This window comes from Thermobia domestica, chromosome 8 (genome assembly GCF_964235325.1).
Source record: "Thermobia domestica chromosome 8, izTheDome1.hap1.1, whole genome shotgun sequence".
NCBI classification, from domain to species: Eukaryota; Metazoa; Arthropoda; class Insecta; order Zygentoma; family Lepismatidae; genus Thermobia; species Thermobia domestica.
Window position 1 is genome coordinate 205359032 of NC_137461.1, and position 72089 is coordinate 205431120.

Sequence of the window (72089 nt, forward strand, 5' to 3'; positions counted from 1 at the left end):
TTTTTAAAATTTACTTCTACTTATTGACAGCATAATGGTGCTTTGTAAAGAGAGATTGATGGTAAAGGTTTTCTTAAAGAACACTACACAATACGAAAATTTATAAATGTCTTTATTCCCTTAATAGATTTGATGAATGTGGTATTGATAGATATATCATAAATTTCGCGGGATACAAGCATCAATGTTTGTAAAAGTTAATGAAACATTTTTTTCAGAAAATGAATACGGCGGATTCCACATGACGTTGTTTTAAAAAAAATCAATGTATCAAATATTGGTTGTGTTCCACGAGACGAGAAGCACATTTTTAAATTCGAGACGAGACCAGAAACATGACAATTCTCATCTCGTCGAATCGAGAATGAGACAAGACGAGAAGTTCACGACGTTGGTGGCAACATTGGTTCACCCAAGTCTTAGATATGAAACGTTGTTCTAGTGTTACATAGTAAGACTATTCATGGCTTACATGATTCATAGTGTTACATGATTCATAGTAGGCCTCTATATAAATTATAAATAAGATAAAGTGATTGTACGAACACAACGAAGAGAATTCAGCAATATTTGAAGATATGCAAATCATTACACAATATACTCCAATAACAAATATGGTTTGAATTTTATATCACACCCTTCGCAGACCACTCCTGGCGAAAAGGGTTTATGATCATTTCTAGATGAAATTAAGAAAACATCAGGGAATAGATGTTGTACATAAATTTACAAAAAGAGAAGATGAAAAACTTATTTCTCGTCTCGTCTAGCATCTGGGTAACACTAAATGTCAGCAAAACATTTTTAGGTAAATTCTATAGATGATGCTAAATTAGATTGTTATAAAGCAAATGTTTGTAACTAACTAACTCTATGGCTCATGGAATCCGAAGGTTCAATATCGCGTTCACAAAAGCTCTCCACTGACTTCTATCTTTAGCCGACTGGATCCAGTTTCTACTTTGTATTTCTATTTCTGCGAGATCCATCTTAATATTGTCCTCCCATCTGCGCCTAGGTCTTCCTAATGGTCGTTTTCCAATTGGTCTTCCAGTTAAGACTTTGCAAGCGTTCCTACTTTCTATCATCCTGGCTACATGACCTGCCCACCTGAACCTCCTAGACTTGATAACCCTAACAATGTTTGGTAATCCGTATAAATTATGTAGTTCCTCGTTATGAAGTTTCCGCCATTACTCATTCCTATTCCTCTTGGATCCGAATATTCGTCTCGGGATCTTGTTCTCAATACTTTCAGTATGTTCTTCCCTCAGAGTAATCAACCATGTTTCGGAACCATACAGAACAACAGACATGATTATCGTTTTATATATTTTAAGCTTCAAATTCCTCAACAGAATTCGCGCAAGAGATTTTGAACTGAATAATAACACGAATTTCCTGCTTTTAGTCGACATTTAATTTCTTCGTGAATATGGTTTTCGTCTGTTAATATGAACCTAGTTATTTGAAAGTATCCACTTTATCAAAAGCATTATTCGATACTTTAACACATCCGGGCCGCGATGGCTCAGTGGTAGAGCGTTCACCTCTGATGCTTGGGGTCCCGAGTTCGATCCCAGCCCCCGCCAAGTGGACTTTGTGATGGACAAACATCGTGTGCGTGGGTTTCCTCTGGGTTTTCCCGTTTCCTGCCACTTTCTTCATTCATTCATTTTTCACCGTCTCCTTTAGCCTAACCGGCATAAGCTTCGGACGTAAAACTTAAAGATTTCATTTCCTATTAAATTTACATCATCAGCATACGCCATAACCTGGTGAACACTATTCAACTCTAGTTCCTGATTGCTATCTTTGATTTTACTTATAGCGTATTCCAGTACAAAGTTGGATAATAATGGCAAAAACGCATCTCCTTGTTTTAGTCCATTCTCGGCGTGAAAGCTTGTGGACAAAAATTTTCCTACTTGGACTTTTTACTTCGGGATTCATTTAAACATATCTTAATTAATCTAATTAGGTTTTTCGGTATTCCAAATTCTGTAAGAATGTTTTACAATGTTTCTCTCCTAGCCACCGAGTCGTAAGTCTTTCTAAAATCAATAAATAGTTGATGTAATGGAGACTTGTATTCCCGCTTCTTTTCGAGTATTCGTCGAATGGTAAATATTTGGTCGATAGTAGCAAATGTTTATATCGGTGAAATACTTTTTAAAAAAATTCAATATATCGGATGCTAAATGACATTGTTTGAAAAGAAATGTCAAATGTCAGTGAAACATTTTACAAAATAAATCAAAATTGCGGATGCTGAATTACATTCATGAAAAGCAAATGTCAAATGTCAGTGAAATATCTATAAGTTCCTAATGATGGATGCTAAGTGATATTGTTGACAATCATATGCCAAATGTCAGTGAAACATTTGTACGTAATGAGAGAAACTCGAGTGGGAGCGGAGAGGTCTCTTAAGGCATTGCTCGTGTCAATATCGTGTTCAGTATGCAGGATGATACAGCTATCGGAAGTCCGAAGATGATTGTTCAAATATCATTATTTGTGGTTACAGACAAGGGATAATCGTGAGACATAAAACCAAGAAATACACAATACTTTCTTCAGCACCCGTGTCTCTTCCTCCTGTTTGTTTTCGTGTCTTTCTTTTCTTCCTGTGAGTGCGAATGTGAAGAAAGAGCCATTGACCAAACTTAAAATCATAGGAAGAAGCCAAGGTTAGGTTTCCATTAACCATTCAAGACGTGACCCATATTTTATATTTCCTTCTCGTATGCGGATACATCTTCTATATAAACATAACCGACGTCCGGTCCAGCTTCAATATCCTTTCTATTCTCCCTCCGATCGTATGTACAGTGATCTCTCTGTTTCTTGTCTTCAAACCAAACCAAACGTTCTGTTCTGTAAGTAGAAGTCAAGTGCTGCTGAAGAATGGTTTGTGCACAGATTGCATGGCTGTTGGCTACATTTGCGGCAATCTTCCTCGTGGAAGCTGTTTGTGGAAAGATACGTGAGTTGAATGTTAATGTTTTATGTGACTTTCGTCTGTGTGTGTGTGTGTGTATGAGAGTTAGTGAGTGTGTTAGTGTTTTTTTGTTTATTTTTTGTTTATTGGGTGGGAGTGTTACATGAAGACTCTCGACGGATTGCGTGAAAGTGTGGAAGTAGCTCGACCAATCTTATGAAATTTACTTTCCATTTCATATAATTTCACTTCTTGAAGGTATACTTCCTTCCGCATTTTCTGATCCTCTTCCGTTTTCTGCGCCTAACAGGTTTTCTCGCAGTATTGCTATCTCAATAAATTTCAAACAAAATGGACGTGACACATTTAAATCCTACAGTTCGTAGCCTACAAAAAACAATGCTGTCACTCTTTCAAACCCCTGAGGAACTCAGTACAAGAATTGAATGATATACTCAGCTCAAATTAATTATGTAACTTATGAAACACAAAGATTCATTGTCGCAGAAACAACAGAAATATAAAATAAAATTTTTAGTTTGACCGTTATACCTGTTAAGCTGAAAGTAGACAGGTAATTCATAAAGTGAACGATTCTGAAAGAATTTACGAAATGAGAATATAAAAAAAAAATAAATAAAAACAAAGAAGAATCCAGATAAAAATCACACCCACCCATAATATTGTCTACAATAATGTAGTTCTAAACTTTGTACAGGGCATATACTGCTTTATGAACATCTATGATTGGCATAAAGACATATATAACAATAGAGAAGGCATTTTTGAATGAAAAATTTAAAATGCATGTATTATTAATTCCATTAAAAGGTTTTGGCTCCGATCCTGTTTTATAGTCTGAAAGTATTTTATGCTTTTTTCTTGATGATACTACACTACTTAGATAATTTATTTATTTATCGACACAAGAAGAATTACTGCTCAATTACAGTGTCTACATATGACATTTGAATACAACATGTCAAATTATAATGACACTAATATTTGAATACAAAAATATTAAAATAATGATAGTGATATTTGAATATATTTTGATTTGATTTTTAGTCTAGCGTCCCTTTCAACAGCGAGACTACGAGACATGAATCTACAGCTTCACGTGTAATCTGAACTAGGAATCGAACCTGGGTCTCCCATGCCAAAGGCGCGTAGATACTTCAATATAGAATATTAAATTAACAAGTTGACTGCCATGAGCATCATATGTGGTGCTCACCTTATTTTTCTGTGGGGCCATGAGCACCATATATGATGTTCATGCCCGATATCAAAAATTACTAACCTATTCAGGTTCTTGAGCATCATATATGATGCTCATTGTCACAAATTACTGTGAGACCATGAGCATGACATATGGTGCTCGGCTCCCATTGGTACATTTTCGGGAGAAGCAAAATATCGCGACAAAAATGTGACCTGACTATCCATAATTGAGCCAAAAGTAAGAAGAAATTTATGGCCTCCTGGGAGCAGTACCCTCAAATCACCTTGGCAGTCAACTTTTAAAATAATACATTTTCTTCAAACCTTTTTTTTTAAAACAAAATACTCAATGTTAGTTTTTTGAATGATTTTCCAGAACAATTAAATATATCTACATCTTTCTAACCCTTACTGATTTTACTGTATGTAACACAAATTATCCATGTAGATGACATATACAGTGCTTTTGTACGTGTACTAGAACAGGTCACTATTTCCCTTGCGTGTTTTGAGGGATGGAACCTTGATCATTATCTTTGCAATTACGTCTGTACAGTCTATTTTGTTGTGCAAAAGTCTGTTTAAGAAAAGGAGATCCTTCAACGTCTGTTTTTGTTCAATTGTCTGAAGTGTAAAGTTACCAAATAAGTTATCAGTTTAAATGGATGCTAGTATGCAAAAGGAACCAAGTCATTGGGAGAAGGAAGAGAGTAGAAATAGGAATATCACAGTTAAGGATCTTCACTACAGCGAAATTAAACTACCGCTAATTTCAGAGTTTTTCTGTAATATCTTCAAAACAAATAAAAATATTCGAAAAGTAGAAACGTAGTGAACTAGACAATACGATTTTGCATGTGATACCGTTATCACAACTCATCTATCTGCTTTCGATTTGGAACTGAAGATAGATTTAGCATTTTTTGCGGGTTCTGTAAATAGCGGCATACCAAAAGCAGGTAGATGAATTGTGGTAAAGGTATCTCATGCAAAATGGTATTTTCTAGTTCACTACGTTTCTGCTTGTCGAATATTTTTATTTGTTTTGAAGATATTACAGAAAAACTCTAAAATTAGCGGTAGTTTAATTTCGATGTAGTGAAGACCCTTAAACAAAGCTTTCGTACTGAACTTGTATAGAGACAAAGCTCAAATAATCTTTCTAGTTTCTCTCTCACAACTCCTCGTGGCTAAGCGGTTAGCATTCGCACCTTTAGTGTGAAAAACCCGGGATCGATTCCCAATTGGAGCTCATGTAGTTCGAATATCACGTTAAGCTGTAGATTCACATCTCATATGGCCCCGCTGGTCAAAAGGACATGCTAAACTCGAAATCAAGTGAGAAAACAAATTATTTTGCATGTTTAATAAACTTGAACACAGGGCCGGATTTAGCATTTTGGCGCCCCTAGGCCCAATAATTTTTTCCGACCCCTAGTCTGGTTAAAGTTACTTTCCTAAAAACCTTTATTAAAAAATTATATGAGGCCTATATGTTAATTGCTTAAACACCACTCTACGATGCAATTTTATCATTGCAAGTTTTTTGAGGAATTTACTTGGTTCTGGGCTTAACAAAATACCGTTAATGTATTAACAAAAGATTAGTGAATAACTTTGGTTTTGTTCAATTTAGCCGTTTGGGCAAATAAATAAAAAAAAAACTGTAATACATTATAAAATAGTTTTAATCTCAGAAACACAGCTTACATGAAGTATTTTGATAACGTGACACAAAAACTGTGTTTTAAAGTGTTTAGATATTTTGTATGTACAAATAGTAAATTGTACTAGTATAAAAAATGACATTTTTCCGTTCGATTACGAGATTGCCTATCTAAAATTAAAAATAATACAAACAAGTATGTAAAAGCTATGAAAATGAATAATAGAAATAAAAATCGTACTTACGACATAAATTGAAATTAAGGAAAATGTATAACCCCTATTAATACTAAACATCGAGTGCCTTACATGAAGTGTCTTCTCTCGGCCGTGCGCCCCCTGGGAGCTTGTGCCCATAGGCCCGGGCCTACCGGGCCTATTGGGAAATCCGGCCCTGCTTGAACATCATCTAAGAATAGGATAGAAAAGAAAGTAATACAGTCACTTTATCACTCGAATCATGACCAAATAAAATAAATAAGTAAGCAAACATATAAACGAAACAATAATAGGTGTATTATATGCTTTGAAACAGAAGGTATTCTCTAATGACTATGATTAAGCAGATTATGTACGGCGTTAGTTGTAATAAAGCCGTTAGTTGTTTAGTTGTTATAAAGAAAAAAACTTACATGACACAAGATCTATGTAGTGTTGCTCGTGAGACGAGACATGATTCGTCTCGTAAATTTTGTAGAAGACTCATCTCGTCTCGATTTTCGGAAAGCATTTCTGGCCTCTTCTCGAAATTTTTCTTATCTCGATTTGAAAATTTATATATAAAATTTATGTATTGATTTCCATCTTAATTTTATCTACAAGTTACCGGAATCCTGCAATATCACGGGAGAACAAGAAGGATGTGATATCAAACCATTTAAACCGTGTTTGTCATTGAAGTACATGTGATGCGTATCTTTAAACATTTGAAAAATGCTCTTCATTATGTTTGTACAATCACTTGACCAATTTATAGTTCTTATACTATGAATCTTGTAACACTAAAACAGTTTTTGAGATCTAAAACTTGGATGAAGTAGTGTTGCTTACGAGACTAGAGAAATTTCTCGTCGTCTCGTCTCGAAAACTAGATGAAAATTATGTTTCTCGTTTCGTCTCGAATTTGAAAATGTACTTCTCGTCTCGTTTCGAGACGAAATTCGAGACGAGATATTTCTCGTTTTGGGGTAACACTAATGACATTAATAATTATTTAATGAGAGCAAGTCCAATGGATCTCAGGAGCGCAAGATTGAACTAGGTGAGCCTCATTGAGTTGATTGAGAGTGAATCATGTTAAGAAATCCAAACACAAAATTGCGAGAGCTCGATTAAGATCCAATTGCAAAGTGACCTAAACATAAAAACGTAAGGCTCACCTCTGGCTCCTATCATGTGGTAAGTCATACTCACCTCCCTACGATCCTGCTTTTTAATATCTTCCATTTTTTGCTTCGTGTACCCAAACATCTTTTCCCCACAACATTCCTAATTAGAATCTTACAATCCCACACGTATTTTCCATGCGAAAAAAGTATCAGGCCGAGTTTAGACGTCTCGAGTTCGACCTTAGTACAATGAAACCTCCTTTAACCCTTTATTGGACAGTGTTGCTCTCAAGCAACATCGCATTCTATTGCGTTATCCGCATGAATTATAACTTCAGTGATCATTTAATTGGCATAATTGCTTTCATACAGTATTCATATACATGATTTGGGAGTTGCTTCTTTACATACTTCTAATCTTCGTCAACAGGGTACAATCAAATTCAGTATTGTAGAAGCTTTATCTCCTACGTTCCGCAAAAATTATTTTTTTATTTTTTTTTATTTGTGGTTTCTTGTTCTGTAGGAAAATATTTCAACGAAACTGTTGGTAATTACTGAGAGTATACTTATATTTTACCATAATAGGGCAATGCTGCTCAGTAGCTACACATACGACCTATTTTATGGCAATGTTGCTTTGAATACACATCCTGTATTTTGTAACCAAAGCACAAAAATACTTTAAAAATTACGAAATTATTATCAAAAAACATGGTTCAACTACAAAAAACTAAATATTTTAATGGTAATGCTACCAATGCTTGCCAATTAAAGGTTAACGAGAAATGCCGTAACAAATCTCTTCTAAGTCCCGGTGTAGAAGAGTATTTTGGGACCCCAATCATCCAGTTTACACACAATACAAGAGGATGTTTGCTCTGCGGGGTAATCTGTACTGTCACAAATGTCACAATACACCTTTAGTTTTGTTATTTTAATTTGCTATTTCGCACTTTTACAGTTACTTACAATTAATTCAAATATATCTATTTTATTGTATAAAAGTAAACTGTTTTAGTATAAAAATCCACATTATAAATCTAAGTTTAAAATTTAATTAAACTATCATTTAACATCTTTGGAGCAAAGATGTAGATAGAATATTGAAGTGTAAATATTTTGTTTTTATCTACGAAAGAAAATGTATTTTTCAGTGGCTTTTGCAACTATGAGTGCTTTTAGATTTCTTTACAAAATGTTGCTTAGCAACGAAAAATAATTACATCGACATGTACAGGGAAAGTCTTCCTGGTAAGAACATAGTATTTATGAATACGCGACAAAACGTACTAGCGACAAAACGTACCACCGACAGAACGTACCACTTACCCTGAGGGCTGCTTGTGAAGGGTTTTCTAAAAACACTTTAAATAATGACAAGCGACAAAACGTACCACTTGCCTGGAGGGCTACTTGCAAAGAGTCTTCCAATCAGCCATCAAATAATGACAGGCGTCAAAACTTAGCACTTGATAGGACGGTATATAAGTATATATATACCGGCCAAAATAAGGTTAAAAGTTGAACAGATTGGTGATGAGGAAAGTACCGATGTAAGACTAAGACTAAGGGATGCAAGACCATGACCATGCCTGATTTCCTCATTCTATCGATACTCCACCGAAAGTCCTATCTCCTGAACTTTCCTCCAAAGGCACTGCTTAAAATGGAAGAAGCACCCACTGATTTCTGTGAAGGAAATACTTGGCGAAGCGCTGATATTGCCAACGATTCAAAATCCACGTTCACTATTTCTGGTTTCCACTCCGGGACAGACGGAAGGATGAGTTGTAACAAACAAATATCTGTCTCCTTATTCTTATAGGGTAATAAAGCAAAAACTACCGGATTGATGTTGTTTCTTCATACGAACTGCCAAAATCTGCATGGATACTGTGAATCTGAGAAAACTGTTTACTAGAGCACTTGAAAGTACCACTCATGAAAAAATGATTAAAGCTTTCCAAGCTCTCTTTGCCCTTATCGCCACAAAAAATTATAATTCTATTTTCTTCTCCGTCATCAGCTAACAGAAAAGAAGTACCGTCAAGCATCTTGAGTGTTTCTTCTTCTAACATCACTTCTTTACATTTGTAAGGCTCTTTTCTATTTCCTTGCGCCGCAGATCTCTGTCTCTGTAGAGTTCTTCTCAGTAGCGAGGAGGCCTTCCCCCCCCCCCCCACGAAAACCTTTGGTGAAAGTAAATTTTAATAACCCACCACCGACCCTGTTTACAATGTCAGATTTCCTCGAACTAAATGTCAGACATTTCAAGATCAATTTTTTCTTTTAAGTGGTACGTTTTGTCGCGGATTAAATATCTGAAATGTTTTAATTAGTCCAGGACAGGTTGTCATTTATGACAGGTCGTCAAAAGTGGTACGTTTTGTCGCGAAAATTCAAGTGGTACGTTTTGTCGCTGGTACGTTTTGTCGGGACACCAGTATTTATTGCTTATAAATCATTTTCTTAACACAAAATTTTATTTATTTGTATATGAAAGAACTATAAACGTCAAACCTTAAATTTAAAACGGGACAAACTGCCGTCCCGTGCTAATAGCCAAAACTATAAGATAACTGTCTGAATAGGATCTTGGGTTTTCTAGAATTGCTTGGAAGTTCATAACAGTAAATTTAGAATTAAACTTTAATTCTCAAGTATCCATTGTCTTACAGTGAATATATGTTAATAGTAAAAATTAATATTTTGTCCGCACAGTCAATGTTAGAATGTACACTTATAAATCTCTCCATCTGAAATACGATCTTTTGTTCACCTAGTTACTTAATGAGCAATATATGAAATGTAATTCATAAAGTGGAACCATATCAAACGAATGTATTAATTAATATTATATTATACCGGTACTCGGTGTCTCTATAGTAAATGAAAAAGTATGTTTTCATGTGTATGTAGAAGTTAGGTGTTCGTAGCTTGTAATGTGTGTGGGGGAAATATATTCTGTCTATTGATACAATTGACATGTGAAAACATTCTTGAGTTGTTTGAGGTTCACTTTTGTCAACATTATAAATTGAAATGAAATGAAATGAAATCTTTAAGTTTTACGTACCACAGTTATGCCAGTTCGGCTAACGAAGACGGTGATGATGAGAAATGAATGAAATGGTGGAATAAGGAAAGTGGGAGGAAACGGGAGAACCCCGAGCACGGTGTTTGTCCACCACAAAGTCCACATTGCGCGAGCTGGGATCGAACCAGTGACCTCAAGCACCGGAGGTGAACGCTCTACCACTGAGCTACTGCGGCCCCATTTTGAAATTGACTATTAAACTATTATCTTAATTCATTTCAGTTATCACTCACCTTTGAATCAAATAATTGAATAATAGGTATTAGCATCTACATTCAATGATATACGATCTCCATATTTAGGGATGAAGTCCAGATGTGAAAATACTGAAAGATTACAAGAAGGCGACCATTTACATAATCATGTACAAATTCCACTCAGAGAACAAGCAATATTAAATAAAATTTAAATATCCTTGAAACCAACGAGTTGCACTCTGTCAGAAGGATATTTGGAGGTCCCCAATTAGCGAAACAGTTGTAGCTTTATATCCTTACTAGAAGCCATAACAACATTCCCACTTGAATTGATTTATAAAATTATTATTGGTTTCCCTGTTGATTTGCTTGATCTTCTCCTATTAGTGACTTATTTGCTACTTGGTATTCAAGGGTCCAGACCTAGCTGGCTACCTTCATGATATTGTCTATTGTAGAGCGCGAGGTCGTTTAATCGTTTTATTATTTAAACAACTTTTACGTTTCGCACATTACTTTTAAGTTAACAACAAGGGAGTCAGCACAAGTTTGCTACTAATCGTAAATTTTATAATGTACACCTTAATCCAAAAAGGCATTGATTTTGGATGTTTTGAATCCACCTTCGGATATATTCGGAAACAATAAACCAAAGATGCCAGGTACGAGCCCCAAACAAACCAACCTTAGCAATCGGGAATAATGCACAGATGTGTTTTTCTTCTTTTAAGTGTAATAAGATATGTTGAAATGTCATTAAGTGTAGAAAAATATAACATTCATTGAAATTCGTAATGATATAGTACAGTAGAGCGTTGATTATCCGAACGTCGGTCAACCAAACGACCGCTTAACCGAACTGTGTACTCGCTCGCACCTGTTACTCTCCCACCCTACCGTCCATCATCCCCCTCACTCCCAAACCAAGTTTCCCACAGTAGTCGCCGCACTGAGCCACCGCTGGCGGAATATTTCTTCTAATGGGGCCTATATAAGGCGTTGCCTTTGTACGTTACTTTGTAATACTTAAAGAGATTCCTGTTTTTATGAATAAATTTACTGTACAGTACTTCTTTTTGGCAAATAAACATGTACAGTTCGATTATCCGAACAAACCAGTTTTCCGAACACCCATGTCCCCCAATTACTTCGGATAATCGACGCTCTACTGTATTTCGAAACTACGTATACATGTGAACACATGCTGGTTTTGTTATCTACGTTTCCACGTGCAACAAAACATTCCCAATGAAAGAAAATACAGCTAACATAGTTCTCGCATCCATAGTAGAATGAAAAAGACAGAGACAAAACAGGATTTACAACTAACACAATGTCTTTGTCTTGGAAATTCACCTATATTTCTTTTGAAAAAGCTCGGTAGGAGTGTTCACGTTAACTCAGAGGTAAAGCGTGAGACGGACAATCGTAAGGTTGAGACTTCGATTTCCGTTTAGGGCAAACTTCTTGGTACATAATGATATATTTCTAAATCCATGAAAAATTATATAAAATAATTACATTAAAATAAACCATATTCATACTGTATCAAGAATACTGAGAAATCATACAATCATTTCAAGACCTAAGTAATTATTATGTTTTAAAATATAACATCTGAAACGTGATGGGTATTCATAGAACTTCAGTATATTATATGTGAATATTAAATAAAAATTAAGTAAAATGTATAATCCCAATACATAAGTGTGTGTGTTGTGTATTTGTTTGCAACTACTTGTCACACGAAAGTTACTTCTCAATACTCTCATTGCAATATGAGATTTACGTGTTTAAAGATTGTATTATAAACTAGAGATGCAAAAAAGCCCCGGCTTTTTTGAATCGATGGTTTTTTTCACATAAAAAGCCGGCTTTTTTGGGAAAAAAACGAGAATTTTGGAAATTTTGGCTTTTTTCATTTTCATGATTTTTCTATCTAAATAGCTTTCTTATAGTATATTCTATAGTTAGATAAGAATTCCATGACTTAAATGCCATATTTCGCTCTGAAATTCACCATCAAGATGGAAGGAGCACATGTTTTACGAATTAAAGCTAACATGAAGAATGTAGTATTTGAGGGCAATTTTAGAGGCTATTTAACTTTATTTTAACTTTTGAGTTATCGACGTCTTTTTTCTCCTCTAGATCATTTTAGTTTGTCATCCGTGTTTCATTTATAAGAGCTTAGTACTCTAGCTCCTAGTGCAAAAGTTAAACTTATGTTTTTCTATATATCTGTCAAAGCGTACGTTTTTCAATATATCCGTCAAATCGTACTTCCACATTTCTGTTATACTGTAGCTGTGCAACGATTTAGCAATAATTTTCCGGATACAATCTTGAATACTAATTTATACAAATAATCAGTATCGCATTGAGAAAAGTACTTTTGGAGGGGTTTCTCTGATTGTTTCGTTTTCTAAAATGTCCTAATTTTATTTGGGAGGAGCTTGAAGTTTATGAGTACAGGCATAATATTTCGTTTCGTTGATATATTTAGCGATAATCTTCCCAATACAACCTTGAAGATCATTTATACTGAGAATCAGTGGCGGATTTAGAAGAGTATTTTGGGAGGGGTTTTTCTTACTAATGTTTAGTTTTTCTAAACATTCGTAATTTTTATTTGACGGGAGCTTAAAGTTTATGAGTAAAGGCATAGATAATAGATATTTCCTTTGTTTTAGACATTCCGTAATTTTGGGGAACAGGCTTCAGTCCGAAAAACTACCCCTCTAACCTTCATAAAACCGTCACTGCTCGTAATTAGTAATAATAACGATTTAAAAACAATAAGAAAGGAAGTCGGCCAACTCACAGTACACACACTATTTCTACTTCACAGATGGAATGAAGAAAAGCTTTGTCAGAATGGTCGAATGCTGAGTTGAATCCCGAATTTCCCGATAGAAGCGCAAAAGCTCCACTCAGTTATGTTTGTTGTGCAGTTGTATTTATCTTAAATTAAATATATTCCGTAGCTCTTTTTTTTTTTTTTTTGGTGGTGGGGTGGGGAGAGTTCTATAATGATATGAAGGATGTGAGCCAAGAACATGGTAACTAACAAATTTTCAATTGCTGAGTTATGCAGCACCAGATAGACAGCAACGCATACCGCTTCGTTCAGTCCGTCATCTATAGTCTTATGTGAAAAATCAGCTTTCTGACTTTCAAAATGGATTGTGCAGCAAAAAATAACTAATTTCTTAAAATAGTAAAATTGTGGGTTACCATGTTCTTGCCTCACACCGTCATATGTTAAACCCCTCTTGTTAAAAATTCAGAAAACTTGAGGACTGACCAGTAAACCTTACGTTTGGGTGAATCGAGTTGCTGACTGAGACACATATGAAAAAGTAGTACTAAATGTGGTCAGTATTTCAGTGAAGTTGTAGGTGCGAAGCTCCAGGGGTTTAGGAGATACAGCTACCAGAACATCGCATGGAAGTACAGAATAGTCTTCATACAGTTGGAGGTAAAAGCTCTGTAAGACCTCTTGTAACGACAAAAGGTGAATAACAAATATATGGGTACATATTAGGATTAGGGGGAAGTCATATAGTAAGGATATACCTGACGGTGGCCATCTTGAAATCCGCCATTTTAAATTAAGGTTAAGTTTCGAAAATAGGAATAGGGTCATGTGATACATGATTTAAGGCGCAAATTTAATCAGAGGAACAATGGTGACGTTAATTTTGATTTACGCGCAATTTGTAAAAAGTTATTGGGAAATTAAATATTGTTGCAGCATATGTATTAGTCATTTACCCCACCTTGTAAATTTTGTGTTAATGATAATAATTAAATAAAAAGCAGGTGGATAAATATTAGGTCTATGGTAAGAGTTGCCTTGATGGCGGCCATGTTCAAATCCGCCATTTTGAATCAGACAAAAGTTTTAAACAAAACGCATAACAGTGACACCTTACTAATAGCAAATTTTACCATAAATCGAACGGTATAACCATTTTTGCTTTACCATTAACCAGCATTTGTTATCGCATAAACAAGTTGCTAATTTAAGGAAAAATGACCAATTTGAAATTGAGTCATAATTGAACCTGGGTCTTTCTTCCAGAAAAGTTCTCTATTAGTACAATCAATATGTAGCTCAGAAAAGAATGCATGACTTGCACAAATGCTCTGCTCACAGTGAGCACACCTGACAAAGGCAATTGAGTTACACTTCACACATTTGTCGTCAACAATTCCGTCAAAGCAGTAGTCGTAAGGAGCGATCCAACGTCCACCAGGTTCTTCATTCAAATATTCCGCCTGATTGAAAGCGAATCGAATCATATTGCGAAAACGAGGAGCACTGAACTGGTAAATTTTAAACGACTGAAGTATGAACCTAACACGATGCCATATGTTCACGTCACTTTCTGTTAGTGCTGTATCAGTAATGAAACGAACAAATGCTTTGTACAGGCGAAAGAAGTGAACATCTAGAGGCTAAATCATGCCAGTACAACCACTAGGTATCAGTGGCTTGATCAGTGTAACTCCTTCGGGCACACACTGTGACGAAAGAATGTCGTCTTTGTTTGCACTCCACGAATCAAGTAATAGCAAGATTGTTTTTCTATCACGTGATAAAGCAAAAATGGTTATACCGTTGGGTTTATGGTAAAATTTGCTATTAATATGGTGTCACTGTTATGCGTTTTGTATAAAACTTTTTTCTGATTCAAAATGACGGATTTGAACATGACCGCCATCAAGGCAACTCTTACCATAGACCTAATATTTATCCACCTGCTTTTTTTATTTAATTATTATCATTAACACAAAATTTACCAGGTGGGGTAAAGGACTAATACATTTTCTGCAACAATATTTAATTTCCCTGTAACTTTTTACCAATTCCGCGTAAATCAAAATTAATGTCACCATTGTTCTTCTGATTAAATTTGCGCCTTAAATCATGTATCACATGTCCCTATTCCTATTTTAAAAACTTAACCTTAATTCAAAATGGCGGATTTCAAGATGGCCACCGTCAGGTATATCCTTACTATATGACTTCCCCCTAATCCTAATATGTACCCATATATTTGTTATTCACCTTTTGTCGTTACAAGAGGTCTTACAGAGCTTTTACCTCCCAACTGTATGAAGACTATTCTGTACTTCCATGCGATGTTCTGGTAGCTGTATCTCCTAAATCCCTGGAGCTTCGCACCTACAACTTCACTGAAATACTGACCACATTTAGTACTACTTTCTCATATTTGTCTCAGTCAGCAACTCGATTCACCCAAACGTAAGGTTTACTTGTGAGTAAACCGTGATGGTGGTTATATAAAACTATAGAATTTCAAGAATATACAGAACCAAAAGCTCTATATGTGCAGCCTTTAAGTGTATCATATAAATCTAAGTATTATTTCTCTTGTTTTATTTTAATTTTATTTTGCTCCAAAAAGAGGATATGGAATATTTTGAAGTAAAAATACTACATAGAATTTTGTTAGTTATTTGTGTATTTTTTTAAAAGAAGTATTTACTTTTAAGGTTGGCTGGTTTACACAAGTTGTTTTTTTTTTCTTTTTTTAAAATAAACAACTGGTTTAAACCAAAAAAATAAAAAGAACGAAAAATGCGAATCGTGTGAACTTCATGGTGACGTTTCCACACATCAAACCGTCTGCATTAGTTTTATTTCCTTTTCACCTTTTAATCAAGGTGTCCCATGTTCAATTCTCGGTTGAACCACAACCCTTCTTTCATGCGTAAACAAAGTAGTGGTTCGGATGTAACTTTAAGTGAGTCTTCTCCTTGATAACCTCGGTATTACGTAAGGATGTTAAGCCTGAACATACGAAACGAAACCAAATTGTATATTTCTGCATGCCTGATTGCCTGTTTTATAAAGAAGCCAAGGTTGCTTAAATATATTGATAGAAATTGGCATAATTTATCGATTGCCTACGTAGCTTCCAACATTAGCTTGGATTGGACTTTCAATGATATGTACGTACTAAATTTGTAATTTAATACCTCAGTTTTAGCGTACTGATTACGATACGTTGACCTTTAAATTTTACATGCAAAGCAATAACAGGATATTTCCGTTATTGTTTTACATTTAGAGTAATGACGGGATTTTCCAGATGTCTAGGGCGGGAGTTTCCCAATTTAAGAAATTAACTGACCGGACTTCTTTAAGCTTATGTGACCTCTTCCAGTATAACCCCGTTGTTGCATAATAACACCAAGGCGAAACAAACTTATTTCTGTCAATATGTAATATAAATACATAAAGCAAAATATCTAAACCCAAAAAACCTGGTTTAAGCCAAAAAAAAGCCCAGTTTAAACTTTCCCCCCAAAACGGGTTTTTGGCATTTTCAAAAACAACCATGGTTCTTCCCAACCCTACTTACTTTTGTATATAGGAGGTTAAAAATTTCTTATTATGTGCATTGGTTAATCCTTTGGAATTCATAATGTAAATATGTTGAGAAGTAAAATTGTTTGAAATATCTTTTCGAAATTCATGGTTTATTTTCGAGGTTTTATATTATTATCGGCATCAACCACTAATTAAAGGACTTTTTGTGTTATAGAGAAGTGAAACAAAATCTGCTTTATCAATTTAAAGCAGGATTTTGAAAAAAGCCCAAAATTTCCCAAGCAAAAAAGCGAAGCAGAAAAAACAGGTTTTTTTTTTTTTTTTTTTTTTTTTTTTTTTTTTTTTTACAAAAAAGCCGGTTTTTCCGAGCCCTTGCATCTCTATTATAAACGCTAAATATGAGATATTTGCATCTGAGGTTTATTTAATTTACTGCTAAAATTGTATATTATTGTATACACAATTTATTCGTCTAATGCATGATCACGGTTATTCAGAGTACAATGCACTTTTTATTGTATGATTTGAGTAAGAGGTATGTTCTACTCTTTTCAAATTATTAGCATTTTTCCTCACCCTTTACGCGAGAGATTGAAACAAACGTAATTGTGTTTCGTTAAAAACTTCCACCCTTAAGTTTTGTGACATATCTTAAATAAGAACCAGGGATGGTCGAATAGGTAGCATTAGCAAGTCATTAATTCAATTTTGGGAATTTTGGAATTTCGCAATTGTAGAAAATGAATTTTCCATAATCAATAATATGAAATACGTATGACAGAAAAGCTTGACGGAGTTATAGGAAAGAAACTGTGTAAATCCACTCTCACTGATTGAGTAATGGAAGTAAATTTACATGTTTTCATTACCATTTGTTGTTTAAGTGTTTTCAAACATTTACTACATTGAGACTACGGGGTTTCGGATTATCTCAAGTTTAATACAACATTTTTAACAGATTGAGTATCATTGTCATTGAACACCGAAAATTCAAAGTCATGTTTGTTCAGAATGTGTTTGTAAGTGTATTCATGTTAGCTTATCGGTAAGGCGCAGGGCTCCCAATCGTCAGATCTTCAGTTCAAATCCAGCAGAGATTTTTCTTCTTTGGTAGAATTGCACAAAAGTATGAAACATTGAATGTTTGCTACGAGAAATATTTTCGGAAAAGTTCAAGTATCAGTAGCCCTAAAAAAGAGCTATTTTCGGAGTTGTGATTAGGACACTAATATTGTGTTCAAGACCGTTCCGCATTTAATACACGTTCCATTCCTCTGGATATAGAATCTATTAAATGGCGAGAAATCTCCTTACCCCCTCTAGTCATGACCCGGAAACAAAGCCCCACAGATTATCCCGAATTTTTGGTGGATCTGCTTCAGGACAACTGTTCCTTAGAGTACGCTTCACCTCTGCCCACATATTTCCCATGGAATTGAGGTCTGTTGTACGAGGAAGGCAGTCAATTAAATCAATCTCAAGCTGGTCTGTGAACCATTTTTGAACTACATAGGAAGTAAGGTCTATGTCAGCGTTTCCCAACCGGTGTGCCGCCAACGGGCCGCTAGTGTGCCGCGAGGAAATCAAAACAAAGTTATTAATTCTATAGCAATCAAATTGCAAGACAGGGAAAATGTACATTTGTATTTCACATTACTATGAATCTACAATTTTAAGTTTAATACTGTGTTACTTTTCTGTACATTTTTAATGTTGAAAAAAGTATTTGTTATCATTGTTATGACCATTATTGCTTCTTTATTGTTGCAGACTATTTCGTAACTTGAAATTTTAAAGTAGCATTCAATCCTTTCGACAAAGCAATGTATGCATACAAATTACCTACATTTGTGTTTTAAAAGTACAAGAGATTTGTTTGTTCGTTCGTTATTTAGTGATCTTCTTTCTTAGTGAATTGGATACAGTTTTCAAAAAAGAAAGTGTATTTTTATAAACCTGAGTCCTATATCTCATTGTAATTGTTTTCTATTTTTAAATTAGAATAAAGAATAAGCATAATAATTTACCACGGGGGGAAACCAGTGATCGAGCTTTCTTCTCTGTGAGAAGATCAGTAATCACAGAGAAAAATTACCACGGTATTTTATATTCACAAATAGTAGTAGTAATAATAATAATATCTATATGAATGTGCCGCAAGAACTCAAGTTACACTTGTACTGTGCCGCAAGTTGAAAAATGTTGGGAAACGCTAGTCTATGTATTTGGGACCAGTCTTACTGGGATTGAATGACACTATTATATCAAAGTACTCGTACTGGTGGTACCACGATGTTACTCATAATATGTAAGTATTGAGCACTCTCTCCGGATGTCCTTCAATTCTGTGAAATTGTCCTGCACCGAGACTGGAAATCCAACCACAAAATGAACTATCACCACTGCGATTGCAACCAGACACATATCCAGGGTCATGTCGGGTGCCTCTTGGTCGACACACAAAAACGACGTCTATCATTGGATGTAAATATAGATTCACTTGAGAAACTCTGGTTTCCCAGTGCATGTGCAAATGCTAGACTGTAAATTTTGTGTTTGTCAGAAAGTTTTTCTTTCACGGCAGCAACTTGGCCACATAACCCAGCATGATGAAGCCTTCAGAGCGCTGTCTATGTACTAGTAGGAAAGTTGGAAGCTTCCCTTAGCTGTCCAGTCGTCCTTAGTGAGACTAGCAGGGTTTCATTTTCTAATCTCGTATCTTCCGCCTCGGTAGACACATGAGAACGACCAGAACATCGTGAATTATCAGTTTGACCTGTAGTATTATGTTGCTGAATCCATCTCCTGGCTGTAGCGGCCGGGATACTCATTCGTCTGTCAGCTGCAGTTGCAGTATAGCCCTCTAACTCCCAAAAGGTAATTACAATTGAACGTCTGTCCATGATCAGCAATGCAATCAGCGATTTGGCCAACATTCACGAAAAGAATCTTAAAATGGTGCAAGGAAGATAATAATAATAATAACAATAGTTTTCATAAATGATTTTTCATACATAAGAAAAACTGTTTTAACAAAGTGAATTGTTATACTGCCTTTACACATATAAAAATGTACATTCTGGAATTAAACCTAGAAAAAGTATCTACAGGCTAGTTCTGTTAACAAAACAACAGACGGAAGTCAATATCATTCAATATTCGTTTTCGATTGTTTGTACACATCAACTCCATCCGACCATCTCGAAGGGTGCTAATGGGAGTTAAATGTAGACTTAATTGGTTTTAACAAAAGAGACACTGACCAAAGCTTAAAACTTTACTTTATTTTAAACTAGCAGCGTTCACCCCGCTTCGCTGCGGTCACCCCGGAACGCAATAAACTTTGTTACTTAGATAATTTTTACTTTTTCGCTTTCAAGTGATATGATAAAAACCATAGAAGATTGCAGTAAATGTTAACATTATATCGCCTATCATTTATGTTAACCCGCCCCGCTTCGCTGCGGTCACCCCGGAACGCAATAAACTTTGTTACTTAGATAATTTTTACTTTTTCGCTTTCAAGTGATATGATAAAAACCATAGTAGATTGCACTAATGTTAACATTATATCGCCTGTCATTTATGTTAACCCGCCGAGTGACACGGTCATGCGGGTTGCATATAAATACGTTTATTTTTACCTATGATGAACTAACAAAGGATTTGTACGTTATGGACACTTGAATGGTCAATTATCTCAAGACACTGGTAATTAAAAATTAAAGTGATATGATAAAAACCATCTAGGGTCCAAATCCTAATAACCCCCCAAAAATGAAAGAAATTGGTTCAGCCGTATTAGCGTGATGAGGGAACAAAGGATTTGTACGTTCTCTTTTATATATAAGATTATAATTTGTAACTGTTTCGGATATCTAGCATATCCTTCTTCAGACACGATCGAAATTAATGAAAATACAGACATATATATAAATGTTCTATATATATATATATATAGAACATTTATATATATGTCTGTATTTTCATTAATTTCGATCGTGTCTGAAGAAGGATATGCTAGATATCCGAAACAGTTACAAATTATAATTTAAAATAAAGTAAAGTTTTAAGCTTTGGTCAGTGTCTCTTTTGTTAAAACAATTAATCCAAAGCCATGAATAGTCTTACTTAATTGGTATAGGGAATGTCGGAAATCAACTTGGGGACCCCGAAAACTATTGATTCGATACTAATATCGATCGTTTTTTGATTATTTTTTCATGTTACCAATGCCCCTCTCCCAGGGTACTAATGCGGCTGAACTTGGACTTAAACGGCATCGGAAGTGTTGCCATTCAGCTCGGCGATCTCTAAAACTATGGATTCTACACTAACATAGGACGTTTTCGGTTATTTTATATGTTACCCTTTCTACTCTCGCAAGGTGTGGTAGGGGTCTTACCCCTACTGGAGGCTGAACTTAAAGGTCATCGGAACTGCTACCACTTAACTTGACGACCCCGAAAGCTATGGATTCAATAGTAATATCGGTCTTTTTAAATTATTTTTCATGCCACAATTTCACCTCTCTTTCATGGTGCTAATGGGACTGTACTTGAAATTAAATGTATCTGAGGTGTTACTCTTTGTCCAAAAGACTCCAAAGACCATGAATTAATCTACATTAATATCGGTATTTTAATAACTTTTATGTCTACCCCTCAAATCCCCTAGGAGGGATAAAGGGGTCTTACCAACACTGGGGACTAAGCTTTGACTTAAATGATATCAGAACTGCCACTAGTTAACTTAGCGACGCGGGACGCTGAAAACTAGTAATGCGACATTAACATTGGTCGATTTCGATATTTCTGTATGTGACCTAGATGTAAATGGTACTTAAATCGGACTTAAACAGCATTGAGAGTATCACTATTTATCTAAGCGACCCCGTAAACCATGGAATCGACACTAATATCGGTCATTTTCAATTATATTTATATGTTACCATTCTCCCTCAGAAATACTAACGAAAGCTGAATTTGGATTTAAACGGCATCGGAAGTGTTATTTTTCACCTCATCGACATCAAAAACTATGAATTCGACACTAATATCGGTCGTTTTCAATCATTTTTATATCTCCTTTTCCCATTCCCCCTGGGTGTACTAGATACTCTTTCCCTGAAGTACTACTCTTTTCTAAACTGTAAGTAATATGTGTACTTAGTTTGGTTAAATTTACTCCAGGTGTTCCAGAGTTACGCTGGAACGCACACACACACACACACACACACACACACACACACATATATATATATATATATATATATATATATATATATATATATATATATATATTGAGGTGAAAAGCTGTGGAAAGAAGTTCGACTTTCCTTCCTAAAGCACAATTTAGTCTCTTAAAGTAGTTTGTGGGATCGCCAATTTGCTGTGGACATGGTTGTGGGGATAAGTGAACTTCCTATCTGGGACTACGGTCCTATTCCGGATATTCTCTGTTTATACCTGCATTTTCTCCTTACGCCAAGAAAGTAAATTCCATGCTGTAAAGAGAATATTGAGAAGTAACATCCGTAAGATAAGTAGCTGCAGACAAATACGCTACACATACACACACTTAGGTATTACCATTACACAATTTTCTTAATTTGTATTTAACATTCACCTATAATATACAGACGTTCTGTCTAAACCCAACCATTTCAAATATTATATTTTAGACATAATAATTACATATGTCTTAAAATGGTTGTACGAATATGTATACTACTAATATGTTGTAATTATTTTATATAATTATTCATGCATTTAGAAATATAATATTACAACAAAAACTCCCAAACAGAATCGAAGTCAGGACAAGAAGTCCCACACTTTACCACTGAGCTAACATGAACACTCTGCCGAGCTCTTTCTGACGAAATATAACTGAATTTCCAAGACAATGGCATTCATATCCGTAACAAATGCTGTTGTTTGTTTTCTTCTTTGCCTTTTTCATTCTACTATGGATGCCTACTTTAACCTATATTTACATCCATAACTAATATATTTACTATATATTGTATATAATTATAGCATAAACTGTCAGTAATCTACATTCATGCAGTCTGGAATATTTCTCATTTATGAACAAATAACTGTTCTATCGGTATCCGTTATTGAGAGGTTTCACTGTATTTGCATGGCTTTTTATGTCGTGTGTGTGTGTGTGTGTGTGTGTATGTGTGTGTAGTGTTATGTGTCTATACAATTTTTTCAGCACGCTTCGCCACTGTTCAATTGACTAGAGTGTCAGTAGCTGATTGATTTTAAAAATACGTTATAATGTGGTTCGTGAATATTACCTTGTAAGAAATTATTTTATAAAGAATTGAGAAATGATTTTATAAAGAATTAAGACCTTTCAACATTTGTAATTAAGTAAGCTTACAACTAAGTTATCAAACGCGTAAACCTGTATTCGTGCTTCAAAAGTGCTCGTTAAATGAGCACAATTACCAATGTATGGTTGTGTTATTTGTCATCATTCTTCAAACATTGTACTTGCATCTCGATAAGCAATCCCTAACTTGAACAATTAACTGACATAAATTTACGAATCTAATGCTAATTACTTCTGAAGCTGATCAGTGATCATTTAGCAATATTAGTGATGCAATATTTTCTTCTGTGGTGAAGACGATTTGCGCATTGAAAATAACGGAGGACAGAACACTTGATTTGGGTAAACTAAAATAATTGTGTAATACATTTGTAATAACTTCAGTCTTGTGGTTTGAAAATAATTTATTTGAAATACATTTTTGCCAAATGACTTGTGACCCACCACATATATATACAAGTAATGGAAATAGAATTTTTCACTGCTGAAAATACCGTGCGGAGTTTTATTTTACTTATTTACTTATTGTTTCCTCGACATGCCGTAGGAGTATGTCCGAGGAAGCAACCTGTTAGGCTACAAGAGATAACATTAGAACTGGAATGCGTAAAATGTCTTCTTAACTGAGAGAAATTAAGGTAGTCTCCCTGCGTAGAAGAACCTCTCTCTATATAAAAGAATCTCTATATATTAATGGCTCGGGAGAACATAATGGTAAGCGCCACTTCCGGTCAAATTAAAAGGAATGAGTTGAGATGGAACCACAGGATAGCATACAAGTAGTTTAATTTTGGAAATGTACCTGCAGATGGCAAGAGAATCTTGTTTGGTAAGACTCATTACATTCCGTTGCATGGAAAGGTTGAACTTTCTCTCTCAGTTTACTCGAAAGTTAGAAAATGTGACATATCATTGTCTTTTCCCGAGCGTCCTATATACAGTATGGCGCTAAATTCGTTGTACAAAAGCAAAGGAGTGATTCCTGAGAGTAAAACAAACAAAAAAAAAGTTCCAATAAACATAGGGCGAAAACCCCATCGTTTACGTGTTATAGGATGCCGAAAACATGAAAAAATGGATTCTAAAGGTCCATAGCTCCAAAACTATGGGACCTACTGTAGTCGGGTCAAGACTTCACTTAGGAACTAGTATCTGCTCTATCCAAAAATATATGTTTTAGAATCCTAAGGTACTCACGGAACAATTTTTGTGGAGGTAGTTGGAGAGTACTTTATATCACAGGCCCGTAGTCAAACTCCCTCTATAAAAATTGTTGTGGAAGCACCTCAGGATTCTGAAACACGCATTTTTGGATAGGGCACATACTAGTTCCTAAGTGAAGTCTTGACCCGACCAAGGTAGGCCCTGGGGGGCGCGGTGGCTCAGTGGTAGAGCGTTCACCTCTGGTGCTTGGGGTCCCGGGTTCGATCCCAGCCCCGGCCAAGTGAACTTTGTGGTGGACAAACACCGTGCTCGTGGGTTTTCTCGGGGATCTCCCGTTTCCTCCCACTTTCTTCATTCCACCATTTCCCTCATCTCTCATCATCACCGTCTCCTTTAGCCTAACCGGCATAACCGTGGGACGTAAAACTCAAAGATTTCATTTCATTTTTTTCAAGGTAGGCCCCATAGTTTTGGAGGTATAAACCTTTAAAATTCATTTTTTCGTGATTTCGGCAGACTATAACACGAAAACGATGGGGTTTTCGCCCTATGTTTATTGGAACTTTTTTGTTTGTTTTACTCCCAGGAATCACTCTTCTACTTTTGTACAGCGAATTTAGCGCCATACTGTATAAAAGTAGAAATCCTTACTGATGGACTGCTTGAGCTAAAAATTTGAAGTTACTATAATAAGATGTCCATAATTCAGAATCCCTTAAGGGTAGATGACATTTAGTATTTGGAATTGTCATTTAAAATAATTGAACATGCATTTCAGCATTTTTTGATATTGCACCTAACAGGGAATCATAGGGGATGGCGATTACAATTGTTACAATAAGATATCAGTATCTTGGAATCTCTTAAGTTTAGAAACATGAAACTCGACATTTAAACTTTTCCTTTAAAATAATTAAAGACAAATCTGTATATTACCTCGAAGGGAAGAAAAAGTTGTTCAAAATTGAATGTGGAAGAGGTGCAATATGAGTTGCAATTATTATAATAAGACGAAGGTATCTCGGAATTCTTTAAGATTAGAAAGTTACTGTTAGTATTTGGACTTTTGATTTGAAATAATTAAACACGTGCTTCAGCGGAGTTTTTTCCTTCTTTTTAAAAATATTTGAACTAGAAAGAAAGAAAAAGAGTTGGGTGTTTCACTAATGTTATATCTTACTAAACATTAGCTATTAATAAATAAAGTTTAACTATGTATGGCATATTCTACTTCATTTGATGAATTAAAAGCAAAAGCGCTACCACACTCTTTAAGTATACTTGAAATAAAATAAGACAATAAGACTGGTTCTTAACGTTTCGTAGCAGGATTAAAAACATACTCGGAGTATTTTACAGAATACTTTCTCTGCCTGTCAGAAAGTAGCTGGAGTTCAAATATATCCACCACCACCACGTTTGTACTTGTTTCTTTTCTCGATTGTCTCTATAGCATTATCAAATATTCATTCTCCTTCTCGTGTCTACAACCTACAATGGGTTTTTAAAAGTAGGACTGAGTCAAGCACTGCTGAGTGGTGACATTCGTAACTATTACGGAAGTAGACTGCTGATGGTCAACTGACTGCAACAATTTGTTGACAATACGAGAAGCCTGCTATATGCTTAATGTTACGCACGTGTGTATGTGTGTGTGTGTGTGTGTGTGTGTGTGTGTGTGTGTGTGTGTGTGTGTGTGTGTGTGTGTGTGTGTGTGTACGCAACACTATTATCTTGTGCTGAAGAACGAAATTTTATTTGAGCTCAAACACTACCCTAAGCCTTCAAAACTATTCTTACATTTCCATTAAAGTAGGCGGTTTCACGACCATGCAAGTGAAGCGACATTAATAGGCCCAACGATTAGCTACAGAAGCATCAAGAACTGTGGTACGTCAGCCACGCCGAAACAGAATTGACAACTTTCATCGAAGACGAGTGCCAAATCATGAAGGAAGTGAACCTGAATGATATTCTAAAATGAACAAATTTTCTCAGAACTAATGAGTTAAAATTAGTCACCAACGAAGAGTCGTTTGTGGGTAAGGCAAGTAGGACGATCGCCACGCGAGGTACTCCGCGCTATAAGAAAAAATAATTAGGTCCTTCAAGAAAAGCAACAAGTGTACCACTTCATTCTTGGGATTCAAAATATTTAGAGGTGATACTTGTTGTGAGAAACCACTGTCAGTTGGCAGTAAATCTTGATGACCACCTGTAAGAGTTCTTTCAAAATTAACCAAACTATTTGAGTACTTTTTTCTTCTTCTAATTTACAAAGGATATTGCTTTGTCTAACTCACAGCACGCTGTACTTAAATTGCCTTTTATTATATATATATATATAGCCTATATATATTGTTATGTTATGGAAAAATGTATGGGCGAGTAATCCTTTTGCTAGCAACTGTAAATGTTTTTCTTGTTCTGTCTGTGATCAAATTGAGAAAAGTGTGGTAGCTTGATGTTACTGTTCTGTATCATAAAATTCCAGTCATTGAAGTCACTAAAATTGAAGTCTGAGTTGTTCCATATCGATCATTACGATTTCTGGTCAATTGCTTTTTGCAGGTAATCTTCACTACTCGATTTAAGCTAATTTAAAATCGAAAATCCTTATACCAGCCCTAAATTTCAGTGAATCGTGACAATATTTAATTCTATGATATAATGGTCGCACATTCCTAAAACGTTTTAAATTGTTATTATTTTTTTTTTTCAAAACTCGAAGGTCTTCATTTGAACACAAAATTTATTTCTGGATTATCATTATCATAATTTTTATTTATTTATTTTTCAGCTGATTACATTCACGTTTGTAAAAGAAATGATCCTGACTTGAACAAATGTCTTATGGATTCAGTAGAAACGATACGACCTCTACTTCTTACAGGTATGAACTAAAGTTTCTCTTATATAGTTGAAAATAATACTCGTATGTAATGTATGGGATAGTCTTTTATTGTATTTTATTATTAGTTTTTGATTCAGTGTATCTTTTTTTTAAATGTACAAGTAAAATCATCAGAGTACTGGTTCCTATATATCATCTGTGAAATTCTTAGAAGAGGTTGCAAAGATATATATAATGAAATCTCACCGATTTGATTATGTTTTTTGAAAAGGAATAAAATAGGAAAGATATAAAGTGTTGTGTATATTTGGTACTTTGCTTGATAGACATATTCTTTTATACTAAAATTATGAAAATACCCTATCTGAACACTCGCTAAAAATAACTTCTAGAGGGTTTCGCTTAATTCAGTTAGGCATCATCAGATGAATCAAGAGATTGTCTTGAAAGTAATGTCAAGATGTAGTTTCCAAGGAAGACACTAAATTAAGGTATATACTCTTTGTTATACGTGTTTTTGCATATTTCGCATTAATCTAACTGTAATATGCACTGTTGCCTGCTTTGCAATTTTCTTCACACTTTTTGTTTCCCTTTTGATCTTCAGTGATAAGTGTCTATGATAACTGAAACGTAAAATATCTTAAAAACACTTGATTTTTAATTGGATTAAGTGAAATCCAATTAAATTAAGATTAAGATTAAGTTAAGAATGATTTAAGATTAAATTAAGAATAAGAATAATTAGGAATAATTTAAGATTAAGATTAATTAGGATTGGATTAAGAGATTATTATATTATGGATGGTGTAGATTATTATATTATGGGTAAAGTTGGATTATGACGATCCTTTTTTATTTCATTTACTAGATTTTCATATTGATGATTGTGATATATGGTGTCTTCATGATGAACTGTTTCATTTTCTATTTTATCCATTACGTAAGTCTGATGTCATATATTTTTTTGACATAGTAGGGCGTAAAACACTGTATATTGCTCAGATATTGGATTATTTCAATAGATAATAGCTTCGAGTTTACTCTTAAAATTATTTTTTTGACTATTGTAACAGTGAAGAAATATAGGTGTCAAACTGTGATATCCTAGTCCAAATTTGTCAAGATCTTGGAAGACTTTTAAGTACCACACTGAAGGAGTACGAAATAATGCTTATTTCTGAATTTTATCGTGAGATAATGTAGAAACTTTTATACTGATTATAAATTATTGCAATGTATTTCACTTACGTGAGACTAAAACTAGAGTATATAACTATCGTATGAACACTGATTATTCAAAAGTATAGTGGTATTTAAAAAAAAAGAAAAAGAGAGAGAGAAAACTCTTGAGACTATTTGCCTACAGAAAGAATGGGTTATCTACATAGAATATGAGCCTTATACTAAATTATAATAAAAATTTAAGTTATCACTGTGAACCAAGAGACAATATATAATCTTTTATTCCTGCACAGATTATTACGTCAGAAACACTTCTACTAAGATCTGTGTTTTACTTTTAAGTCTCATCAAATGAAATTCTAGTAATATATATATATATATAGTAATTTATTTCTTAACGTTCTTGATGTCCTTGGCAAATCAGAAAACACACACACACATAAAAAAATATTAAGACAGAGTTGCAAAGTAATGGAGCGTCACTTGTGGTTTGAGGGCTTCTAATTCGATATCAGGCCATCTGATTTCATCATATTATGAAAAGGACACATTCTGACTTTTTTTTTTTTAATTGCTACTGAAATTTCGGTGATCGTTGTTGCTGTCTTTTTCTCAGCCTGTGCTAGGAATTTTAAGGTTTTAGTAGATTGTAGGTTCGTAATGAAAATAACAAGTTCTAAGCTATATTTTCCAAATCCCTGGATTCTCTCGAGATTCTTTTGTATCCTACTTTCTCACTCTATATATTATTCCATAATCCTTTGCTCTCATTTATCACTCATCTCCTTTAAACTAAAATATGTAATCGTGGAAAGTTAAACGAGGGATTTCATTTATATACAAAAATCCATCAAAGAATTGTGTAATAAATTAAATTTGGTATCTTCGAATGGAAATAACTATTTTTTGGTAATATATCTATATAAATCACGAAAATATTGCAGATTTAAGCTAGAAAAACAAGAGAAGCCCAAGTAAAGCATAATTTGTGTTCTATCGGCAATAATAGTTTGTCAAAGGTGCTTTCGAGATTTTGTAAATATATGAATACAGCAAGAATACAGCTACAAATGTTCTCTATCTTTAGGAATAAGCTTGGTGTCCATAATCTAGAGCAGAAGCCATTTATCACATTTTTATCACCATATATTTGCTTCGAAAATATGATCACTTTTGTCAGAACCGTCACGGTGACGCAGTGACAATTAGCAATCTTTATAAGGTTCCGAAGACTCGGTAAATAGTTATTTCAGATTTTATGTTAGAGTAGAGGATAAAATATTAGGGGAACATCAATCCCATTCTTCATAGAAAAGACTCCATTGTCTCAGAAATTCGAAAATGATTGATCTGAAATTAGCTCTGAGTATATGGATCTTAAAAAAACCTGGTGGGCTTCTGTTTTGCTGATGCAACCATGTTCAACAAATTTATTATTAATAATACTAATTACAATAATACTTTGTCAATAGTGATCCAAGAAAGTTTATTTTCGTACGAACATAGATTATTAGTTGCACGATATTTTGTTATGCCGGAATTCTACTTGAGTTTTCCGCCACATTTAATCTTCATGAGAACATCAGAAGTCATGTTTGCAAGTGCACACAATTAAGAAGAAAAAGTTCGTACTGTGTCAATATTAGTTCTTAATATTTAGAGTCCAGTTTAAAAGCTAACTTTCGACAAGGATACATTTTCTAATATACAAAGTGTTGGGAGATGAAAATGTATGTAATCGTATTAATTTTATGACTGAGAGTAAAACGTGGTTAGATTCAGAGCACTTGCTGCTTTTGTAGTATATGAGTGAGTTTGTTAATAGCTGTTATTAGGGATGGTACACTAACATGGTCAAGAGTTCGGAGTTATGGGCTGCCGAAAACATGAAAAAATAAACTTTAAGGGCCCATAGCTCCAAAACTATGGGACCTGCCGTAGTCGAGTCAAGACTTCACTTAGGAACTAATATGTGTCCTATCCAAATATCCATGTTTCACAATCCTGTAGTACTCGCACAACAATTTTTATGGAGGGAGTTTGGCAACGGGCATATAAATTGAAGTACACACCAACTACCTTTATAAAAATTGTTGCGGAAGTACCACAGGATTCTGAAACATGGATATTTGGATAGGACACATATTAGTTCCTAAGTGAAGTGTTGACCCGACTACGGCAGGTCCCATAGTTTTGGAGCTATGGGCCTTTAAAGTTCATTTTTCATGTTTTCGGCAGCCTATAACACCGAAAGGAAGCATTTGTGCACCCAGGTTGGTCTTTACTTTTTGTCTTATCTTGGTGTAAAAAATCACCTCCCAAACGTTGTTGGTGTTGTTTTGGAACACCCTGTATATAGTAATATTTCATTGTTACAGGAAACTGTACTCAAACCGATTTAATCATTATAAAGTTTATTGATTAAAGAACATGCAACAGGAAGTTTTGCACATTTGTTGTCGATTAATTAAGAATTTAATGTGAGTCTTTTATCACTTCTAGTTTCATTATTTAAGTGTACAGTGGTATCAGTTTCTATTTTTATAAGTTAATTTTTGAGTCTATAAAATTAAAAAGACAAGGTTTTTATGTATATTTAGGAGATGTTTTTTCTTATTTTAATTTTTAAAGAGTGTTTCGATTAGAGTTTTTTCTTTGCAATTAGAAGGTCTCGAATTAGATTTCAGTGGTTTACTATTCTAATGGATTTTCTACGGTTTTCTTTAAGTACAATCAAGTGAATGATGAAATAACCTTGCACAATTTCCTTCTAGAACTTACTTCTCACTCTGCATTGTTCATTTTTGAAGTCCTATGACCGTAACTTACTTAAATAAATAACAATAAAAAAAATAAAAAAAACATTTTTGAAAATATTAACAGTATCCATGGCTTTGGATTAGATATTGTAAAAAAAAAAAAAAAAAGAAAAAGAAAAAAGAAATACTGACCAAAACTTAAACACAAACTGTATTTTAAACTATGATGTGTTACAGTTTTGGGTATCTATCATATCCTTCATTAGACATTATATATACACTATAGACTATAGTATCTATATAGCGTCTGATGAAGGATATGGTAGACATCTGAAACTGCAACACATCATAGTTTAACAGTTTGTGTTTAAGCTTTGGTCAGTATTTCTTTTGTTGAAAATATTGTTTACACTCTTTCAAGTGGACTAAACTCTTTCAGATAAAATTGGATCTGATCATCATACTTGAAATATAATAAATTAAGAAATATATTTAGCAGTCAATATGGGCACTGACTTGAAATCAATATTATTCCAGGAATACCAGATCTCAAAGTCCCACCTTTAGAACCGCTTAGTCTACCTGAGATCCAACTAGGCAAAGCAGCAGGATCTGAGGCTGCAAAGTTTCGAGCAGTTGCAAGAAATATTACGGTTTATGGTCCTGGAAATTTTGTTATTAAACAGTTAAGGTAAGTTCTATAATCAATGTGCATTTTTATCATTATTCTTCAGTTTATTATACATGATATTATGTAAGATTTACAGTATAAGACAATTTACACATTTAGACTGTTTCATTTTCCATTCTCTTCTTTCTCCAACGTTGAATACTCACTGCGGTATCGCTAAAACTAACTAATATGTTTGAGTTTAGTAATACTGTTTACTTATTTCTATATTAGTATATATTTACTATCCTATAATATATTAAGCATTTGGCATTTCGAGTTTTAATGTGAGACAAAAAATAACATAAAGACTATGTCACATTACGCAATCCTTGCAAGTTATACTTTGCAACAATTTCCCGGGCTATTCCGATACATCGAATTGCATGTCATTCAACACAAAAATTGAACATGCTCTATATTTTCAATATAGAACAGGTGTTTTGTTTAAGATAATTAGTTGAAATTTTAGAACCCAATGCTTCTAGTAATTTATCGTGATTATTATCTGGATGTCTACATTATATTGAATTTAATACTGTTGGAAAGTAAAATTTAAGAATGTGGGACGATAATTGCCATAAAAGCATACGGTTCTTGGCAATGTTAGGATTATATAGAAGATACAAAAACTGGTTGCTAGGGAGTTTGTTGATTTGTTTGGGGTTTAATATGTAAAAGTTTGTTCTTACTAGTTGTTTAATGTTCGTGGTTGAGTTTGCGTATAGTTTTGAGTGTAATTAATGTGGAATAAAGTTAAATAATTAAGTCAAGAAGTAATATATGATTAAGAGTTTATAAAGAATAAATGCAGTTCCTAAATTATATAATTTCTTGAGATTAATAACATTGTACGATATAAGGTCACTAATAGAACCCACTAGAAAGAAGTTGGATGGTATATATAATTAATTATTTTCACTTTAACAAATACAAGAGATTCCATAATGTAATACAGTTACAAGTAAATATTGCTTTAATAATTCTATAGCTCTTTTATAAATAGAATTCAAGTAATAATAATTATAACAAGTCACTTACTGTGGACGCCCTGCATGTTCTCCTATATTTTATCATTGCAAGAGAAACACGGAAGGGTTTACAGTAAATAAGACACAGTAAAAATTTGTCTTTCTGATCATTAACATATTCTATAGGATAACATATTTTCTTTTATCAAGTTACTTATTACTGTAATGAGTTTACCATAAGTTCTCATCAATAAGACAAAAAGAAAACTGTTTAATTGCATGTAAGATACTATATTTATGTACGCTAAAGTACGAGAAGAAACCATATTTATGTGAGCTAAAGTACGAGTTAATGCTCAGAGAGGAAATATTTGTATTTTGTGTCATTTATGTAAAGCGCCTTCGTATTTTCTCTTGTAATAAAGAACCGAAAAATTAGCATTACAAAAATAAATAAATAAATAAAAATTGAGAGTTTGTACAATAAATGATTCGCAGTCCTAATACTGTATTTAATAAGTCATTTTATTATGAAATTATGAACACTTTTCATTAATATTGAACGAAATCGTAAAGTCCTACACGCGCTTCTAATAAAAGACCTTTTATAATTTCAATTTCAATGTCGAACGATCACTGCATTATCATATAATAATATCAAATGATAAATAAAACTAATTATCGTAGTTTTTTCAAACATATACCATTGATATAGATCAGCGTTAGAACATCTTGAAAGTAAATCCCCTCGATATTCCTTATTTTTATCCAGACATCATTAAGTTTAATTAAAAAACTCGACTAAGATGAATCACTATCCAAAACTAGTTTTCAAAGTAATGTTCTCAATTTCAGGAGTAAAAAAAGAACTTAAAAAGAGTTTTTAAAATATCCTAGTATTAAACTAGTTTAGTAATATATAGTGAAAGTTTCTTTCCATTGGTCAAGAAAACAAGTAAACGGTTCTCGAAACAGCATAAATATTGACTTAGTTCAGTAATATATATATAATCAAAAGCATCTTTTCATTAGTCGAGAACAAATAAATGAGCGTTTTCTAGAAAAATGTTCTTGTAAAAATATCAGCTCAGTAATGTATAATCAAATCTCCCTCCACAGGTTGAAAAAGAAAATTTAAGTAACGTGTTCTTCTAAAAGTATGTAAAAGATACTCTAGTATTGAACTAGTTTCTTTCCATTTATCGAAGGAAGATCACAAATTTATTTTTGTAAGGCAAAGAAAACCGAAGAATGTTTTACTTCTAACTACTCTTTTCACACCTTCACAATTAACCCTATTTTCTCAGTCTGTGAAAGTATCTCTTCAAATGCTTTCACTGTTTTAAAGTCAGTTAAGCATCATAAAATAATAGAGAAGTAATTATTATTATTATTTAAAGGTTTCTCATCTTATGAGTTACTTTACATTACAAACGTATGCATTTCAACATTACATGATAAAATTCTTTTTATTATTGTCATTTTACCATGGTCTTCACAAACAGTGATCTTTACATCGTCATAGTAGGATAACTTTACACGTGTTTATTTTGTAAAAATACCAGTATAGCATATCCTCAGATGGATTCACTATTCTGAAGTAAAATATAAAGAGATAGGTATTGTTGTTAGTGCTTTTCCTTGTTCTAGGTATACTATATACCAACAATGTATGAATTTTATTGTAACATAGTAACACTTTAGAAAAATGCAAAACAAGCTTTCTCTTTCTCCTTAGAAAATTCACTAATTTGTGGAAATTTGATAGCTTGCAAGACGATTCTCTCTAGGAACCCACAAATAAAGCACTAAGTAAGACAGCATGAGCTAGAATGATATACTCTCTCTGCTGTACCACATGTTTTAAAATAAATTATTTATTTTAAATAGTGTAGCGGGACTAAAATATGTAGTATGCCAAATATATACTTAGTGTTAAGTTGAAAGGAAAATCATCATCATAGGTATTCTGCCATTATTAGCAAGTCATTTGCTACAAACTTAGAAGCTTTCATGCACCTAAGTTCGTTATCTTCACCTAAAAATTTTCTGTTTTAACACCGGCCATCAACTGCAACCTCTTTTCTCCTCCGTCTATCTTCTGCTACCGTACCTTTTAGCATATATTTCATGAGAGTTCCTTTTCAGCTTTTTAATTACGTCTAAATTATTCTTTTCTCCCATACAATGTCTAACTCTTCCTTATTCGTTTTCCGTTCGACCTAGCTAATTCTTTCCGTTCTTTCCGGCACCCACATTTCGAAACCTTCCTCTTTTCTTTCTTCCTTTAAATCGATTATGCATTTGTGTAATGCACATGTTTCTGATCCATAGAGTACATTGCTTCACATAAAACATTTTATAATCTTTTTCTTAACTCGCTTTCAAGAACAGCCACATTTGTTTTCTTCTTAAATGATTCTTTCGCTATTCCTATCCTTGCTTTGTTCCACTTTCTCCCCTTCTACTTTTATATTCGATACCGACCCTTCGTTCCAATCACCATGTCTTTCTTTTTAACGTTTATTTTCATCCCATATTTTTTGCAGTTTACTAACATCTTATAAATTTTCTTTTCAGATTCCACAACATTCTTCATATAATCTGCAAACCGTTTACATCTAATCAATGTACCTCTTAGTGAACTAACATCTTCATTATGCAAGTCATTCGTCATCATCTGTTCCGGAAATATATAGAAAAGGAAAAAAAAAACTTTTAAAAGCACAGTTTGATCATTGTTATATCTGAGGAAAGCTTGGGAAAGCAAACTACCTCTGTTATATATATATATATATATATATATATATATATATATATATATATATATATATATATAAATTTTGAATACTGTTTCGTGCAGATCTTTTCCGAATGGCTGACAGCTTCTCTAGATACAAATATTAAGCGGCGATACATTAAAATTTATAATTATTTTAATTTTAGTGCATATCTGTATTTTGCATTTTTCCTCTCTCAAATCATTCAAAATGTTTTTCCCTGAAAGGAATTATGTATGTTTTCTAATTGTTAAAAAAAAAGTCTTGATCTAAATGTTCTAACATGAATAAACACTTTACTTTGACAGTCTATGTAAGAGTCAGTTTGTTAATCATAATTTAATGATTATTTCTTTTTTTATATCTAAAATTAATAACTCGTCTTTGTTTAATTCCAGAGCTGATATGCCAAATAAAATTATAGACATTCAACTAGATTTACCTCGCCTCTACATTGAATCTAACTACAGTATCAATGGACGAATTCTGCTTATTCCAATTAAAGGAAATGGTCCTCTTCGTGGAAACATCAGTGAGTATTATTCATTTCATATTCATATTCATATTCATATTCATATTCATATTATTATTATTATTATTATTATTATTATTATTATTATTATTATTATTATTATTATTTACGTATTTATTGAACATTATATTTCCCCAGTTAGTTTATCCAGCTATCTTTCCTGGACAATATTAGTGTTTATATTCTAACAGTAGTATTGATGGTGCAATATGTGCAACACATTTTTTATTACCTTCTGAAATTCATCTGTAGGCATGTGAGGTACATACAGTACATTATTATTACAGTCATTGCAATTAATTTTGTAATATGTGTTTCTTATTCTGTAAATGATTGCATATATTCTCTATCAATCGATATACATATATATCTATATACAGTGCGTTCCACGAATAACACTAAGGAACGTCTCATGAAGAAACCAAGTTAGATAGAAACATGAAGCCTTTTGCAACCTTCAAAGGACATAAAAGAAAACATTATGCTGATATGAAGAACTCCTCATGGGGTGCGCTCAAGTGGGTTACGGGGGTAACTACAAAATTTTAAATAGCAACCCCCACCATGGGGTATCTCGTTTGAAAGGGAATCACGTGTAGAGACCAATTTTGGAAACTACATGTCGCTAGCGTGTCCCTGTCCAACATGGCGAAACATGAAACCTTTTGTAACCTTCAAGGAATATAGAAGACAACATTATACTGATAAGGAGAATCCCCCAAGAGAAGAGCCTAAGGGAGTTACGAGGAGTAACTACAAAATTTTAAATAGCAACCCCCACTGTGTGGCACCTCGTTTGAAAGGGAAACACGTGTAGAGACTAGTTTTGGAAACTACATGTCGCTAGCGTGTCCCTATCCAACATAGCGGCCATCCGTAAGTAGGGTCGAAGTACGTTCCACACATAACACTAAGGCCCATCTCCTGAAAAAATCAAGGCAAATAGAAGCATGAAAGGAAAATCCCCCATGAGGGGGACCTAAGGGGGTTACGAGGGGTAACTACGAGTACTTCGACCGTATTTATGGATGGCCACCATGATGGATAGAGACACGATAGTGACAAACAGTTTCCAGAACTGGTCTTTACACGTCATTAGCTTTCAAACGAAGTACCACACGACGGGAGTTGCTATTTAAAATTTTTTAGTTACCCCCTGTAACTCCATTAAGTCCCCCTCTTGGGGAATTCTCCTTATCAGCATAATCTTGACTTTTATGTCCCTTGAAGGATACGAAAGATTTCATGTTTCTATCTGCGTTGGTTTCTTCAGGAAATGGGCCTTAGTGTTATGCGTGAAACGTACTTCGACCGTACTTTACGGATGGCCGCCATGTTGGATAAGGACACGCTAGCGATATGTAGTTTCCAAAATTGGCCTCTGTGATTCCCTTTCAAACGAGATACACACGGTGGGGGTTGCTGTTTAAAGTTTTGTAGTTACCCCCGTAACCCCCTTGAGTGTATGGGGGTTTTAATGGGGAGTTCTTCATATCAGCACAATGTTGTATTTTATGTCCTTTGAAGGTTACAAAAAGTTTCATGTTTCTATTTGCCTTGTTTTCTTCATGAGACGGGCCTTAGTGTTATTCGTGGAACGCACTGTATATATATAGGGTGGAACATTTCATCTTGAAATATTCTTAGAACTTTTAAACGGATAGATGAAATTTAATGAAATCTTGTAACATAGAAATATCGACAGGGGGACAAGTTTCACATACTCCGCAATACCACCAGATAAACAGTGTTGCCAAACCAACATAAAGCTTTTTAATGACACTACATCAAGTTATTACATATTTCAATTTTCATGTTAAATGAAAGCTTACAATACAACAATCATTATCCAGTGTTACAGATTGAGGACACTACAGTATCATGGACATTGGGAAACAAGTAAGAACGAAGTTACAAAAGATTGAAAATGTTACTGTATTTGAAAGTTTTTATTTCGAGAAATTGTTTACATAACTATCACATCCAATAATATAGCCTAGATTATTTTCATCCGTTTACAGTAATTTGATATCTGCTTGCAGTAAGATGAGCACATGGCTACACTATTGAATTTTCATTATGGAAATATATATAGAATTGAAGAGTTATTAAACTATTAATATCACCTTATTTTGCGTGTAAGAGTCGTGTGCTCTGTAGACGCTGAAGCAATGTCAGGCGTTGTGACATTATGCATAATCACGTAATACGCAATGAAACCTCTATCTGGATCTCAATGCAAGATTACGTAGTAATCAAATTGTTGGACGTTTCAATTCCACAATAAAAACAACAGCAGAGACAATAGCTACTTTGACGGGTTGCTTATTGTGTCTCGTTGATCAGGTGTGCTTTTTTAGTCCATAACTTTATTTTTTTAATTTCCTGTCGTAAAATTTAACAAGTCTTCTAACAGAAGAAAAATTCAGAATTTTGCGTTTATGTCCTGTGTTGGATGTCCTAGTTTTTTTTTTTCAGAGTATTATAAAATCATGTATCTTATTAAGTAAAAAAGGAAGTCATTACCTCTTACTGTACCCTCACCAAATGTTATTCAAAGGTTTATTTGATGACGTATTTCAGTTTTTGCATTTGGATATTTCCGTTTCTTTGAATATTTGCAAAATTGAGACTCATTTCCTCTGTGTTACGAAACTACTCTAAACGAATTCTCTAATTTTGATCTAGTCCATTGATATAACATAACATTTTTTCAATTTGCTTTAAGGAGGCGCGGTGGCTCAGTGGTAGAGCGTTCACCTCCGGTGCTTGGGGTTCCTGGTTCGATCCCAGCTCGCACCGTGTGGACTTTGTGGTGGACAAACACCGTGCTCGTGGGTTTTCTCGAGATTCTCCTGTTTCCTCCCACTTTCTTCATTCCACCATTTCACTCATTTCTCATCATCACCGTCTCTCCTTTAACCTAACCGGCATGACCGTGAGACGTAAAACTGAAAGATTTAATTTCAATTTGCTTCAAGCTGTGAAGTCTTATTATTAGTTCTGAACTTTTGTGTGCGCCATTGATACTGAATGTGTGTGATCTACAATTTCCTATTACGAGATATCACACTCAAGGGTTTTACATTTTCAGTTCCTTTTTAATAAGTTAATTTGAAATAGTATGCCACATAATCTTATTTTTAAATTTTGTATAGGGTATTATTTACTGATATCAACATTATACGGCTATTCTGACAAATTTACAATTCCATGTAGCATGAATTGCTTTAAATAACTTTAAATTATCAACAAATACTAAGCTATACTGGTAATAAGGGTTATATTAAGTGTTATACTCTAGTGAACAGCGAATGCTGAATTTACACTTACAAACTCCTGACGACGTATGCGTCGAAATTAAATTTATTGCTGATTATGTGAGTGTATTTCTGTCTACTTATCTTTTGCAATGTTTAGCTGTTCAATAGCTGCACTATCTTGGTTTCTTAGCTCATTCATTTATATGGGGAAGCACAGCATTATTCCTTTCTCTTTAAAATAAACGAGGATTTACCTATTTCTTCTTTAGATCTATTTAACTTTGAAATACACAGAGGAATGCCGGAAATCCCAGCAGTTCTTTGTTTACCTGCAGATTACACACTGTACGTTTTAGCGTACCTTGCTGTTTTGTATTTCTAGTTGAAGTCATAATCTACTACTGTGTGTTGTCGTGTTTTTGTTGAATTGAAGTTTGTTAGATTTTCATTGTCTATAGTTTTTATTTGAGATTTTCTGGCCCCCTCCCATCTATGTACTGCTGACTACGTTTTTTATTTGAAGTATTTTAATAACTGTTTATTTTTTCATTAAGCCACTGTGAATCGCTTTGACTTATTTGATAGTGACTTTGGAGATGATGTACATAATATTGCTGGCGAAGTAAGTGACTGTGACAGTTTTGATGATCAGTCCGCCAAAATTCAGATCAGAATAAATACAACATTCCGATTTATATTTATATTTTTTTAAATATAAGTCTACTTAATTTGTGTTAGTAATTATGATTTGCTAAGAATCCCATCTCAAAATGCCGTGTTAGATTTAAAATTAAAAAAAAAATCCTATTAAATTTAGTTATAAAAATACGAAGTATGTAGCTAGAGTTCACCAGCACCTTATCTGCGAATTAAAGGTTATAGAAACAGTCTGAGTATTCCAGGGCAAATATTTTTTACTTTATGAAAATTAATTGATAATCAATTTATGTCCACTCTAATGGATGAAATACATTTAAATATTAAATTTAAAATGTTTCTTCTCTGCTATAAATTGCTTCTTATTGAAGTTAATGTACTTAACAATTGATTTTTATCTTATTTCCAGCTGATGTTAAAGGTCATGTTGTTTTGAAAGGAGATATAATTGAGAAGAATGATGAGAAATATTTCTCAATCAAAGACTTCGATCTCTCCATTGAAATTGGACGTGCAAAGTTAAGATTGGAAAATTTGTTTGATGGAAACAGATTTATGGGTAAGCAATCATAGTTTCTTATGTATATAATTTTACTCCTTTCAGCTATTTAAACCAAGAATAGTTGGCGTACTTTACTTATTTATTTATCTGTTTATTTGTAAAATTATTTTCTGTTCATTGTCATCTAATAATTTCTACTTTAATTAAGAAGACATCATTACCAACAGTGCAATTGTATATTTAGCAATGTGTCCACTAAATATTAAATTATATTTCTTTAAGAACACGAACAATAAAAGTTAATACATTATCTATCAACATCTTTGCATGAACTACAAAACAAATAATGCAAGAAGTCAGGAAACTCTTTTTTTCTAAATAGACTCTTACACCAAGTGAATATTCTTATTCCAGGCGTAATGTTATATCAATAATAATCACTTTTGGATTCTTCCATTATACTACATCTCTATCAGCTGTTTATCAATTTGGGAATCTCCTCCATAATCTTTAGTTTCGTAAGCAGAAGATGGATCTTCTGAATCCATTAAAGTATTTCTCTAAACTTTCTGTTTTTTCATGAGAACAGAACAGCAAACACCAAATACTCATCACACGTACTTTTTGTTGGGAAACATAAACTTACCACCAAGTCTAGTGAGGCCTAACTTTGTTTTCCTCTTCGCTACTACATTAAGCATTGGATAATCTATCCACTTGCAAGGCACCTTAAATACTGTTCTCACATACACAAATTAATCACCTCTCCTTTTTTTCTCTTAATAGATATCCACTTTATTCATATATCCTTGAGAAGTGTGTTTGAATGTACAGTAGAATATACTCCGTTGGGATGTTTGTATGTATAGTTACAAAATAATTGTTATGTTGTTATTTATTATGCGATTATATGCGATTATTTTACTAATTATTCACACTCATTAGCAGATTCAACAATTATGCTTGAGTTGAATCCAACAGCATTGTAGCCCATTTATGAATATAAATCAATGAGAAAGCGAAAGAGTTAACAATAAGATAGACACAATTAAACCGTTACAATACAAAAAATAAAAGTTAAAATGTAATACATCAGAAAAATAAATCTGGTTTCAGTTTGTTAGGCGTGAGTGCAATATAAAATCATATGTGTTATAATAAACTATATGTGTGATTAGTGCGTGTAACAGTCCATTGAATCAATATCTTATAGACATAAACTGTTTTCATTTCAGGTGAGCTGACAAACCAAGTTATTAATTCTAATTGGGAAGAATTTTTGGAGATTCTAAAACCAACCTTGGAAAAATCAATTTCTGATGAATTACGGAAAATAGCCAACCAAATAACCTTAAGTTTTCCTTATGATGAATTACTACCAGAAAATTGAAATATTTCTTTTCATTTTGAGTGGTAATTAAATCTCGTTTCAAATATTGAAGAGAACAAAACGGAGGTTGTTCATTACTCTTCATTTCAACATATCTAGTGTTGTGACAATGCACATTTTAGTTTAAGAAATCAGTGTTCGATTAATAGTAATATTGTTTCATTAGAACATAAGAATTAAAAAAAAAAAAGTCATAACAGTACTTAAACGTTATTATAATGCATTTTGAACTTGAACAAATAGTACAATAAACAAATTTATAACCTTAATATTTCGAATAATGATCGTTTCGTTATAAGCAATATTTCATTTAGCTTTTGTATATTTTCTAAGTTACAAGAATAGGGCGCGATAGGTAAGATCAAATGTGGTACAAATAAATCATATACACTTAGGTAAATGCTTGCTCATTGACTTGGAATGCTTAGCAAGTGAATCAAAGATAAGACATTTCTACTTCTTTGTAAATATACGCTAGAGAAAAGATTTGTTTTATTTGTACCATACTTTTGTTAATGTGCCTTGTTTGATATCCTATATTTGTAATTTCGAAAGAAGTCTACTGAATCTAGATGAAATATGAGTGAAAATGAAATAATAATTTTAGAGAATATTAAGGTAGAATAATTTGTATTAGTCCTTAATGCGCAACCAATCAGAATACTATTAGGAGTAGTGTTTTAGTTACTTTTATAGACAATATTATATACGGTGTTGTCAAGAATACATGGTGAGTCAAAAGTCAGGTTAAATAGGGATTTATAGTATATGTTCAATATGTACACGGGTAAACGGCATTTTCAGTTTTCCAGAAGCTTCGGAGTCTTTCGCTACAATCATGTCTATGTATTACAAAATGCTGGATATTCTTAACTGAGTAAACTACTGTCTGTAAATGACCCAAAATGAAGAAACCCATCGGAGATAACTCTGGAAGTCATTGTGACTACTTAACAGAACCGCGGCTACTGACCTATGTATCTGGAAACTTATCATCTCACTATTCAGGAACAATTAACTTATAATGGGGAAGAGCATCGTCTTACTGAAACATTACTGAGAAATCGCCAGCTTCAATTATATGCTCGGAAACACGTTTTTCCCAGGTTTTTGTAACTCTTTGCTATAAGAGTATCTTTGATGGGAAACGAGCTGATTATCTTTTGCCCCCTACTGCCGCAACACATGATCTTTTTTCCCCTTTCTGCATTTTAGAAGGATCTGTCCCATGAGGATTTGAATCATGACTTCAATATCTTCAGTTTTGTTTGGTAATTTTCCCATTAGCTCAAACCAAGGCATCATCTCTGAACAAAACAGTTGAAACAGTCACTGATATAATCACTTACTCAATCACAGAATTGCGAGGAACGTCAGGATTATTCTCACTGCGGAGTGATGAAATACTTTTATGTTAATCCAATGTTCTCGGCATTGCTGCCAGAGTGAGTGTTGCTGTGCTGAGCTTTCGTTACCATACAGCGGCAACATCTTCAGAGCTATAGCTCATAGCTAGCATACTCATAGCTCTGAAGATGTTGCCGCTGTATGGTAACGAAAGCTCAGCACAGCAACACTCACTCTGGCAGCAATCCCGAGAACATTGGATTAATAGTAGACGCCAGCAAAGCTTCAAGATCATACTTTTATGTTGCATGAGAACCATTTCTCTTTGTATAGAATGCTACAAATATTCAATTGGCTTACGTCATACTCCATCGACAGACGTCAGATAATACTTCTACATAGATGTTAATACACTTGTTTATGTCTCTTCATCTATGGCAGTCCTCAGTTTTCAGCTATGCGGTTTGTTGTGCAAGTTACCAGTTTCCTCAAGTCACTGTATCAATTTTGTCACTATATTCTACGTGACTGGCGCCCTATTTTGGTATTCCTCTGTTGCATCTCTGTAACTGCGATTGTCAGTCAGGAAAACTTTCTCCGCCCTTTCAATTTGCGTGGACATACTTCTTCACTAACTCACTTGTACATAGTGATCTAAAACGAAAAAGAACAATTCCTATGTAACTTGACTGTTGATTCACCATTTATATTGAATGTGTGGTAAAGAATGAACACAGGCCAAATATGAATATAATTATCTGAATTTTGTATAAATATTTTCCAGTGTGTTTGTGTTGTATCTATGTTATAAGCAAGTATTGTTATGTGATTCATTGTGTTTGTATGTGTTATTTGTTAAAAATATTTGTGTAAGTTTTGTAGTTTGATTGTGAAATTGAAATATTAAAAAAAAATGGATAATTAAGAAAAGTGTGATTTATTTTTATTTCCAATCAATAGAAATTTTTGTTTGTCCATGTTTAAAGAAAATAATAGTTACACATTTAATTTTATATTTTATATTAAGATCAAGGAAACATCTTTTTTCAATTTGGCACATACATCAAGATCAATATTGGGGTATTTTTTAAAAAATAATATTAAATATGATAAGAACACAGTTTTTCAAGGTTACATTGGTGCTTGTCAATACGTTATTTATATACCAAAAAATCATTTTCGAAAATTTGAACTTTTCTTTTTAGACCTCAATTATTATAGAATGTGCGAAAGAACAAAGAAGTAATTATCATCAATAAATTTTAAAAAGACAATGAACGGCTACTACAGTATATTTCTTGCTGATCACGATCGCATATACAACTCAAGTTTATTTCTAAGATAAAAAATAAAAGGGAAAAACCTTATAGCTTTGAGTATTTCAAGACGAAGTAATGTGTTGTAATCACTATTGACCCTGTGCATTGTTGATGTGAGCGATTTTCGATTTCACCATTTCGACCCCAAACTATAGAAGTAAGTCCGTAATCTCAAACAAAACACACATTATGTTTTATAAATATCTAAGTGCTATTAATATATTTTCACTGGAAAGATGTTATAAAAAATTGAAGACAGCACACTTACACATTATTAACCTATTTCAACTGCCAGCAATCAGGATGATTGGAAATTCTCAGAAAAAATTCGACCAAAATCTATTTTGTCAATGACATTTGTTATAGAACATTCTTTTCATAGGGAGGCCGGGTGAAGTGAATCCTCCACTTTGACTGACATCAACTCTGAGCAGTAAGTATTTTGTGAAAACATAAATAAATAAAGGCAGTTTGTGTCAAAATCGAATAATTTTTTACAAAAGTTGACATAACATATTTTGTTAACCGGGAAATAAGTTCGCTATCTCATTTTCTATTGATTTTAAATCCAAGTAGTGAGAATGATCGTGAAGCGTCAAAAAATGTAAGCCATATTGCATGAAAAAAATAATACTTCAACGAAATATATCATGGATCTTATTTTTTAATCGTGAGGAAGGACAGATAACCCATCCCGTTAAATCAGCCTTTCATTCTTGATTGATTTGAATTCTAAACGGTGGAGTAACGGACGAGTTAAAGAAAATATACATAATTTTGGATCAAACTTGAATGAGTTTTATGAAGGTTATTGTGATATTCTTTTTAAAAAACCGGGAGGGGGTATATCCAGTATTTTATGTTTTACATATTTTAACTCCACGCAAAGTGGGTAATTGGGTAGTCTCAAAGAACACTGTACATCATATTACATCAAAATCGAACATTTTTAAACGAAAACTTTCATAGAACATGGGTAAGAGGATAAATTAAATCATTTTATTCTTGACAGATTTTACTGATTGTGGAAACGATCAGAATTTCCTACGAAATTATAAACTATGATTTGTTATAATCTAATATTTTACGTGGTTTATATTGAAAAAAATTCTTATATGTATACCTTAAACTTAAAACATGGGGTGCATTTTACCTCCTTTTCCATTATGGATTGCAACCCCAAACAATAGAGTTATTTCTTCAAGTTGAAGGAAGGCATGCATCAAGTTTCATTAAAATCGGGTAAGTTTTACGAAATTATTGTAAAACAGACGGACACACAATTGCCAATTGAGTCAAATGATAGAAAGTTCGCAACGGTTGTTTCAATAACAAATTGATTTATGAATAATTTTACAGCCATATATATATATATATATATATATATATATATATATATATATATATATATATATATATATTAATGTACAAACAAAATACGAACTCATTACTAAACTATCTTTCCTAGATCTTTCATGGAGAAATGAATAGTGTCTTATTTGTGTGATCTAACTCACTAACTCCATGCCTTATGGAACCCGGAGGTTCAATGCCGCGTTCACAAAAACTCTCCATTGACTTCCATCCTCAGCCAACTGGACCCAGTTTCCATTTTGTATTCCCACTTCTGCGAGATCCATCACAATCTTGTCCTCCCATCTGCGCCTAGGTTTTCCTAATGGTCGTTTTCTGGTTGGTCTTCCAGTTAAGACTTTGCAAGCGTTCCTACTTTCTTCCATTCTTGCTACATGACCTGTCCACCTGAGCCTCCTAGACTTGACGACCCTAACAATGTTGGGTAAATCGTATAAATTTTGTAGTTCCTCGTTATGAAGTTTCCGCCATTCCCCATTCCCGTTCCTCTTGGATGCGAATATTCGTCTCAGGATCTTGTTCTCAAATACTTTCAATCTATGTTCTTCCTTCCAAGTAAGCGACCATGTTTCGCAACCATACAGAACAACAGGCTCGATTATCGTTTTATACCTAGGTATATTTTAAGCTTCAAATTCCTCGACAGAATTCACGACAAGAGATTTTGAACTGAATAATAACACGAATTTCCTGATTTTAACTGATATTTAATTTCTTCGTGAATATGATGTTCGTCTGTTAATATTGATCCTAGATATTTAAAAGTATCCACTTTATCAAAAGAATTATTCGATATTTTAACGCATCCATAATTTGCCGTATTATAATCCCGACGAACTTCCATGTATTTAGTTTTCTCTGCATTTACTTCTAAATCCATGTCCATGCAAGCGTTTAATAAGACATCTGCATTTCTTTCTATTATTCTCCTATCACCCCCTATTCAATTTACATCATCAGCATATGCCATAACCTGGTGAACCCCATTCAACTCTAGGCCCTGGTTGCTATCTCTGATTTTCCTAATAGCGTATTCCAAAACAAAGTTGAATAATAATGGCGATAACGCATCTCCTTGTTTCAGGCCAGTTTTGATGTGAAATCTCGTGGACAAAAGTTTTCCTACCCGGACTTTACTTCGGGATTAATTTAAACATATCTTAATTAATCTAATTAGCTTTTCTCGGTATTCCAAATTCTGTAAGAATATTGTACAATGCTTCTCTCCTAACCGAGTCGTAAGCCTTTCTAAAATCGGTAAATAGTTGATGTGCCGGGGTATTATATTCTCACTTCTTTTCGAGTATTTGTCGAATGGTAAATATTTGGTCAATATTTACTACAGTCAATTTTGTTTCCTTTCTTGTGAATTGGAACAATAACTGATTCTTTCCACTCTGGTGGCAATTCTTCCTTGTTCTAGACAAGGAGAATTAGTTTGTATATCTTGTTTCACAAATTTTCTCTTCCAGCTAAAATTAACTCAGCCAGAATTTCGTCTACACCTGGAGATTTGTGTCTCTTTAATTTCTTTATAGCGATTTCTATTTCTGTTCGGTTAGGTTCTGGGATATACGGTTCTGCGGCGTGTATTTCCCTTTCTCCACGCACTTTAGTTTTTGGCTGCGTGTTAAGTAATTCGTCAAAGAAATCCTTAATGATCTATTTGTGTGATAATTAATGCAATATTAATTTATGACAAATGATCCATATTTTTAAAAGATTTTTTAAATGAAAATTATGGGAACAAAACTAATTTTTATTACTAAGTGACTGCTTCTCGACTTTACCAGTGAAGTGAACAATGTAAGATTAATAATTTGTAATTATTAGGAATTACAAGTTATTTTAGGTTATAGATCATCCCAAGGGTTAAGCTCCTTGAACACACTCAGTAATATTTTTGTATAACGAAATATAAAGATGTTATTCTAAATATTCCTATCCTATAAGGTTACATGTGTTTTCGTACATAAAATATATACGATTTATTTCGTTTGCCCTACAAGAAACTATAGTATTCTTTGTTAACTACTAACTCATAAGAAATAGGCTCAGCTGCCGGAAATAGCACAAAACTGTTGACTCGTTGGCCAGTATGGCAAGACACATACTTTATTTAATTCGGAAGCATGGGAGATAAAATTATCTTTGATATTCTGGGCAGATAATAATACTAGACCTGTACTTAAATTACAATTGTTATGATATTGAAATGAAATGGTTCCAGATAATCTCAAGGAAGAAGGGGAGGTGAATCTTCGGACCCACTACTCTATTTTTTAAGCAACTAATTTTATATCAGTATGGTAAATTGTCTAAGTAACCACAACTAACAAATAATGAAGAAACAAATGGAAGGTACTTTTTTTTTATATAGCAAAGAATGCTATTATTCTGCTCAAGAAAAAGTTATTGTAAATTTTCGCAAAAATGTTTCTTTCTAATAATAATAATAAATGAACTTAAATGAACAACAATAAAAATGAGCCTAGTAATAATAATAAATCTATGGATAAATATATCCGATGCTTCGTTTCTTCAGTAACAAAAGTTTGTCATTTGGTCCTATCTTCTACCGTCGAACTAAGTCAAGATTAATATTACAGGTCTCCTTAGCTCTCGCTTTCTATTATCTTTTACGTTATTCTTTCTTATTGGTCTAACAACGGACTCGTACTAGAATCCTACAAGAGTAATGTAAGTAAGATGTCTTGACATTATTATTCTCATGAATTCGGTGATAAATACATAGTAATAAGTAGTTATTTTATTTGTAGTTTGCTTTATTCATTCGTTTGATTGTTTACTTTTGTACTTAATAATATCTTAAATAATAATAATAATGATAACAAAACTTGATTAAAATTTGGTAAATGTTAAAAATCTTCTTTACTCAAATTCACAAAAAAATATTGAAGATTTTAAACTCAAAGCTTCAGGTCTCGTTACAAAAAAAAAAGTCATTAACTATATATTTATCTAACGTAAATTTATACGGGCTAATAAGAGTAACAAAGTACTGATAGAATATGAGTTCCTAAAATATGTGTAGAATATTTAAGCTCGCTTTTTACATGGAAATATTCATAGTACGATTTTCCGCAGCATTTATCCATATTTTATGGTTTAAAACAGCACATGTTATAGAACTTGCATCCGTGACACACGCTAATCATTGTTCAGATAGAGCATATTCATTTTCGTAGATTTTTCGCAGTACTTCTTGGTATGACTCAGTAGCATAGAGTGCTATGAGATTTTGAAACACTGTCTACCCTTTCAAGTTAAAAGAACATAGGTTTAGAATTTCCTTATTAATAAATCCTAATATACATTTCACGTTGAAGAAAAATATAGAAATAATAGGGTCAGCGATAGCTTGCTTAATACTGTTATGAAAATTTTTGAGGAAACATGCAATGTTTTGTACGTGGAACTGCCTGTAAAAGCCTGTCAGATTTTGACAGGCATTATACAGGCGCCTGTTTTGGCGAAAACACATGTAAAGCAATTACAGGCACATTGTCTTCAGGTGATATACATATCGAAAAAGTATTAAATTTCTGTTGGAAATTTTGCACGAAAACACGCGTTGTACAGAGCCTGTACATTAAAATGAGAACATGCAATGTACACGTAGTCACTCACACGCAAGTAAATGAAGGGAATATGTGCATGTAAAGTACCTTGAATGGATTGTTGATAACATTCGCAATACAGTAAGAATGAAAAGTACAAGAAAGGTGCCTATTTATCAATATGTAATATACATGTGTGACATTCGCATTACATGTAAATACCATGTATTAGTGTATAGCATGGAAAACGCATGATGTAGAATATGTTATTTTACATTTATCATTTTCGTGTACATACGAAGTGTGTAACTCCCCTACGTGCAGTGTACAGGCAATGTACAGGTGAACGGGAACATGCAATGATCATGATTGCCAGTGGTGAACAAGGTAGATAGGTGCTAAACATTCACTTATAGGCATAGGAGACTTGCAACATTCAGGCACAAGTCTCCATTCGACATTCGCTATGCAAGGTCCTGACACATGTATAATACATGGGATTTCAACTGAATACATGGCCTGTATTATCTCCGTGTACATGCGAAGTGTGAACCCACCTATATGCAATGTACAGGCAATGTACAGGTAAACGGAAAATGCAATGATCATGATTGCCAATAAATGGGTTAAACAGGTGCATGCAATGAACAAGGTTGATTGGAGTGAATCATTAATGTTACAGGTGTAGGAAACATGTAATATTCAGGCACCAAGACTCCAGTTTGTCATGCACATATGCAAGGTTCTGACACATGTATAATACTTAATGAGGTGTACTTTACATACATATTCCGCTAACACGCCAACTAATTCGCTAACGCCTGTATTTCACATGTATTTAACATGTCAATTACATTTTTATCAAATGAAAAGCAGCTGTCGTCAGATCCTCGTGAGATAACGTATATGTCAACTACATGGAATATGCCGGTTACGTACATGTCTTTCCACTCTCTACATGTTGTTTACATGCATTTTTCACGTTGCAAGGTTGCAACCCTCTCAACATGAAAACTACCTGTTTTCGTGAAATGAACATGCATTGATCGTGAAAAAAAAAAAAAAACGATACCTGTCTCATGCGTATAAAAGTGTTACATTTTTAGGCGCATGTACAGGCGCCTGTAAAAATATGCCTGTTTATGCATGTTTCACAGGCGCCTGTAAACCACCTTCATTTTCTGGGTAGCAATAGTAGTAGATTCAAATTTCTGAATAATTTTATTTTTCAAAATTGGCGAAGGAAAGTTTTATCTCCGTCAAACAAGCTGCACAGAGACATCAAGAAATATGTCTCAACGCGGCTGAAGCAATTCGGCGGAGCTCTCACTTGAAAGTGACGCGCGTACATGTGGAAAAGCTGGCTTCTCACTCGCTGAAACAATCTGGCAAAGAAACATCAGGGAAAATGTCTCAGCATCAGTGATACAATACTTAGCGCAATGATACCATTTTAAATCCAGTATACTTTTCACTCTTCTTTTTAGATATTCAATTACATTTCAAGGGAAATTATTAAGAAATAGAAGGAAACAAAAACCTAAATTGATAACTACCTTAAGAAAATTTTATGGATAGAGTAATTCATATAAATCTTTCACAATTTAGGTTCAGCTTCTGTTTTATCGTAATACCAGTGTATCAACACTGGGAAAGGAAAAGCAAGGGCGGAGGGTTTTGTAGTCTGCTATTTTGTTGTAGCTTTTAAAATCGTTAGATAAATTTGTATTTGGGTCTGTCTGAGTTAGTTATTTATTATGTGCAAATCAAATGATTGGAAATAGGTTTACAGCACCAGTTGTTATTAAATGGCATGTTTAAGCTGTCATATAAAAATTGATATTAGCTTTAAAAATAGCCAATTTATGAGTTTACATTTTAAACCGGGAATCGTTCAAAACTAATAGGAAGATTATATATAAAAGTAATTTATTAATTCAATTTATATATATGAAAATGTAAGAATTATTACAATGAAAATGTTTCTTTTGGAAATGATGATTAATACAGAGCTCCTTTAATTTTATTCACTCAGAAGTTTTCATCAGGAAGAAAAAACCTCAAGCTCAGAATTTTATTAGATTCTAGATATCGATGCGATATTTTGCACCATGTGTCTGCTCTTTCTAACAGTAGATTAAAAATAAAATGAAAAATTTAAGTTTTACGTCCCACGGTTATGCCGGCTAGGCTAAAGGAGACGATGATGATAAGAAATGAATGAAATGGTAGAATGAAGAAAGTGGGAGGAAACGGCAGACCCTGAGAAAACCGTACACACGGTGTTTGTCCACCACAAAGTTCACTAGGCGCGAACTGGGATCGAACCAGAGACCCCATGTACCAGAAGTGAACGCTCTAACACTGATTCACCGCAGCCCCGAATAATAAACTATATAATTGATAATTTTCATATATTTGGATATATGTGGAGTATAAACATGTGAATTTCAGGTTACAAGAGACGTCAAACTATCTCAATATTGATAAGAGATTTAAACTGCAAACAATTCCACAAAAATAAATAAAATTGTCGTGTTAAACCGAAAAGTCTAAAGCTATTACTATTATGGGATAATGTAAATAGATATTTTTATAATAAGTAGCTATTTAAAGAGAAGCCTCGGTAGCTCAGTGGCAGAGCAGTTACCTCTGACGCGTAGCGTCTCTGGTTAGACTCCAAATCCAACCAAGTTGGTTTTATACGGGACAAACACTGTGTGTGTAGGTTTTCTTGAGGTTCTCTCCGGTGCGCTCCACTTTCGTCACTCCACCACTATCATCTAACTCATCACACTTGCCTTAGTCTCGGTGCATAATCGTTGGACATTGAACACACTCTCTCTCTCTCTCTCTCTCTCGATATATATATATATATATACTGTCTACCAATTGCGAAACTTAACGCTACGCTACTGGTATGACTACAATATCATGCTGTAGTAATACATTCAAATTAAATAAGTAAATAAATAAATAAATAAATAAAAACTAGAATTTATAGAAGTTCCGTTTATGAAGATCAATTTCTATTATAGTTGGATGACCAGCCGTCCCGTTTCTAACTGGAATGTCTCTTTTTTCAGCAAGTGTTCCGGTGTCTCGACAGAAATGTAAATGGAACGCAGAATGTCCCTCTTTAAATAATAAATAAATAAATAAATAAAGGTTCCGTTTTTGACTTAGTGTACTAGTAACTTCTTGTATGTACTTCAACAGTGATTTGAAAAAAAAGACTAACCCTTCTACAAGAGATTCAGCCATATATACATTCAAGAGACAACTAATACGCTAATTCTGGTTTCTGTGTAATGTCAGAAGAAAATGTAAAAAATAAAATTGGAATGACGTTAAATAACTAAAATTTGGGTTATTTTTAAAAGCTAGAACAGTCTTCCTCACTGGCATAAATAAAACATAACAAGATGTATACCTAGGTAGACTGTGAAATTATATCAGTTTGTCGGGCGTCCCGTTTTTCTATCTATATCTATATCTATATCTATATCTATATATCTATATATATATATATATATATATATATATATATATATATATATATATATATATATATATATATATATTCTAAATTCGGTCACCCTACATTATAGTAATAAAATTTGGAAGCAAAAGACATATTTAGCAATATGTATGACACAATAATTTGTATTACATAAATTAAAAAAATTACTTGGAAGTGAAAGTAGCAACAAGTATGACATAACTTATTTATGTCAAATCATTATATTTATATGCAGAATGTGCAAGTATGTGTGACACATTTATAATAAAGTATATACCAGAATAAATTTGAACTAAAAAAATATCTTAGACATTGCTGCACAATAGAATAGTTAGTTTTTAACTGCAAAATGAAATCCCTATCGAGCATGTGTGGAAATGATGGAGGGCACATTTTATAAATTGGCATATTTTTACTCACTCTAGATGAAAGTTGCGTGAATATACACAATTGACTTCTAAAGAAAGGACACGAAGCACCTGTGAGAAAAAGAAGATTGTACAGCCAATTCATCAAAGAATAGATAATGGTTATTTATTTCAAGGGTTATTTACTTTAAAGAACATTGAGATACAGTTTTATTATATTAGGATAATAGCATATATAAATGTAACATCTTCTAATCTCTCCGGACGAAGAATTGGCTCGAGAATGTTTCTGCCACCGTAAGAAATTATAAAAAGGATTGTTACCTAAATTATCGTCATTTATTCTAGTAATCAGTGTAAGAAAAGCTATTAAATACAACTACTTTAATTTCGTACCGGAAACAAATACTTGCTACTTTAAAGCAAAAACACCTTGTTTTTTTTATCCTTATTATTATTATTATTATTTTCACCGATAGCATGACCTAGTAATGACTGTCACCTATTGAACTTGAGGTACTAAAATGGAAAGAAAAAACTTTTTGCACTTTCTTATAGATTTACAGATTTAAAACAAAAGAAAAAAGAAAGAAAAAGAGAAAAGAAAAAATCTTTTTAGTTTATTTAAACCAAAGTTTTAAATAATGATTTCTTGTCATAGCATTTGGTTTATTGAATCTTAATTTGATGGCAAACTTTTCGAATCTTAGACTACCAAAGTTAATGTTCCTGAAAACCTTAACGCTCTATTGCTAACGAAATTGGTGGCAGTATATCTACTGCAGGAAGTCATAAAACGGTGAATTCTTCTGTTTAAAATGATCCTTATGAAAGAAACACATTGTTTAAAGTCACTATCCTATAAATTAGCCTGATTCAGAAATTCATATTTGTTATTTCATTTCTTAATAACTTCCTGAGTATTTATGTATTACTCTGTCTAAAAATTTATTTCAAGAATTACCAGAAATATCAGCAAGTTAGAAAGCAAATTTAAATAACTAAAAACTATATACAAAACTGTCTTTTCAATATTATTATTTTTGATTTCTCTTGTAATATCTTTTCCTTTCAAATAGACTTCATTTTACTTGACTACTAGCCCAAAACCTAATTTTGAACAAGAACTTGAACAAAACCAGACACTTTAATGACACCCACAGGAATTCTAATTATTATTCTACTCACTGGTTTATTCAGTTCCTCAATATTACTTGCACCTCTAAGCTTTCGACTTCTTCATGGAGTCTTAGTCACAGAGGACAAGAGCAGTGGAAAGAAAAATGAGAGCATCAGGAAAAATAAAAGGAAGGGGATACCAGAAAGGGGATTGCAGGAGTCACCTCGTCAAATCGAATATCAGTCGTGAAATAATGAGAACGTGGATTGCAATATAGTGGGGTTACTTTTTGTGAATTCTTTTGTTCATTAGTGAAGGTTTTCAACTCATGTTGGTGTTTTCTTTGTTATCCCAATATTTTGTAATTACTGATTTCTGTTCATCACTTCGCCAACCCCTTTCTAAATGTCACTTTTCTCTTTTCCTTTTCTTTTCTTTTTTGAAAATGAATAAACAAACTTTCAAAACCAAGTCATTTTACTTAATTTTTAGCCCCAAATAAAATTTTTAAATCTATTGTTTTAAAGTCTCTTTCAAATGTTTTGATAGCCCTGACACCGAACTTTCCGACTTAGCATCTTTAACATGTTCCTACATACATACCTTGAGGTTTTAGTCTTGTCTATTTAACTCTCGTGGCAACTTGATTTTTATTTCGTAGACACCTCATTTCTCATTGAGATCTCTGTAATAGCTTATAAATTGGCTAATGTTCTTCTCTAAAGTTTTGGAGGACTTCAAATCTGTAAAAAAAAAAAAAAAAAAAAAAAAAAAAAAAAAAAAAAGCTGTGTAGAAATCTTCTTCAATGCTGTTGTCCATGAAATTTCTTCTAAAATTTATTAATAATGGAACTGGATACCCATTCAAACTTCCAAGCTTCAATAAACAATCAATCTCAATCTGTAAATTTGATTCCAAAGAGTTGAGTCGAATGGCACATAAAAAGAAATTCTTCCAAGTGTTTACTTAAATCTTTGCAGAATAAGCGTTTTTGAAGAATTAAGACTGTTAGTTTCTTTCATTTTTCCTGATGTTTTTATTTTTCCTTCTGTTGTTGTCCTGCGTAGTCAAGCCCCCAAGGAAGAGTCGAAAGCTCAGAGGTACAAGTAATATTTATGAATTGCATGAGCCTATAAGTAGAATGTCAAACAAAATTATGTGAAAACAAAAAAGAAAGAAAAGAGAAAGCTTTAAGATCTTAAAATTTTAGGAAAATTCCTTAAAGTCGAATAAAAAGTGAACTGTATACCTACCTACATTATCAAGAATAATGTGAAAAATTGTAATATATAAAACATAATGCTTAGCTGAAAGTTGAAGTGTACAATTGATCCATATTATAATGTTACATAAAAGGAAATGTTTATCTAATGTGTCCTCTAATGATTATGTAAATCTGATAACGACTTCAAAAAATGTTATCTTGATCTGCTTAAATTATTTTCGACCTTAGGAGTGTGATGTTCTCCTGTTATATTTCTAATCTGTTCTGATTCATTGTAAGTTTGTCAACTCTTAACATTCAAATATTCCTGTGCCACAACGATAACAATTGTATAATTGTGATAATTTGGTTAGAAATATTTTTACCTACCTAGGAAGAATAAAGTTACCGAACTTATTGACATAAGATAATAACACACAATTGTTAATATTCTTAATGTGTTCGTTATCATGATCTTGCTGTTGTCTATTTATGTTCTTTTGAATTTGGTGAAGCCTAGGAAATCTTACTTACGTGTATACAATAATGATATAACAAAACAAACCAGGATGTAATTGTCGTAAAACATTTAATTGTTTTATACAGTGATTTATATGGGCCTCTACCTAGAGCCAAGACGAATGACATATTTGCTCACTGTTATAGATATCTTTCCAATGTATTTTGTAGTATCCACTGAAAAAGACAACTTCTTCCACTATAGTTCATCGAATTTTGAATGTCTATTTTATTCAATATAGTCCTATTGAACAAGTTAGTTGTGACATCGGAAGTTCATTTTGTTCTAGGATATTCTTTTGAGCTATGAAACAATGCCAATATTCAAGTACATTTCGTCGTACCATATCATTCAAGCAATTCACTTGTGGAAAATCCTCATCGTAACCTGAGAATGCTATATCGACACTTGTACAAACGAAGCCATTCAGATTGAGTTAATCATAATACAAAAGTCTTTTTTTTATATATTCTTCTTCTTTTCTTCTTTCTTGAATAATTCAATTTCTGAAACTCTAGGCTTTGTCCCAGTAAATATTCACAAGGGCACGAATTCTTTAACGTCCGTTGAACAGCATTTTGGTATCAAGTTGCAAGAAAAGAATGAGGAAGTTGACTGTGTGTAATCACTATAGCCCATATTGATCTAACAATAAGGTTCGAGCGTCGGAACCAAAAAATTGAGTAATAACAATATACTAACCTTAAATCAAGATTAATTTTTTTTTTTTATTTCACGTCTACATCCACAGAGTAAAGCGTCTTTGGAAAAAATCTCAAAAGTTTGTGGCCTATAATAGACAATATATTTCAAGCATTCCGAAAGGATTTTTTTAAGTCCTTGAACGTAAGAGAGGACGGAATGAGATGTAGCAACACTATGGCTAACACTAGCAATATACCGTATCCTTTAGCCCAACCGGCATAACTGTGAAACGTAAAACTTAAAGATTTTATTTCATTTTTCACTAGCAATATATCCGCTAGTAATAATGGTGGTGAGATATATGAAAATCATCTTTCATTTAGTGATTCTTGTGATAGCTTGGAAGAAATTCCATCCAAATCAAATTACTTTTATGATGAGACACTGAATATTTTTGATAATTCAATGAATAAAATTCAGAATACTGATGTGTTTATTACAGACTCATTTCAGATGAAGACAACAGTAGACATTTTACTAAATTTGAAAATAAGCTAGATCTCTTTTACGGAAATGAAAGTGGTCCTATGTCATTGGATATAAATAATTTAGATTATGTATCACCTTCTAAGCCTAACCTAAACTGTGAAGTGAATGACTGGACAATATCCCTTGTGCCTAAAACAATTCAGCATGGACCGGTAAGGAAAAAGAACCGAAGGAAGTATCAAGTGGAGAACTCTATTTAGCTCTACTCTTGTGAATGACGAATATACTACACTTCAGCGTTCGGATGTAATTCACATTCAGAGAAGAAACGAAAAAAAAAAAACTTCCCATTGCAACGAGAGGATGAAGTTAACACTGCAAGTTTTCAACCTGCAAAACGAAGAAACTCCTAGACTTTAATCCGATGATTGAATTACAGCAACGTAGAAAACCTAAAATTCGTAATTTTGTTTTTATTAATCAAAACTACGAAGTGAAATATTTTTAAAGAGGATGCAGAAGTTGATTATTTGTATCTCTTCACAGCGTGCAATATGGTCGAAATATAACCTAGTCCTGTTGTACAGGGTGCGGCACGTAAAACCGGCCCGTCGTAATATTCTGGTATATTGTGTTTTTGGCAACACTTAAATAATCTACCTTCCTACCAAGAGATGACGTGTCGAGATCGGGTCGACTTACGTGACCTTCAGCAGTCACGTGCAGCCGCAGCCAGTGAAACTTGTCGAAACCAGTTGAGAAAAAGACCTCGTTGTGTTAAGCCGGGTGAGTGTCAGTATGTGATAATGCCGTATTCGATACCCGAGCGTGTTGCCATTGTTGAAGGGTTCATTCTCACTGGATCTTTTGTGAAAACAAAGAATTTGTTTCGGGAGAAATTTCCAGGACGTTCTGTGCCAGCAAAAAGCACCATTCAGAAATTGATTGAAAAATGGCGGCGTACAGGATCGGTTCAAAATGCTCCCAGGAACAGACGACCATCTGTCTGCACACTTGAATTAAAGATGCAGGTGGAGGAGATAATGACAAGAAGCCCTCGAAAGTCAATCAGGAGATTGAGTCAACAGGTTCATGCGAGTGAGAGAAGTTGCAGACGTGTTTTAAGGGGACTGAAGTTAAAACCGTACCGGATAAGTGTTGTGCAAGAACTGAAGGAGCCTGACCTGCAGAAGAGGGTGCATTTCTGTTCATGGCTGTTGAACAATGTTGCCAGTGGTTTCTTGGATCCACTAATGCTCATCATGAGTGACGAGGCGTGGTTCCACCTGTCTGGGTACGTAAATTCCCAAAACAACCGGTTTTGGTCGATAGAAAATCCACACGCAATCCACCAGATACCCTTGCATGATGAGAAGATTGGTGTTTGGTGTGCCATTTCCGCCACACGCGTTAATGGGCCCATATTCTTTGAGACGACAGTGAACAGTGACGTGTATATGGGAATCCTGGAGGAGTTTTATACACACTTGACCGAAGAGGAGCGTCAGTTATGTTACTTTCAGCAGGACGGTGCAACATGCCACACATCAGCTGCATCATTGTCCCTTGTGCATGAGATGTTTACACCAGAGAGGACAATCAGCAAAGGCTTGTGGCCTCCTCGGTCCCCAGACTGGTCCACGTGTGACTTTTACTTTTGGGGACTGTTAAAGGGAAGAGTATACGAAACAAATCCACACACAATTGAAGAACTCAAGACCAGGATCCAGGATGTCACCAATAGCATTACAACACAAGAACTACAAGGGTATATATGAATCTCCTCAATCGTGCTCACATGTGTGTTGAAGTGGGCGGAGGACACTTTCAGCACCTGCTGTGAAGGTGAGTAGTCATATTCAATACATTACATTTCATTTATGTGTTGTAGTTAATTATATTCAATACATTACATTTCATTTAATGTGTTCACTTTACGGGCCGATTTTACGTGCCGCACCCTGTAGTTAATGTCATTAGTGTTATAGAAGATAAGTATCTTTAGATTTGTGGACCATGTTTATGTAGAGTCATTTTACATTGAAAAGTATTTTAATATTAGTAGCATTCGTAACTTTAAATTAGAATAAACAAATATGATTACATATAAATGAATCTTGATCTAATGTACTTACTATATGCCTCTGGATGTATCTAAAATGGAAGTGTCTCAATGTTACTAGAGGAGATAAAATTTAGTGCATATTTTATATATATATATATATATATTTCCGAATGTAGATTCAAATTGAATACCGGCTATAGCGATGAAAATCAGTTATTTTTCCTTCATCCTTCTCATTCTAGTTAGGTTATGTTATTTTCTCGCAGTTTGAATGGCTTAATGTCTCGCAAATAGAAATACAACAACATGGAAATAACCGTAGTTTTATTAATTTAATATTTGCTTTATTGTATGTTGCAATCCGACTTACGTTTTGGTTTAATATTCACTTTTCGTGTTTCTTTGAAAATTGTAAGAATGAGTTTACTTTAAATTAATACAGGATTGTTTCTTTAGTTTATCATAATCCTTGATCCTTCCGACCACAGAACACATACCCTAACGGTTCTGAATTATAATTTTATTGCTATTTAAAATATTTTTTGTTGTACAAAATACTTCGGTGCCGAAATATTTGTTTTCCTCAGGAAAAATATACTTTACTTTTCCACACAAATTAATATTTTACCTATTAAATATATGGACTCATTATGTAATCTTTTGCCTTGCTTCCTTAATTTCTAATTAACAGGTAAGTAATCTATTAGATTATTCACTTTCACCCTTGTCCTTGATATCTTCTTTCTTGTATTATACAGGGTGTTTCAGATAAAACGTCCAGTGCTTATAAATCCGAAACGGCTGAGAATAAAAAGATGAAACAAAAACTGAGATAGGAAAATGTCATAGGGCGCATCACATGGTGTTGTTGTGGTGACCCCCAGGGCCCTCCTTCAAGGGGGCCCAGGGGCCAACTTCAAATTTTCAAATAAGAACATGTATTGATTCATACCTCATTCAATAGTACTTGAAAAACGAAACAACTTTTGTAGGAAACAATTTTCGATTTGAGCCACCGTTTTTAAATGGCCGCAAAAAGTGGGTCCTATATCAGATAAAACGTCCAGTGCTTATAAATCCGAAATGGCTGAGAATAAAAAGATGAAACAAAAACTGAGATAGGAAAATGGCATAGGGTGCATGACATGGTGTTGTCGTGGTGACCCACAGGGCCCTCCTTTAAGGGGGCCCAGGGGCCAACTTCAAATTTTCAAATAGGAACATGTATTGAATCATACCTCATTCAATAGTCCTTGAAATACGAAACAACTTTTGTAGGAAACAATTTTCGATTTGGGGCACTGTTTTCAAAATGGCCGCAAAAAGTCCTGTATCATTTTGAAGTTGGCACCTAGGCTTCCTTCACTGAGTTTCCTGAGGGTCACCACAACAACACCACTTGATATGCTTTATCATCGTTTCTATCTCAGTTTTTGTTTTATCTCTCTATTATCAGCCGTTTCTGATTTAGGCCTATAAGCACTGGACGTTTTATCTGATACAGAACCCACTTTTTGCGGCCATTTGGAAAACAGTGCCCCAAATCGAAAATTGTTTCCTACAAAAGTTGTTTCGTATTTCAAGGACTATTGAATGAGGTATGATTCAATACATGTTCCTATTTGAAAATTTGAAGTTGGCCCCTGGGCCCCCTTGAAGGAGGGCCCTGTGGGTCACCATGACAACACCATGTCATGCGCTCTATGACATTTTCCTATCTCAGTTTTTGTTTCATCTTTTTATTCTCAGCCATTTCGGATTTATAAGCACTGGACTTTTTATCTGATATAGGACCCACTTTTTGCGGCCATTTAAAAACGGTGGCCCAAATCGAAAATTGTTTCCTACAAAAGTTGTTCCGTTTTTCAAGTACTATTGAATGAGGTATGAATCAATACATGTTCTTATTTGAAAATTTGAAGTTGGCCCCTGGGCCCCCTTGAAGGAGGGCCCTGGGGGTCACCACAACAACACCATATGATGCACCCTATGACATTTTCCTATCTCAGTTTTTGTTTCATCTTTTTATTCTCAGCCGTTTCGGATTTATAAGCACTGGACGTTTTATCTGAAACACCCTGTATATACCCCACGAAACTTTATTGTGCTCCGTGTAGATATTCGATTATACATAAAAATTAATGTTATTAATTATAATAATAGTGATAATAATATAATATAAAAAGTGAAAATATATTTATATAGAAGAAGAAGAAATAATATGACTAATGATTTTTTTAAATATCGCATAAGCATACAAATGATCGTGAATGTATTTTCTGTTGCTATGCAAAAGAATAACAATGAGTGTATATTATAAAATAATATATACAAGGTGTAACAAATGTGATAGAATGAAATAGTAATTATGATTATGATGCATTGCATACCGGGTGTTTCAGAGGTAATATATAGTCCAGGAGTTCTTTATATAAATTGGACTTCGAACATCTTATACAGTTTATACAAGTTCCTTAGTTTAGGAACCATATACAACGATGGCAGTTGTATAATTGTGGTAATTTGGTCAGAAATATTTTTATCCACTTACATCCCGAAAAAGAAGATGAAAGTTATTCAACTTATTGAAATAAAATAATAACACACAATCGTTGGTATACTTAATGTGTTAGTTACCATGTTATATATATATATATATATATATATATATATATATATATATATATATATAGTTTGATGAAGCCTAGGAAATATAGTTTATTATAACAACGAACCAGACTGTTACTGTCATAAAACACGTAATCATTATAATACGAAATTCTGATTTTACACGATCATTGTGAATTCAGAAAAAAATACATAAATGGGATATTCAGTATACAAACTTGGATTTACAAGCCACAATTGTTGCTGGAACGAACTACGGTTTTATGCTATGTAATTATGTGTATTATTTTCTTAGTGGTGTGAGTTACCACATTATATTTTCCAGTAATAATTTAGGGTAAAGTCCTAACTACAATTTTGATGCAAAGCTTCGATGGAACTTTTAGCTACAATTATATATATATATATATATATTTATTTATTAAAGTTATCGATTTCTTTTAATTGCTTTCATATCAATATCCGGTTTTGAAGAACTTCTAACAAATCACAATTGTATTATAACTTAAATACGGTATCTTTTCTAAGTATTACATTCCTTGCTAATGATAAATTTTTCCTTATTGTAATTACTTCGGATTAACATCTCTGTGAGAATTGTTAATGTAAACTTTTGAGGTCACATTTTTGTTAAAATAGTTGGTTGTCTATACTATTCCATTGCTTGCGTAAATTATCTTTGTCTAAATTCAACTCACAATTCTTTGTTCTAGAAAATACAATTTACACTTATTTTTCTCCACAATTAAAGATACATTATTTAAAGTTCACTTCTTTTATTTTATATTGTGATGAGTTTTCAGATAGTTCAGATACCATCTTCCTTTGTATCTCCGACGTGTTCCTTAATTGTAACTTACGTGTTTCGTTTAGTCATTTTAATATATGGCATATTACTTGTAGTACTCCCGCTAATTTCACTACCTGCTAATTGCATTAGAAATTTCTCCTTCACAATACGTAAATTGTATATGTTCGTAGTATACATTTGTTACTTTGCTTATATCGTTCATATTCACATTAAAATTACCAGGATGAAATGCCTTTCTTTGCACAGAAAGAATAGGTTATGGAAAATATTTGAGTTTCTTTCTTCCTTAGGAGATGAATTTTAATGGAAGGGTAATTTAAAAAGTAATATATATATATTCTACTTTAGCCGTAAATTTTGAAAAACTCTATTCCCCTAGAATACATTTTATTCCTCTAGAAATGTCGTGATAAACAACCAGCTTGAGGTAGCTAACTACTATGTTCCGAAAGTCATTTCAAATGGGTCAGCCAATTTGTCGGCCCCGAAAACTATGGATTCGACACAAACTTTGATCATTTTGGATATTTTATTGTAACCCCCTCTCGCCCCTCATGCCGATGGGAGAATTTTTTTAGATCATGGATGAATTTTTGTCCTGATAATAGTTTTTAGAGGATTAAACATACAGACATGTGGTGTGACAGCTACAAAAGACAAAAAGTTCCTTGAAAGTGTAATGTCTTATGTTGTATAACTAAGTTTTCAGAGACATAGTGATTAAACAAAGTGATAGGACACTTTTAAAGTTTGCTTCAATCCAATACATTTGTAAATCATACCGGTGAAATTTATCCTGTTTCTTGATGTTGTTGATTTGTGCTCATTATTGAGTCCTATTAATTGTATACAATATAGTTAAGATATAAATAAACAAAGTTTATTGTGGATACAAAAGAAAAAAAAATACCAACCTAATTATAAAAGAAACTTCCAGTAATCATGAAACTAATGAAAATAATAATGTAATGAATATATAACAGAATCCAAATCAATCATCAAATATGGAAACAGGCTTGAGATACTAATAGATTCTAGTGAATTAACTAGTAATCTGGGTTCAGATTTACTGCATGGATTCATACATAAATTCATTGCATATATATTTATTTTTCAATATAACGACTCTCTATTCATTTTTGGGGTGTGGACTTGCATTCTTCTGGGTAGATTCATTTTAAGTGGACTTCAGTGTACATACATGATAAGAATTATTGTGTAAATACACTAATCAAATTGTGCTAAGTGGCCATTAAAAAGCACGAGTGCTATCTAACCAAGTAAGGGCAGGAGTGCAGCAGAGAAACTGATGCAGTATCAAGGAAGTGACAGTGTCCAAAGGGAGCAAGTGCATCAGCGACGATGAATATATGAGAACAGCGCAAAACATTGTATGTTGCATAAAAACACTCACATTATGTTGCATTATGTATTTGTATATTACTAAGGACCTTATAGGCAATATCCTGATATGTTTCCGTTGTTTGCATATTTTTGTAAATTTCACAAATATGTAGATCCCTTAGCTCTTGGATACTTCTATGGTTGCGTTATGAGTTAGCACACTGACTTCAGATATTTCACTTCACTTTTTATACTGTTGTCAATGGGTACCTTATAGACAAATCCATGCTTAACAGGTTAGACTTTCATTAATGTATCTCTACTAAAAAACGCGTTACACAGGTAATAGCACAACATATTTTGATTAGTTACACACTGCTTTATTAAACTTTATAACAATTTTGCTCTGTAACATTTACAAATATGTGGATCCGCAAAATAAATCTGCACCATAATCTGAAAAGCAACTATTGTGGAACAAGAAAACAAACGTAGAAGTTTATAAAGAAGTTCTTACATATTCTCAAACATACGGAAAAATCGTTAACGAATACGAGAAAGAAGCCATAACCTACTAACTAAACAGTATAACCTGGGTAGTGTTATTTGTGCTGACATGAAATGCGAACGTGAAATAAAAGCAAGAATGGGAATAACGAAAGAAGTATTTAGGAGGAAGAAAAGTATCTATATTTCTTGGGTCCTTGAATAAGAATCTAAGAAAAAGACTAATAAAATCCTTCATATGAAGTATTATACTATATGAAACAGAAACACGAACATTACGAAAAATTAGATTTAAAAAGACTAGAGGCCTTAGAAATGTGGATGTGGAATAGAATGGAGAGAATTAGCTAATTTGAAGGAAAAACAAATGAGGTATTATAAATAGTGGGAGAGAAAAGAACATTTAGATGTAATTGAAAAGAGGAAATGAAACTGGTTGAAAGATTGGCTGAGAAGAAACCTTGTCATAAGAGACGTGCTAAAAGGGATGGTGGCAGGAAGGAGAGGGAGAGAGTGAAGAAGGCTACAGCTGATGGCAAGACAGAATACTTATGATGATGATAATGAACACATGAAACATAATATACCTCCCTTTTTTGTTTTCTTAAAAACAAATAATTATGAGCTAGTGAAATAAAACAAATTATGACAATAAGTCGAAAACTATTCCTGGTAGAAATAGCAGTATTAATAACATCACTATGATTGGAAGAAATGTCTTAAAAGTCCATTTAGTTCTGCAAAAGAGGTAAGTAATGTTTTGAAAAATCCAATATATAACCAGTAAGATTGGTCCTCATTAATACCCCACTTTATTCAAAAGGAATCATTAAAGATGTTGAAACTAATATATATATTAACTGATGAATTGTTACATTATATTCAATCAGAAGTATCGATAACTTCAGCGAGGAGAATATTATGTAAAGGGGAAAATAATATAAAAATCCCAACTAAAACTATAATCTTCATTCTTAATTTTAAACAATTACCTGCCGAAGTTAAGTTATATTCTGAATCTCAAAGTAGAACCTTCCATTTCGACTATAAGAGAGTGTTTAGATGAGTGCTTTAAACATGAACACACAGCTCGTACCTGCAAAGTAGGTATAAAATCATGTGAAAATTGTGGTCCAAAACACAATAATGGATGCACAAATACAACTCAGTGCTTTATATAAATTAAATAATACGGCAAATTTTAAAAATTGTACAGATAGATTAAGACAAAAGAGAATTGTTAACTTGATAGCCAACTTACACTTTTCTTTGATTGAAACAAACAAGTTTACATCCTCAGAAAACAATATAACTAACACAAATAATACAAATATATTATATAGGGAAGTGACTGGATATCACAATATTGTGAAAAAATGAGAAATAATTCATATGGTCTAAACTTCAAACACAAACAGAACATCTATTTAAAAAATTAACTAATGGTATTAAAAGGTTCCTTCAGAAAAAAGAAAAGGAGTCTTACATGAGAAATCTATATCTCTATCTCAACTTACATCGGAAATAAAAATAGCTTCACTTCACCCTTCTTAGAAATTAACTCTTCCTCAACAATTACAAACCCTAAAATAACATTTTATAAGAGAAGAGTAGATAACTATAAAAATAAATGGGAAAACAGAAGTTTAAATAAAAATAAAGAGAAAATTATAGTCTCCGGCATAAAAAAAAAACAAAGTAAACGGATGGAAATTCTTAATAACAGAAAAATTAGGCAATGTGGAAACAAATTTTAATAATCTGCATGAAAATAATAGTTTCTCACTGAACAATATAGTAAATTTAGGTAAGGATAAACTGAATGATAACATTTTACAGGATCTGATAAGATAGAATGATATATCAGTAAATCAGTTAAACGCAATTAAAAGAATACTAAACACGGCAGCAATAGTTTTTAACAAAACACAGAAGCTCAATATTATAGAAAACATAATACAACAAGTAAACAATATCTTAACACCGTAATTGATTTTGAGGAAGAAATTATCACTGAATATTTATAACTTTATAATGAAATATGCAGAGCGCAAAGGAGAACTTTTTTGCCCTTCAACATTAATTTAAAATCTTATCAAATCTAATTTATCTTAAAAACCAATGGTTATAAAATAAAAGAACAAACGAAAGAAGATAGGTATGAAGTGGGGAGCAATTGCACTAGCCAACATAAAACATTTAAAGAAATATTGATTAATATAAATTAACTTCCAATATATGTTCAATTTTAGAAGTTCAAATTTACAATTTTAAAGTTTTAAAATTATACATACCTTCATCTACATTGCAGTGGCATATCTTGGAACTATGACCGTGTTTACTGCAACTTACATAAGACAAAATGTTTACAGTGCAACAGCATTTCTTGATACCCTACGTATTATATTTTGATATTTATCACGCACACATAAATACTGTCTTCCCAATAATCACGTATCTACTATAAGTTGTAAGTTAACTAGTTTATCTGAAGTTAGGAAGACCAAACTCAGAAAATAAATTCCGAAGGGACATTGTTTATTTTTAAATAATAATAATAATAATAATAATAATAATAATAATAATAATAATAATAATAATAATAATAATAATAATAATAATAATAAAAATAATCATTGAAACTTACTTAGAATGTTGTTCTCTACAGTGTAAATTTGAGACATATATTTTGTAGGGTTCCCCTCTCAACATCCTAAATAGATACACCTTGGATACTTTAAACCTTTTTCTCTTCCATGTTCTAAATAACATATCAGAATTAACGTTACATTTTGAACAGTTACGCTGATGCAGAAAGACTTGAATCCAGCAATGAAACTTGAACATACTAATAGAAAGGAGATATGAAATCACAATACATAATCAACACACAGTTACAATCACAAATTCTCCTGTACTCTTTCTTTCTAGTTTTGTTCTTATTTTAGTGGCCAAAGTGCGTACTGTTGGCTCATCAGTTCTTGGATCGAACGCACTACAGTGGTCAGATCTCTCTTTAAACGTAGGTTTCATCATATACCTTTGTTACTGATGTAGGACAATAACATTTGTTTTGTTTCTCCCACTGTACGTGATTGGCTAAATTTAGGGGATGATATCCAAAAACAGGCCAAAGTAGTATCAAAACAACGTGTAGAAAACGTGAAACAATGCAATTTAAGTATTATATTCTCTCCTTTACATTTTTGAAAACCAATACTGGAAATTTTAATTACTGAATATGATAAAATATACTAAATACAATTATTTTTTGTTGACAGAAGCAATAGGTTTCACATTGTTGCGTTGACGTAAACCGTTACGAAATGTGGCCTTAAATGTTTTCCAAGTGAGTACTAAAACCGCTTTCTCTTCTGCAAAAATGGAAACTTGCCCCTCTGTGCGATTTAGCAAAAAGCTAGGAGGATCTCGCAGACACTCAGCTGTCAACTTGCCTACGATATGAGTAGTGATGTATCTCCTCAATGCTCGTCCGCGTCTCATGCGTTGATACGTATAGCATAGTTACTTGCTTTGTTGTAATGATATACTTGAATGATTTTTTTATCCGGTAGAAGGTGCTGGTGCTTTCTGGCTTGGACTATTGCACAGAGGACATCTTGAAAGCAGGACAGATATTTTAAAGTTGCATTTTGAGGAATATCCATGATGAATTATGCTTTAATTGTTTGTGTATTGGCAGTAAACGCGGTAACAAAAAGAAGTCGCCAGTAATGCGTTGCTGAAATAGAATCCTGGAATGAATTACGTTAAGAAAACAATCTAGATGCAACCACAGCAAATCCTAATACTCGAGAAGTGTTATGGGGAAATTATGAAGATAATGTCACAGGAAAAGTACTGATAATTGTTTTAGTTGGAGTGAGTATATTTTACTTAATGATGACACACCTACTAGTTTCACAACATAGCACGAGTATTTGATATCACATTAGTCAACACTTAACATTTCATGTATTCTTCATGGAGCGTACACTTTGATTCTCTGGGAAGCTATCACTTTCCTATGTTGAATCAAATGTGAGTTTGTAAATTAAATTAAATTTCCTAAACTTGTAATGAAGATTTTAAATCGAAACTACAAATGTAACCGCTCATATTACATAACTAAAATATAAAGTTGAACGTGAATACCTGTGAAAATTCATTTAATAGTAAAAAAAAAAAAAAAAGGATCTATTTCAATTGCCCCCCTCAAAAAAAAAAGATTCCTGAATTTAAAAGGCTTAAATAACTCTAAAATATGTAATAGTGATAACTATATTAAAGAAAAAAATTTAAAAAAACTATCTGGTAGACGAAAAGAGTGTCAGAAAGTATAAACTTTAGATAAAGCTACTTAGGCAATTTTTCAAAGTAAAAGAAAAATTAAAATTTTTAGAATAACAAAAAGCTAATGCTAACACCAAACCACTATTAAATTCTACTAGAAGGAAACATTGGCAAAAGTTCTGTGATAACGTTTCATATAACACTCCTAAAGTTAAGATATGGAAATTTCTAAAACAGCAAAAAGAAAGAAAAAAATCCATAAATTATGAAGATGCATATATGATAAACGTAAATTGCACAAACTGTATCGTTGAATTTAATCAAAAACTATCCTAATATCAACAATAACCGGATTCGAATTAATTGAATATTTGCAAATGAACATATCAAATTTAGAAAAATCTTTAACAGACGAAGAACTACATAATGTTCTAAACCCAACTAAAAGTAATAGTTCCCCTAGAATCGACGATATAAAATATACTTATCTTATAAATCTTCCTGATGAAGAAAATGAATGTTATTAAACTTATATAATACCATTCGGAAAACTTCGCAAATCTCATCAAATTGAAAAAAAAAATCCTTATTACACTAACCCGGAAACCAAAAGAAAAAAATCATAGAAGAAGCTAATAAATATAGACTCATAGCACTTATTTCATGTTACCTTCAAATTGTATTAATAAAGCAAAACTGACCAAAGCAACAAATATATTAATAACCCTTGTGTAAAATTTTCGGTAATGTAAAATCGCCTTCATCAGTCATGGATCTTCAATATTGTGACTGTAGAAGGCGATGTTATGCTGCCCAAACTGTTACACAAGTGCTATTAATATATTTGTTACTTTAGTCAGTTTACTTTACTAATACATGTTAAATATTTCCAAATGTATAATGAACAATATTCAAGTTAAAATTTTAGAACAATTAATAGGACTTTGAAGCACAAACAAATATTTCCAGGATTTGGATTGTATTGCACGGGACAATATGGATAAAGGTCAAATGCTATAAGACCTTTTATTTGGGATATTTGGAACACTTTTCAGAATAGAAAACATCTCATAGCAGTTAGTATAGAAATTAATCAAGCATATGATTCTGTTCAACTAGAAATATTAGTTTAAAAAGGGGCAATTGAAAATTTATACTCACTTGAATAGATTTCTATACAATGTCATAATAAATAGACAAATTTTTTATCAAAATAAACAACAAATATAATACTGCTAGACAGACCTCGTCATGGAAAGTAAATGCAGGGAGTAAATTATTAAGTTCTGCCCTCTTCAACATTTATATGGTGGATTTATTAAAAATATATCAGGAAATATTCTGCATCATCCTTTCTATTTGCAGATGACTGTTAATGTATTTAATTGCCGATAATTTAAGTTCCGACAAAGGAAAACTTGAGAAAATTATAGAGAAAATTACCACAAGATGCTATCACAATGTATTGGACATTAATTAGAAAAAAAAAAAAACATTACATTAAGAAAACTATAAATTTTCCTTACATAAAAATACACAATTGTCAACTAAAAACTACTGTTACATCAAATAACTAGGAATAGTATTAGATAATAAGCTAAATTGAAATGCATGTAGACTCTAAAACCAGACATGTGGAAAGGAAAAAAGTTGTATATACTTAGAAGTATGGGTAATAAAAAATGGTAATTAATCCTCATACTTTGTATAGCACATACAAACAATGTATTGAAGTTAGAATTTTGTATGGAGGTATTACATGTTTTATAACATCACCAAGGTTACATAAATCGTTAGAACAAATAGAATATAATACTTTAAAAAGTATATTATGTCAATTTCAATTTTGCCCAAATAATGTTATTATTTAAAAGAAAATAAGGGTTTAACTTCTAACAAATGCATGTTAGTTTATATAAAATAGATTAAGAATAACTAACTCTTCCTTACCTCTTCATTAGGGTAAATAGAAATTAAAAATAAGAATATAAAACTACCGTATGTGACAAAATTGCCTTGGATATACAAAGTGTATGAAATAAATAAAGAAAAATAATTAAATTTCCAAACTTACCATGCTACAGTTGTAATTATAATACAAATATAGTACATATTAAACCTTCTTTGAAGATAATTATGCACCAGAATTAGAGATAACATCAAAAACATATGTAAAGCGATATGGCAATACAGAGTTCCTGTGTGGCCAAGCAGTCAGCTTACACGCCTTTGACCTGGGAGACTTGAGTTCGATTCCCAGCTCTTGGGTTTGGATACCACGTTAAGCTATAGATCCACATCTTACATAACCTCGCTGCTGATAGGGACTCTAAATTTAAATCAAATCAAAATCAAGATTTGGTAATACCACATTGACAAACCACGACCCCAAAGATATTGAAAAGCAAGTTATATAGGAGGTTTAGTGCCTAAATTTAATATTGTGCAACAACTTAAATTATACCAAATACTTCAAACTTCGAAGGAGAGGTATTTAGAATTAGGTTAGCATTATCAAAGTATTGCGAGTGGTGATGATATTTAGTAAGGAACAAGCAAAAAGGCTAATACTCACAACAAAAAATAGCAGTTTTCTTCTACATGTGACAAGCGCTTTCGAAGAACCTTCTTCCATCTTCAGCTTACTTAAAATTCAAAGAAGATTTAAAAACATGAAAAAGAATGGGGAAAGACAAAAAATTTTGTTAAAAGGATTAAGAAATGTAAAATACCAATCTTCTTTTAAAGTAAACTGAAGATGGAAGAAGGGTCTTTCGAAAGCATTTCTTACATGTAGAAGAAAACTCTGCTATTTTTTGCTTTCCTTTGTAGACGAAAACTCTGCTATAAGTATTAGTCTTTTTGCTTGTTGTTACTAGGTTAGCATTATTAATCACTAGGAAAAAGAAAATGTAGGACATGCATCTGCACAGATTCATGTAGTGTATTACAAGCTATATCTTCTATAACTTGAAGTAACAAAAACACTTGGAACATACACAGTATTACATAAATTACTTTATAGAAATCTAGCTCAGATGAGTTATAAT

The 72089-nt window shown here is 33.1% G+C and overlaps 1 protein-coding gene across 1 annotated transcript; it reads left to right on the top strand.

The window, feature by feature from the left end:
* The first annotated feature begins 2805 nt into the window (after positions 1-2805).
* Positions 2806-44161, top strand: LOC145693414 (circadian clock-controlled protein daywake-like). The gene is made up of 6 exons (XM_081769386.1): positions 2806-2989; positions 27138-27230; positions 31673-31826; positions 35955-36088; positions 40418-40567; positions 41746-44161. Exons 1-6 carry the CDS (start codon positions 2911-2913, stop codon positions 41898-41900), a joined length of 765 nt encoding a protein of 254 aa, XP_081625512.1. The 5' UTR covers positions 2806-2910; the 3' UTR covers positions 41901-44161.
* The last annotated feature ends 27928 nt before the right edge of the window (positions 44162-72089 follow it).

What these genes read in the sequence shown, in the direction of transcription:
- LOC145693414 (XM_081769386.1), top strand. Translation starts at nt 2,911, where the DNA reads ATGGTTTGTGCACAGATTGCATGGCTGTTGGCTACATTTGCGGCAATC. An exon ending in AGCTGTTTGTGGAAAGATAC is followed by an intron (nt 2,990 to 27,137) that starts GTGAGTTGAATG and finishes TTTATTTTTCAG; the next exon opens with CTGATTACATTCACGTTTGT. An exon ending in TTTGTTATTAAACAGTTAAG is followed by an intron (nt 31,827 to 35,954) that starts GTAAGTTCTATA and finishes GTTTAATTCCAG; the next exon opens with AGCTGATATGCCAAATAAAA.